The sequence below is a fragment of the Coregonus clupeaformis genome, chromosome 18 (assembly GCF_020615455.1).
Source record: "Coregonus clupeaformis isolate EN_2021a chromosome 18, ASM2061545v1, whole genome shotgun sequence".
NCBI classification, from domain to species: domain Eukaryota; kingdom Metazoa; phylum Chordata; class Actinopteri; order Salmoniformes; family Salmonidae; genus Coregonus; species Coregonus clupeaformis.
The window spans coordinates 15524773-15596861 of record NC_059209.1 but is presented as its reverse complement, the minus strand read 5'-3'; the positions used below and the strand labels follow the sequence as shown (position 1 = coordinate 15596861).

At 44.5% G+C, this 72089-nt stretch overlaps 1 protein-coding gene across 2 annotated transcripts; it reads left to right on the top strand.

Moving 5' to 3' along the window:
- The first annotated feature begins 17402 nt into the window (after window positions 1–17402).
- Window positions 17403–44251, top strand: LOC121550373 (transmembrane protein 161B). 2 transcript variants are annotated; one of them, XM_041862602.2, is made up of 13 exons: window positions 17403–17615; window positions 19929–19991; window positions 31115–31218; window positions 32383–32466; window positions 33603–33700; window positions 36944–37100; window positions 40527–40678; window positions 41111–41171; window positions 41307–41447; window positions 41768–41881; window positions 42159–42333; window positions 42454–42550; window positions 42663–44251. In XM_041862602.2, exons 3-13 carry the CDS (start codon window positions 31145–31147, stop codon window positions 42944–42946), a joined length of 1437 nt encoding a protein of 478 aa, XP_041718536.2. In that variant the 5' UTR covers window positions 17403–17615; window positions 19929–19991; window positions 31115–31144; the 3' UTR covers window positions 42947–44251. The 2 variants fall into 2 exon arrangements, with proteins under 2 accessions (XP_041718536.2, XP_041718535.2); XM_041862601.2 differs by lacking the exon at window positions 19929–19991.
- The last annotated feature ends 27838 nt before the right edge of the window (window positions 44252–72089 follow it).

The following is a 72089-nucleotide window of genomic DNA, read 5'->3' as shown; positions in this document are numbered from 1 at the left end:
CAGCACGGCTGCCCCTTATATGTACACGGAGCGCTAACATTAGTAATATGCATGTCAATCTCTCATGGCTCAAAGTGGAGGAGAGATTTACTTCATCACTACTTGTTTTTGTAAAAAGTGTTGACAAGCTGAATGCATCGAGGTGTCTGTTTAAACTACTAGCATACAGCTCGGACACCCATGCATACCCCACAAGACATGCCAACCGAGGTCTCTTCACAATCCCCAAGTCCAGAACAGACAATAGGAGGCACACAGTACTACATAAAGCCAAGCAGTAGAATCAGATTTTAAAAAAATACCATATAAATAAATCTTATGGAACAGAGGGGACTGTGAAGAGACACACACACACACAGACAGACAGACAGCACACGCACTCTACACACGTACATTGTAATATTGTTGTATGGTGGTATTATACATTTTGTATTGTAGATATGTAGTGGTGTAATAATGTTATATGATGTACTGTTTTATAGTTTGTTTTATGTGTGATAAGTGCCGTAATGTATTTGGACCCCAGAAAGAGCAGCTAATGGGGATCCCTAATAAATACAAACACTGTTGAAGAATATCCTCGTAGTAGCAATGACTTGTTATGGCAGCCATTTCTGCAGACATGCAGAGTCAAAGTCAGAGCTTACACTATGCTAGCATTGTGTTAGGTGTGGGCTGACACTGGTGAAAGTGTAGCCGGTATTAAATGGCTAGGTAGTTCCACTAAGCACTGACTGACGGCAACGTAATTTTTTGGTGCAGTCCAGACCAGTTGATCTTTGGTCTACAGTGAAGGAAAAAAGTATTTGATCGCCTGCTGATTTTGTACGTTTGCCCACTGATAAAGACATGATCAGTCTATAATTGTAATGGTAGGTTCATTTGAACAGTGAGAGACAGAATGACAACAAAATAATCCAGAAAAACACATGTCAAAGATGTTATAAATTGATTTGCATTTTAATGAGGGAAATAAGTATTTGACCCCTCTGCAAAACATGACTTAGTACTTGGTGGCAAAACCCTTGTTGGCAATCACAGAGGTCAGACGTTTCTTGTAGTTGGCCACCAGGTTTGCACACATCTCAGGAGGGATTTTGTCCCACTCCTCTATGCAGATCTTCTCCAAGTCATTAAGGTTTCGAGCATGACGTTTGGCAACTCGAACCTTCAGCTCCTTCCACAGATTTTCTATGGGATTAAGGTCTGAAGACTGGCTAGGCCACTCCAGGACCTTAATGTGCAGCTTCTTGAGCCACTCAGTTGTTGCCTTGGCCGTGTGTTTTGGGTCATTGTCATGCTGGAATACCCATCCATGACCCATTTTCAATGCCCTGGCTGAGGGAAGGAGGTTCTCACCCAAGATTTGACGGTACATGGCCCCGTCCATTGTCCCTTTGATGCGGTGAAGTTATCCTGTCCCCTTAGCAGAAAAACACCCCCAAAGCATAATGTTTCCACCTCCATGTTTGACGGTAGGGATGGTGTTCTTGGGGTCATAGGCAGCATTCCTCCTCCTCCAAACATGGCGAGTTGAGTTGAGCCAAAGAGCTCAATTTTGGTCTCATCTGACCACAACACTTTCACCCAGTTCTCCTCTGAATCATTCAGATGTTCATTGGCAAACTTCAGACGGGCCTGTATATGTGCTTTCTTGAGCAGGGGGACCTTGCGGGCGCTGCAGGATTTCAGTCCTTCACGGCGTAGTGTGTTACCAATTGTTTTCTTGGTGACTATGGTCCCAGCTGCCTTGAGATTATTGACAAGATCCTCCCGTGTAGTTCTGGGCTGATTCCTCACCGTTCTCATGATCATTGCAACTCCACGAAGTGAGACTTGCATGGAGCCCCAGGCCGAGGGAGATTGACAGTTCTTTTATATTTCTTCCATTCTTCCAACTGTTGTCACCTTCTCACCAAGCTGCTTGGCGATGGTCTTGTAGCCCATTCCAGCCTTGTGTAGGTCTACAATCTTGTCCCTGACTTCCTTGGAGAGCTCTTTGGTCTTGGCCATGGTGGAGAGTTTGGAATCTGATTGATTGATTGCTTCTGTGGACAGGTGTCTTTTATACAGATAACAAGCTGAGATTAGGAGCACTCCCTTTAAGAGTGTGCTCCTAATCTCAGCTCGTTACCTGTATAAAAGTCACCTGGGAGCCAGAAAAATCTTTTTGATTGAGAGGGGTCAAATACTTATTTCCCTTATTAAAATGCAAATCAATTTATAACATTTTTGACATGCGTTTTTCTGGATTTTTTTGTTGTTATTCTGTCTCTCACTGTTCAAATAAACCTACCATTAAAATTATAAATTGATCATTACTTTGTCAGTGGGCAAACGTACAAAATCAGCAGGGGATCAAATACTTTTTTCCCTCACTGTATGTGTGACGAGTACTGATATACGAAGAGGCAGGTCGCAGATGCAGGAATTAAAAAGGTCAAGATTTACTTAATAATAAGAAAGAGAATAACAAAGAGAGAGTAAACGACACAACCCTAAACAATCACACACACAACATAATACAGAACAGTCCAGGGCTAAATAGGGGTGGTGATGAGATGATGAGGTGTAGGTGCACTGGTGGTGATTAGGGTGCGTTGGGTTTCCATTCCGGTGTTGCTGAGGTGGTGGGCTCAGACCGGTGGCTCAGTAGACCGGCAAATCAGAGCACCGGAGGGGAGCAACGGGAGGAGACGTGACAGTACCACCCCCGGACACATGGCTCCAGCCGCAGGACGTCGCCGGCCAGGAGGACGACCTCAACGATGAGGAGCGGGCCGGTCAGGGCGGCGACGGTGGAAGTCCCGAATTAGGTTGGTGTCCAGAACGTCCCCAGCCGGAACCCAGCTCCTCTCCTCAGGACCATACCCCTCCCAGTCCACCAGGTAATGGAGCCGTCCCCCACGGAACCTGGAGTCCAGCAGGTCCCTCACCGCATCCGCTGGACTCCTGTCAATGTCCAGGTGCGGAGGAGGTGTACCCGGAGGACGGCATCCGCCAGAGGACCAGGAACCACCGGCCTGAGGAAAGACACATGAAAAGTGGGTGTGACACGGTAGTGAGGGGGAAGGAGCAGCCGGTATGATACCTCATTTATCTGCCGGAGGACCTTAAACGGCCCCACAAACCGGGGGCTCAGTTTCTTGCAGGGCAGGCGGAGAGGGAGGTTTTTTGTGGACAGCAGTACACGATCACCAGGCTGGAATACAGGGGCCTCACTGCGGTGGCGGTCGGCTTGGTCCTTCTGCCGACGAATGGCCCTCTGGAGATGGACATGGGCAGCGTCCCAGTGGAACCACTCGTCGACAGCGGGCGCATCGGTCTGGCTGGGTGTCCAAGGGGCCAGGGCCGGCTGGTACCCCAGGACGCACTGGAAGGGAGTGAGCCCCATGGAGGAGTGAACGAGAGAGTTCTGGGCATATTCTGCCCAGGGAAGAAACCTCGCCCACTCACCCTGCCGGTCCTGACAGTGGCAAAGAAGAAACCTCCCCAGCTCCTGGTTCATGCACTCCACCTGCCATTCGACTGAGGCCTATACCTGGAAGTGGAGCTGGCCATGGCCCCGATCTTATCAAGGAAAGCCTTCCACACTCAGGAGGTGAATTGGGGGCCACGGTCCGAGACGATGTCCTCCGGAAGGCCATAATGCCGGAAGACCTGTTGGAACAGGACCTCAGCGACCTGGAGAGCAGAAGGAATACAAGTTAGTGGCAAAAAACGGCATGGTTTGGAGAACTGATATACGACCACCATGACTGTGGTGAAGGTCAGTGACAAAGTCTATGGACAGGTGTGACCAAAGTCGCTGAGGCACTGGGAGAGGAACTAGTTTGCCTGCCGGGGCATTACGGGGTGTCTTCGTTTGGGCACATACGGAACAGGAGTTGACATAGCGGGAGACATCAGAAGCCAAGGTGGGCCACCAGTATTTTGGGGCTAGAGAATGCAGGTTACCAGAGTGCCCTGCCATAAGGGTGGCGTGCGCCCAGATCAGCAGGCGGTCACGGACACTGGTGGGTACATACACGCAACCCGGAGGGGCGTTGGCAGGCGCTGGGTCCTCCTGAGCCACCAGGCGGATGTCTTCATCCACATCCCAAACAACAGGTGCAACAATGAGAGACGAGGGCAGGATAGGACCCCCCAGATCCTTCCTTTCTCCGGTATGGAACATCCTGGAGAGTTCGTCGGATTTCACATTCTGGGATCCTGGGCGGTAGGACAGAATGAATTGGAAGCGAGTGAGAAATTGGGCCCACCTGGCTTGACGAGAGTTCATCCGTTTCGCTGCCCATATGTGCTCCAAATTCCGGTGATCAGTAAGAATCCGGAATGTATGGACTGCGCCCTCCAGCCAGCGTCTCCATTCCTCCAGAGCGAGGACCACCGTCAACAGCTCCCTGTCTCCAACTCCATAGTTCCTCTCTGCAGGGGTAAACTTTTTAGAGAAAAAGGCACAGGGATACATTTTCTCTGGCTTACCATGCCGCTGGGAGAGGACCGCACCCACGCCCTCCTCCAATGCGTCCACCTCCAGGATGAAAGGACGAGATGGATCTGGGTATTTTAGGATGGGGCGCTGTGGTGAACCTCTCCTTCAGACTCTTGAAGACAGCGTCAGCCTCAGGGTTCGAGGCCAGCATCTGATGCCCACACTTAGGGAGAGAGGTGAGCGGCGCGGCTATGGAGCTGAAGGACCTGATGAAACGCCGGTAGAAATTGGCGAAGCCCAGGAAGCTCTGTAGGCTGTTGATGGTGGTGGGAACTGGCCATTACCTGACGGCGTCCGTCTTCACTCCTTCTATGAACACCCCCTGAGGACTGATCCAGTATCCCAGGAAGGAGATGGCCTATTACTGGAATTCACATTTCTACCCCATCACCAACAGGCTGTGTTCCCGTAGGCGGAGTAGGACAGCTCAGACGTCCCTGACGTGCTCCTTGAATGTAACCAAGTAGATCAGGATATCGTCGATGTACACCACCACCTGTCTACTCAGCATGTCCCGGAACACGTCATTGACGAAGGACTGGAACACAGAAGGTGCGTTGGTGAGGCCGTAGGGCATGACACAGTATTCATAGTGGCCTGAGGTAGTGCTGAATGCAGTCTTCCACTCATCTCCTTCTCGGATTCGGATCAGGTTGTAGGCAATCCTCATTTCCAACTTGGTAAAGTACCGGGCCCCTCGTAGCTGCTTGATGGCCGACGGAACCAGAGGGAAGGGGTACCGGTACTTGGTTGTGACTGTACTCAGTCCTCCGTCTTTTTTGGCAACGAAGAAGAAGCTGGCAGAGGCAGGAGAGGTAGAGCGTCTGATGAACCCCTGTTTCAGGGTCTCCACCACATACTTCTCCATCGCCTCAGTCTCCACCATGGAAAGGGGGTAAAAGTGACTCTTCGGGGGGTGTTGTCCCTCCAGCAGATCAATGGCGATCCGATGAAGGGGTGACGTGACAATATGGAATGACAGCTCCTCGTGGTGCTCCGGTAGTGTGGAAATGGTGATGGTGATGGGGAGAGTGAAGTGCGTAATGGTACCTGATCCAAGGGGTTTATTGTCCAGTGACGTGACGTGTAGCGGATATGGCAGTGGCACGGTGGGCAACCCCCATTTAGAGACCAGCTCCCTATCTATATGGTTCCCCGCTGATCCGGAATCTATCATTGCAGTAGAAATGGAAGAGAAGGAATAACCAGTCACCGTTATGGGAACTAAAATCAATGGTTTTGTGATAGGAGATGACGGAACACTCACAGAGTGGCGACGGGAGTCACACCGCCTAGATAGGGAGCCGCCAGGAGATCTGTGGTCCGTGGTGGTGTAGGGGGTGCTGCCCACCTCCATGGGTGAGGACTCGGAAGCAGGGCGGCTTCCATAGCTTAGATGGGGTGAGCGTAGAGGCTCCGGGAGGTTTTGGGAACGCTGTCTCTCTCTCAACATGTCGTCAAGATGGATGGTTATGAGGGTATCAAGGTCCATCTCATTGTCCCGACATACGAGTTCCGTCTTAATGTCCTCCCGTAAGCCTCTCCTGAAGGCCGTGCGCAGAGTACGCTCATTCCAGCCGGAAGACACCGCCACCGTGAGAAAGCTCAGAGCGTACTCGGACGCGGGTCCCTCTTTCTGTTGTAGATGAAGGAGACGCTCAGCCCCGTCCTTTCCCTCCGTGGGATGATCAAACACGGCCCTGAACCGAGCGAGGAAGGTGGGGTAGGGATGCGCTACTGCCTCCTCTCCTTCCCAGACTGCCGTAGCCCAATCCAGCGCCTTTCCTTTAAGTTACAAAATCACCAACGCTATCCTGGCTTGGTCAGATGGATATGCCCCAGGCTGACACGCCAGATAAAGTGAAACATGTAGCAGGAAGCAGCTACATTTAGTAGTTTTACCGTCATAGCGCTCCGGTAGGGCGAGGGTTCCCGCAGACGTGGGTGATAGCATGGGAACAGGTGGATTGGATGCACTCGCCGTTCCCTGAGGTGGAACCGGAGCGTTGGGCAGATTATGCAGAGTTTGGAGCATTCAACTGGACAAGCTGCTGCTGGTGCTGGTCGAGGCACTGGGAAACTCCTGCTGCATCCATTTTCGTGGTGTGTGATTCTGTGATGAGTACTGATATACGAAGAGGCAGGACGCAGATGCAGGAATTAACAAGGTCAAGGTTTACTTCATAATAAGAAAGAGAATAACAAAGAGAGAGTAAACGACACAACCCTAAACAATCACACACAACATAATACAGAACAGTCCAGGGCTAAATAGGGGTGGCGATGAGATGATGAGGTGCAGGTGCGCTGGAGGTGATTAGGGTGCATTTGGTTTCCTTTCCGGTGTTGCCGAGGTGGTGCGCTCAGACCGGTGGCTCAGTAGACCGGCGAATCAGAGCGCCGGAGGGGAGCAACGGGAGGAGACGTGACACTATGTTTGGTTCAGATTTGGTCCGGACCGGCATTGATTTTCCCCAAACATAGAGCTCTATGTTTGGTTCAGATTTGGTCCAGGCCTTGGTTTGGACCAAATATAGACTTCTATAATTGGTTCATATTTGGTCCAGTCTGGTATAGTGTACTGTATTGTACCCTTACTACACTACTGTAATGTACTCTACTGAAATAAACTCTACTGTATTGAATTAAACCATACTGTACTGTACTCTACTCTACTGAATTAAAATCTATTGTACTGTACTCAATTGTACTCTACTGAATAAACCTCTACTGTCCATTACCGTACTGTACTGTACTGTGCTCTACTGTACTGAACTTTGCCGTACTGCACTGTGCTGTTCAAACTTGTGAAACATAGCCTAGACATCCGGACCGACCAAAATTGTACATGTTTGGGGGCGGAGCTTTTTAGAATAATACCCAGCATGCTTTGCAAGTGTTTGTTTTTAACATTTCCATTTTGATCATTCAGCAGACATTCTTATCCAGAGTGATTACAGTCAGTGCATTCAATAACAACAACAAAAAAACATATCACAGTCATTGTAAGAAAGAAATACTTCTGTAACTGTTATTGAGAATGTTATTGTAGTTCAAGTGGTCTGTTGGTTTATTATGTAGTTTGAACAACATTGAACATCATTGCTGCCAGTTTAAAAGTTTTAAGTATTATCCAGTGGCTTGCAAAAGTTCCTATTTTGTTGCCTTACAACCTGGAATTAAAATAGATTTTTGGGGGATTTCTATCATTTGATTTACACAACATGCCTACCACTTTGAAGATGCAAAATATTTTTTTGGGGGAAACAAACAACAAATAGGACAATAAAACAGAAAACTTGAGCGTGCATAACTATTCACCCCCCCCCCCCCCCTTAAAAGTAAATACTTTGTAGAGCCACCTTTCGCAGCAATTACAGCTGCAAGTCTCTTGGGGTATGTCTTTATAAGCTTGGCACATCTAGCCACTGGGATTTTTGCCCATTCTTCAAGGCAAAACTGCTCCAGTTCCTTAAAGTTGGATCAGTTCTGCTGGTGTACAGCAATCTTTAAGTCATACCACAGATTCTCAATTGGATTGAGGTCTGGGCATTGACTAGGCCATTCCAAGACATATAAATGTTTCTCCTTAAATCACTCAAGTGTTGCTTTAGCAGTATGCTTAGGGTCATTGTCCTGCTGGAAGGTAAACCTCTGTCTCAGTCTCAAATCTCTGGAAGAATGAAACAGGTTTCCCTCAATAATTTCCCTGTATTTAGCGCCATCCATCATTCCTTCAATTCTGACCAGTTTCCCAGTCCCTGCTGATGAAAAACATCCCGACAGCATGATGCTGCCACCACCATGCTTCACTGTGGGGATGGTGTTCTCGGGGTGTTGGGTTTGCACCAGACATAGTGTTTTCCTTGATGGCCAAAAAGCTCAATTTTAGTATCATCTGACCAGAGCACCTTCTTCCATATGTTTGGGGAGTCTCCCACATGCCTTTTGGCGAACACCAAACGTGTTTGCTTATTTTTTTCTTTAAGCAATGGCTTTTTTCTGGCAACTCTTCCGTAAAGCCCAGCTCTGTGGAGTGTACGGCTTAAATTGGTCCTATGGACAGATACTGCAATCTCCGCTGTGGAGCTTTGCAGCTCCTTCAGGGTTATCTTTGGTCTCTTTGTTGCCTCTCTGATTAATGCCCTCCTTGCCTGGTCTGTGAGTTTTGGTGGGCAGCCCTCTCTTGGCAGGTTTGTTGTGGTGCCATATTCTTTCCATTTTTTAATTATGGATTTAATGGTGCTCCGTGGGATGTTCAAAGTTTCTGATATTTTTTTATAACCCAACCCTGATCTGTACTACTTGCTTAGTGGTGTTGCAGACTCTGGGGCCTTTCAGAACAGGTGTATGTATACTGAGATCATGTGACACTTAGACTTTCACACAGGTGGACTTAATTTAACTAATTATGTGACTTCTGAAGGTAATTGGTTGCACCAGATCTTATTTAGGGGCTTCATTGCAAAGGGGGTGAATACATATGCACGCACCACTTTTCCGTTATTTATTTTGTATAATTTTTTGAAACAAGTTATTTTTTTAAATTTCACTTCACCAATTTGGACTATTTTGTGTATGTCCATTACATGAAATCCAAATAAAAATCAATTTAAATTACAGGTTGTAATGCAACAAAATAGGAAAAACGCCAAGGGGGATGAATACTTTTGCAAGGCACTGTATGTTGCATTCTTGTTTTGGTTCCAACGACCAGACCAGACAACACCCTTCCAACCCTCTTTCTCCAAATCCCCATTTCCCCACCTGAAGATGACAGATGCACATTCACACTGCCAACACCTCCCCCCCTTTGATATCAATGGTAAGCATACATGACACAAGTCATGTTGAGACAAAGTATGCCTACTATGAATCACTGCAGATATTTAGATTGCCCTCCCACCCCCACCTGAAGATGACTTGGGTTAACCCAGGCGTGATGCGTCACTACAACGTGGTGAGGTTGACTCTAATCCCCAATGAGGAGGCTGCCGAGGACAGAGCCACCAATAGACAGGGATCAGCAGGAGCAGCAAAAACGGCACAACAACCGGCAGACCAAAAATCATGACCCGCCTGTAATTTAGCAGGGCAGTTCTCCAGAGAGGTATGGGCTATGTGCCGTACGACCTAAACTGCCTGGTGAAACCCCCAGGGCCACAGAAATAATTAAAGACCCCCCAGTTACTAGAACCGTTTTGATTAAAATACAGAAATTGCAAAGATTCAGCCCCGTTTAACAGATTCAGAGCATAACCCTGACACAGAATACAAGAAAGTTACAGTACAGCCTCACAATGAATGCCTCCAGGACTATGATATACAACTTTGGTTAAGCAGGTTCACCACCCTCAAGTCAATGGCTAGGAAGGTCCTAGACAAAGACTGGGGCACGAAAATGGTTGGTTCAGTTAAGACCGGACCCAACTGGAGTAGCCGGTGTCCAACACCGCCCTAGCACCATCAAGCTGGGGAACAGGGGCTCCGTCCACTACTACGGCATGCCCAAGCTGTAAAGGAACTGCAGCCAACTGGGCCATAGCCACCATTTGAAAAATCTGTAAAGACAACCATTCCACCTCAGACTGTACCTCCACACAACCCTGCAACCTGTGGGGGCCACTTCTACACTACCTGCCCCAGTTCCTACGCTGGCAGGGCAAGGGCCAACACCACCAAACCCAACCCCACTAACCCAAATCCCAAATCCACCAACCCCCCATCCCCTCCACCAGTCAAAGACCCAGAACCAAACCATCCCACACACAGCGTCCAACCCCCCAACCAAGACATCCCAGAAACGGCCCCCACCCCTTCACCACCCAAGACGCCGCCCCCCCCAATTCCTTTACTCCTCTGACAGTCAACAAGAAGAACCACAAAGGCCAGAACACACAGAATCCAAACGACAGACGAAAAAACTGAAAAGGAAGACAAAACAACACACCAGCAAAGCCAGCAAAGCCAGCACGCAGGCCCCCGAAGTCCCCCACCCCCTCAGAGGTACCGTCTCCCACTCCAAGACCATTCCGTATACCACACCCTACCTCCCCGCCACTCTTTACCACCCCTGATCCCTCCACCCTAGCCCCGTAGGCCAGATCCGTCTTCCAATGCCCTTAAGGCATCTACAGAGAACAAATAGACGGGGCCGACGGAGCGCAGCGCAGTGTTGCAATGTTATTTTTTCGTCACAAAAGAGCCGGTAATACATTCCAGCATTCAACACAGTTTTATTCTACCTGGAAATTGAGACCCGACTTAGCATTTCTTACGTTGCCGTGGGGAAAGAGTTGTTGCTTGGTTCCTTGATCTGATCTATAGGCTATATAGGCTATTCATCAAAGTAGCCTATTTTGCATTGATAACCAAATATAAGCTCAGCGACTGTTCAAACAATAAACCAAACAACATTGTAGCCTTATAGAATCAGACCAAAATGTACTTTGTTTATAAGTGATAACGTTATTCTAGGCTAAAACAGATAGCCATCTGTTTTTTTTGTCCTTGACAAAACATTATGACATTCTATTTTTTGCTGATATGGGAGCAAATACATTGAAGCAGCATATCAAATTAGGATAATGTTGAAGGTTACACTGACAAGTATAAGAATATTTGCCAGGGCATTTTATTAAATTATAAATCTGATTATTTCAAATGGAGATGTGGGAAGCTAAAAACGCTAGCTAGCTTGCTATCTTTTTAGCCAGGCTAAAGCCAGCTAGCAAGGGAAAGCGACTCTTCCTTGTTGTTTACAAAATGAGAAGACAAAAATAAAAACCTTTGCTATCGCCCACTTTTGAATGGGAATGGGACCAGCGAGGATATTATGTTACCAAAAGGTTTCCACTACTCCAAAAATCCCACTTCAAACACGTGCATGCACGCATGTAGATCAACAGAGTGGGGCTTGTAGTAATCTTTCCTGCCCCTGACCCCCCTTGACTTTATAGACCTTACAGGCCCAGATCCCTCCTCCCTGTTCCCTACTGCCCATGACGCCCCCACTCTGCCCCACAAGGACCCTGATCCCACACAGCAGCCAACCAGCCAGCCTCTGTACAGGCCCCCCGGAACCTCAGAGCCGACTTCACCCCTTCCATCCCCCCTCATCCCACCACCCAGTCAGTACAGCCCCATGTAGCTCAGTTGGTAGAGCATGGCGTTTGCAACGCCAGGGTTGTGGGTTCGATTCCCACGGGGGGCCAGTATGAAAAATGTATGCACTCTAACTGTAAGTCGCTCTGGATAAGAGCGTCTGCTAACTGACGTAAATGTAAATGTACAGGGGGCCACCAGGCAGTCAGTGGAGAGGTGGGTCAAGACTCAACGAAATGCTTGTGTTTCTAGCTCCAACAGTGCAGTAATACCTAGCAATAAACAAAAAAACTAAAAATTATACACACTTAATCTGCAACAGAATGATCAACCCCATACCCCCCAAAAACCCATCACCATTACCGAGACACTACCCCCGGAACTGGAAGACAGACCTTGGAGGGCTGTTCATGGCAGCCTCCATTTCCCAAATAGACGGCACAAGGTACTTACAGAGACTGCCCACACAGAAGCACTAAAATACATCTACCACCAGTTTGTGAGTGCTGCATGGCCAAGCGGGCTGAGGCCCTGTTTCTTTCCCTCTATCCTCCAGCCTCCAGTGTCAAGCTTCGCCGCTGCATCCTCCAACAGCCCAAGCAGATGGACATACTCCCCATCCCCCCTCCACCCCTCTCTTCCTCCCTCTACACCTATCCCGCTCATAGAACCAGACCAGAACCCGGAACCACCACACCAGAAGAGGCGCGGAGGAGGGGCCAAAGATCTAGACCTACGCCCGGAGTGAGCAGGCCACAGGGTGTGCCATCACTGACCTCCGGGTCTTCGGCTTCCAAGTGTGTCTGCTCGCTCCTCAGGTTGTCCTTCCTCCACTCTGCAGATCCAACAGCAGTTCCAGCATCAGTCTCATCAACAGAACACCTGAAGGGGCGCGGAGGAGGTACCAAACACCAGACCTTCACCCAGAGCGAGCAGACCACAGGGTAGTGCCACCACTGACCCCCCGGTCTAGGGCTCCGTTGTGCGTTTGCTTGCTCCTCAGGTTGTCCTTTCTCCCCTCTGCAGATCCAGCACAAATCAAGATCCCAGTTTCCAGCACAAGTCCCAACACCAGACCACCAGACGAGGCGCGGAGGAGGGACCAAAGATCGGACCTTGTCCCGCACCCGGAGCGAGCAGGCCACAGGGGAGTGCCACCACTGACCTCTGGGTCTTCCTTGTGTGTCTGCTTGCTCCTCAGGTTGTCCTTCCTCCCCTCTGCAGATCCAGCCCCATCACCAATCCATATCCTGGTTTCCAGCAGCAGTCCCAGCATCAGGGCCCAGATTCACAAAACACTTCTTACGCAAAAACTTAAGAAGCTTCTTAAAAAAAATAGAAGTTCATCAGATAGTTAAGTGCAATTCCTCAAACATTTCTTAAACATTTATGATTTTCTTACAAAATTTTCAAATATCTTCTTACGAACTTCTTAACTATCTTCTTAAGATGATTGTCGCTAGGCAACCGAGCTAGCTATCTAGCTTGCAAGGGAAATCCTGTTAGCATATTTCTTACTAAGATTACTGGTTAATTGCTTTCACTATCTTATTTTCTCACTTCCATGAGTTTATGACAAGGGTTTAGCTATTTTGGAATTAAGAACATTTCCAAGAAGAAATCCAATAACTTTAATTTCAAGAATATCATTTATTCTAAACTATTTTCTTAGGAAGAAACACAGGAAGAAACTTCAGAACATTTTCAATAACTTTATTGAGGAATAGCAACTTTTCGTACGTTTCTTCTTAAGTATAAAGTTAAGGAAAAAATGGGACTTAAGAAGACATTTCTTCATAATAAAGTTGTGTGAATCTGGGCCCAGACCACCAGATGATGCGCAGAGAAGGGACCAAAGATCAGCTCCCAGTTCCTGGTTCCTGGTTCCCGGTTCCTGTTTCCCGGTCCCCTGTCCCAGCACCAGACCCATGGTTCAGTTCTCTTTAAACAGCCACTACAAACTTCAGCTAACTTTAGCCACTTTAGTTTTAAGTCCCGGCCCCAGCACCAGCACTGCTTCCAGTCCTGGCCCAAGCACCAACACCAACCCAAGCATTCCCGGATCCAGCCCCAACCCCTTTGCCAACCCTGGACACAGAAGCGACCACCACAACGTCCACCTCCATCCAACCACTGCCAACCCAGATCCCAATTATCCCCTCCCCCCAACACAAGGATGTGACCCACTGTCAACCACTCCACAACACCAACAAGGCAAGAAAAAACGAACAACTCAGAAAATCAACATGCACACTGCAACAGGGAATTAATAATTATTTTACAACTTGACATTAGATGGTTCCTCACCCGGAAAGTAGTCTATGGGCCAGGAGAATCTGTAATCCAGGGTGCAGTTTCCTTTCAACAGCCACGACAAACTTCAGCTAACTTTAGTCACCACAAGCTAACAACCAATGGAAATTGTCAGCGTATGTAAATTACATTTTTCAACTTTCATTCAGAACCAAAAATTAACCTGATTTCAACATCCGGGAAATACGTATTTTCAACGTATGGAAAATACATACTTTAAACACCTAGAAAATACACATTTTCACCTTTCTTTCAGATCCTGAAATGAACCTAACTTCAACGTGTGGAAAATATGCCTTTTAGACATCTTTTCAATGCCATTGTGCTTACTGGGTTAGATGTGGCATGCTAGAAGCAGAGCCATTGGCTAGTGAAGTCACCTTCCTTGAACTCTAAATGCCGGTTTCCTGGACACAGATTAAGCCTAGTCCTGGACTAAAATGGACTTTCAATGGAGATTCTCTATTGAGGATGCTTTTTAGTCCAGGCCTAGGCTTAATCTGTGTCTGGGAAACCAGCCTTAAAAGTCAACTGTCTCTCACATAGTGCCAGACCACAGTAATCTCCTGATCTGTCAGCTAGCACGGTTGGCATGTGTGCAGCGCATACCTGGTTCAAACCCAGTTCAGGGCAGACATGGAAGGAACTGCTGGGGTTGCTGAGGTAGACGGAAAAAGGTGTAGCCGACATGAATTCACTAGTTAGGTTAGATGTGGAGTCATTGTGCAGTATCACTGTTTTATGCAAGAATAAAGTGTCCAACTCAAGTAGCTGAAGACTAATAAATAAATTGAATCAGTCATGTTTTTGTCATGTGTACTGTGGCACCACTTAGAACTAGCCTAGTGTTTACAATGCCTAGGCCTTCATATTAGCTAAACTAAATTATCAGAATTAATAGGCTAACTTATGAGGTACAGTAAGCACGAAGCACCCCCAATAGCAGATGTACACTTACTCAGTGGCGATTTTAGCATGTAAATCTTGGTGGGGCAAACTCAAAAAAGATATGTTAGATGCATGCCAGCAAAACCACTAAACAACACAACACTAAACAATACATGAATTGCACTATAATGGTGACAAACAGTGCCCACAAACTGTTAGGGTCTACATAAAGCTGTCCCAACAGCAGTCCCAAAACGTTACCACTGCTACACCTGACTATCAGCTGATATGGCTGACTTGCTTAAACAAATGTGGTTTCTAATGACAATTGAGATGTACAAACTATGGCATAAGGGGAAGACAAGGGGATAAGAGGCAATCCGCAATTTCGAGCTAGGGCGGACGTAGTCAATATAACTATTTGTTCAGCACTTTTGAAATGTACAGTGACGGAATTCAGAACATGGTCCGTTCTTACAGTATTCTCCCTGTACACCAAGTCAGAACCATAGGATAAATAAAGAGGGCATATGAGCAGACAATGAAAGCTCTTACAATATGATGACATTTCTCTAAAGCAGGCTATAGGCTACATGTGCACCACCAAGTCAGAACATTAGGCTAAGTTATGAGGGGAAAAGGGACAAAATGATTAGGGTGAAGCACACCGGCTGCTAACAGCTTACTATCAGGGACAACTACATCTCGATCACAATAAGTACATTTCTTTAAACAAGTCAGTGCTAGCAGGTGAAATAAGTAAGATGTTAGTTTAGACAAAAGACAGTGGTAGTAAAGGGGGGGTAGAAGGATGACTATTATACTATTCCAGGTATTCCTTAAAGAGGTAGGGTTTCAAGTGTCTCCGGAAGGTGGTCAGTGACTCCGCTGTCCTGGCGTCGTGGGGGCGCTTGTTCCACCATTGGGGTGCCAGAGCAGCGAATAGCTTTGACTGGGCTGAGCGGGAACTGTGCTTCCGTAGAGGTAGGGGGGCTAGCAGGCCAGAGGTGGATGAACGTAGTGCCCTCGTTTGGGTGTAGGGTCTGATCAGAGCCTGAAGGTAAGGAGGTGCCGTTCCCCTCACAGCTCCGTAGGCAAGCACCATGGTTTTGTAGTAGTTCCCAGTTTGTAGTAGTAGTAGTAGTAGTTCCCAGTTGTCTTGAACTCACTGAAGTCTGAGATTTCCCAGTTCCGAATTTTCAGTTGTTTTGAATGCAGCAGAGGTCATACTGGATTGACAGCATGGCCAGTGTTGAATGTTTATCCTTTTAAACTTGGAAAATAGACCCTTAAACCCAGACTTGGACCACACACGCACTCCACTGAATAGCAGGCTAGTGATTCCTTTGCAATGCTTGCAGTTAGCCACTGACTCCTTCCAAACCACTCATTGTTGAATTTGTGATTTCCAACTTGTTGTGTAGTGTTTATGTCCAATGGCTGATGAGCACCGATACGTTTAATCTATAATTTCTCTTCATATGACAAGGATTGAAAAGGATTTGCCAGTAGATTATCGACTTGATTCATGATGATGACTGCTTGCTTGCCAGCTAAAACTTTGAAATGTTGATGTTGACATGATCGGTCCAATCAAAGCTAAGGTAGATATAACGTGATTTGACGTCATTTTTTTCTGTGGCCAATGACCTTGAGCCTTCTTGGATGGGTCCTTCTAATGTAACTCTATGGCAGCACCCAAGGGGCTTCAATATTCGAGCTCATTACCAACCCCTACGCTCCATATTTTCCGCTGGCTGCCCCACCACCACAGAAAGCACTGAGCTAGGATGAAACTCCTGTATTTTGGAGCTGCCTTACTCAAGAAAGAAAAAAATAGACCATGTTTCTATGCGGCTTTATTAACTCAATTATTTTATTTTTTGTTTTACATTGTTTGCAAACTGATATGCGCCAAAATAACATGCAAAACAGGCAACAAAAAAACACACAAAAAAAGTTTTATTTTTAGCTAAACAGGTGGGGCTCAAAACCCCCACCTGCCACTTACTACAGAATCATATATGTTTTCTTTTCAACAATTTATTGAAATGTTGCATCCAAACTAAATAGTTCATCATGCCAAATTAGGACCATAGGCTTCACTAGAGTAGCGCATAAGGCCATTTCAAATTTGTAATTACCTTTTTTTTTTTTACATTTTAGTCATTTAGCAGACGCTCTTATCCAGAGCGACGTACAGTTAGTGCATACATTATTTTATTTTTTCATAGAAATACCAGAAAATCTTCACCTGCCGAATAAAATAGTTATAAAACCCTACACATTCTTCTTTAGTTTTAACACTTCGATCTTGCTAGGTTACTCATCCATTGACAGACCGGTGAAAAGAAAAGTCACGTGTACCTTCACGTCCGTTCTAGGGGTCCTTAGGTACATTTCTTATGTTCTAAAATGCCTAGATAAAATAAAGACATTACAGTAGAAAGTATGCCATATATTTCATTTTCCGTTAATATGGTTTTATATTAAATATATTCTTATCAAAAACAATGCTCTAGGCTTTAGTTTTTAAAAAAGTAACACCCACATAGATCACACTGTAAACAGGCATAGCCAATGACACCTATATACCCAGAGTATTAGCATGACCTCTACTGCAGTTGAAAACCGAGCTTGAATGAATTGGTCATTGAAATATAATTGCAGCAGTTTAATTTATAAATGCATTACTCTTAAATATCACCAACTTCAGAAAGGCTTATGTGCTCCGCGCCGCTCGATTTCCGACTCGGGGAGCTTAGTGTGACAGTTGTCGCCGTTAAGTCCATTTCAGCACAACTGCATCAACATGGTGAGTATCCTATGCCACGGCAAGCTAGCCATTACACTAGTTAGCCGTTAGCTTGATTTCAGAGAGCAGCCAGCTAACTAGCTAGCTAATATTACACATCTGCTGCAGCAATGGCTCTTGATATAGAACATTATAATCTATACTGAAGTTTCACAACCAGATGTAATATTACATGTTTAGTTCCAAGTCATGTATTCGGTTCCTGTGCTAGCGACCTAACGTTATCTAGGTAGCTGACGTTAGGTTAGTTAGCTAGCTAGCTACCGGCAGGTAGCGATATAAGCTCAGACACCTGTGCAGTGAACGCCAATTAGTTAATATCACTAGCTAGCCAATGTTTTTATCGATCTTATTCTGACAACTACTTAGATTGCTGGAGAATTTGGCGCTCGTAGTGCTCAGCAAATAGCTAGAACATTGTTAGCTTGCCATCTTCACTTTGCTTATGTCGCTCATTGAGAATGTGCTGGTAGGGAAAGGTGTTCCTCACCTCTAGATAGAGGGCTCGTTTTGACCTCAGAATGCCCTCCGTGAGGCGGTATGCTTGTGGGTTATTTTCTACCTTGTCATGTTGTGATATTGCATTTGATCAGCCACACTGTATGTCCCTCGTACTTTTGTCTCTTATAATATTATGGTACTGGTAATGTTTGCTAAATCCCCAGGGCAACCTGTTAAGAACTTTTCACTCCTCAAGTTATGGCATCAAATGTGCAAAGGATCTAACGTAAAAAAGTAGGATCAGATGCCGTAGAATCCCTTGGCATGATATAAAAGTCAAATGTACTACCAAAGACAAAACAGTACAATTTAAAACATTCTGAATGGGAAGATGAGCCTACCATCTCTGGTCTAAATGTAGCTTTACTATTGATGTCCATTTTATGTTTAGGTGAATTGGGTGTTATCATAAGGTCTCCTAAACTTTTGCGAAAGGATAATTCTTAATTTAGTAGCCAGGCTACACCAAAGCGGCCTTATCTTTTTCAGATAGTGCTTGAATTCATTGCAATTTGAAAAAGGGACTTGAAAAGCACTCATGGTTCATTTGCGAATAATGGAAGCACTGGTGTGAGATTTAGGATACTTCAATGTCACTTTTTAAGGTTGCACTCACCCACTCAGTTTGGTGGTTGATATGCCAGTTCTAAGCAGTTTGTAACACAGATCATCATAGAGATACCCCCTTTAATGGCATTTATGTCTGGGCTATTCAGATTGGACATTTAGATAAACTATTAGGCTAAATTGTCATTTGTGATGGTCAGTGCAACACACAGTCAGAAAGTCACTGATTTGCCTTACCTGAGCTTGCAGCTCTCATGCAATCTGCCCACTGATTCATGGGTAAGTTGGCTGTAGTAAGCTGTTTTAATGGGGTGCACAATGGTTGCTCAATATTAGATAATATGGATAAAAGCCTAACAGTAATCAGTCAGTGCATGTGTAGCACACCATGATTGTGTATTATTCACAAGTGATATTTGCCTACACATAATTATTTGACTGCCTTTGATATTCTTGTATGTTGTCTCTGTGAATCCGTATTGCTAGTAGTGAGTACCATTTCCTGGCAGGGAAACCTTGAAGCTTTCCACCAACTACCAGCTTAACCAGAGAGCGGTGGAAATGGCCTCCCCTCTCTGATCTCCAGTTGGTTTCAGGGGCAAGATGGCAGGCCGCCAGTTGGGCGATTGAGCTCTCAGAGGTGTTGGTTATCTCCCCTGTGGCCCCCCCCTTGGACTTCATTTGGCCCCTGTGTGGATGGGGTCGTGGGGACTGGGGAAGATAAGAGAGCCCATGCTGATGTTCAATTTCCCCAGGCTTGGGAGTCCTAGAGTACCCTATGGAGAATGTTCAAGACCTACCCAACTGTCTGTTAGTGTGTGTGTTTGACCTATATACCCTGTATGTCCAAGAGTCTGAGAAATTCCATCCTGCCTGTTATTGTCAGATACCAGAGGTCACATTTCTCAAGATGTCAGATGAAGAGTAAATTGCCACATTATGGGTCCTACTCCCCCCTCTGTAACTCTAGTGGAGGTATTGACTTTGGCTTTAGGAGTGCACTGTGTGGTGCCTGCCTGGGATCTCCCAACCTCCAGTCACCCCCGCACACACACACACACACACACACACATCTATTCCCTCCATCTTCTCTTCTTCCGCATTCTCTACCCACATCTCCCTTCCCTCTCTCAAATCCAGTAATAGTCACACTGTTGACCAAATCCCAACAGATTCAGTGGTCAGGTCAGAATCAGGAAACAAGTGAACTTAAAACACTTCTATTCTCTTATTTTCTACTCACAGAGCCTCAAGAAGGTGCTACATCAGCAGATTCTGCAGTAGAGTACTCTTGGAGGGGAAAGTGAGGTAAAATTGGCCATACAAAATGCACAGTAGAAACACTATAAAAAAGTCACCCTTTCACTAACATTTCTTCCCCCACACATTTATGACCTCATTTTCTCTGTCAGGGTAGCAGTCTACCCAGCTGATGGAAAAGGCAGTCTCAGTTATCCAAGGCTTCTTGGTGTATTCTGAGCCAGTGTTAATTTCGTCAACAAAAATTGTGACTAAAATATTTGTTAAACACCTATTTTTCCGTGGTAATTGACGAGACTATCGCTGACTAAAAAGACCCAGAAAAAACTATAAACAAAAATGATTTTTCTAAAATGATGCTAGACTAAATTATCTCAGTGACTAAAATCTGACTACTAAGTGGACTGGAAAATAGTTTTTGGAGAGATTGTGTGCTTTTCGGTGATAAGCACAATTAATATTAGCAGCATAGATGCACAGCGCAAGCGATGAGTGTGGGCAGACAGTCTACGCTCTGCCTCCGATTATACACATCGCGCAGGCGACTCTTGCTTCCCCGTAGCTAATCAGTTACCACCAGCCTTCTAGTTAGCTACCCTTTGCTTGGTTAAGAAACACCAGCTGCTTTACGAAATTAAAAACAATGGCAGCACTGAACTTAATAGTAAAACAACAGTTTAGCTATGTTTTCTCTCCCTTGAAAATAGAAAAGTAGGCCGTCTTTTAATTTGTAGTCTCTCTCAACCCTCCCACTTTCCCCACTGCATTTCATAGCCAGGTTCTGTAGCCAATGCAGCCAAGTCTCCTTATTTTAATCAGAGAAAATGTCTTAATTCTAGCCCTTACCGTTCAAAAGATATGACCCATAAAACCGGCGCTACGTTTTTTATTTTTTAAAGTGCATTGACGGTAAATAACTTTATTTTGAGTTAATGTGGAACCAGTGACTCATACTTGAGCACTTGGACCAGGACTCGAGCACTGGGACTCTGACTTCAGCCATAGGGACTTGTGACATGACTCGTGACTTGACCATTGGTGACTCGAGCACAGGGGACTTGGGACTCGATTCGGACTCAAGGTTTAGTGACTCGACTAAATCACTGGGCGAAACAATCATTAGCCCCTGTTCTACTTTGGACACCAATGTGGCTGCGGCGTCTGTGGAATGTTGATAACAATGGCAATGACGCCACCGAGTGACGGAGGTGCAACCCATACTACTTTAATAAATGTTTGTCATATTTCTGCAGTTGGGAAGAGAATAGGATGTTATGCAGAAAAATATGTTGGTAGGACAAGGCTATGTATGTTTGTGCACATAGAAGTCAGTGATTTATATTTACTATAGGTTAATGAGGCATACAAATGTGGTGTGACCAAAATGAAAGGGCATTTAGTTGACTACAATGGCCCACTGTTTTCTTCATTTTGACAAAAACTAGACTAAATCATTATTCAAATGACAAAAATGTGTCTAAGACTTAGTGCTATTCGAAGGCCTACATTCGTGTGTGTGCGTGCGTGCTCATATCTGCATGAGTACATGCTTACATCATGGCTAAGCCCACTTATTAGGGTAAAAGTTGGACTACCCTACAGTGAGCGGATAAAGTAGCAGCACGATATGAATGATTCTAGCCAGCCTGTTTAAAAGTATTGATCGAACCCCCTGTGCTAAAGCTGGCTATCACAGGACCAGCTTTCCACTGTTGAGTGCTGCTTGTTCTCAGCTGAGCATCATAGGTGCTGAGAGTCACACCATTTTTTTTTTATTGCACCGATGGCCGTTTCTGCAACTGCCTCAAAGGTGGTAATAAAATGGTCTCACTTCTTTGTTACTGCAGTTGTTTGTCATAACGGATGAAGTGCACTTTGCTGCTGTGTAGCCTACTCCTTTCCTGGAAATTACAGAACAAGTGGATGAATTGTTGGACTTTAAGGGGGAGTGTGTATGAGCGATTCTGCATTGTACAGTATAAACAGTCCTAAATGGGTATCTTAGAGACCCCATTTTTTTATTGGAGTGTACTTGAATTGACGGTGGATTGGAAGTCTACTATCATAAGACGCTTACTAAGCCTTATCTAATTGTTTCCTAATATTATTTCTCTAATAATCCCTCATGAAATTGGGTTTGTGTCTAATGCACGAAGTTGGCTCAAACTCATGTCTGAAAACATGTGCTACACTACAACTCTTTTAGTGGCTCAGGAAATTGTTTCAATAATGATTTTTTCAGTTTCTTCCCAAACAGCCCATAACTGTTATCTTCAAAGGACTAAAAAAGCTAGGATGGAAGGACTAAAGGGAAAAAGTGGAAGAGGGAACTCTACACTCTCAAAGCACAATTTCTAAAGCGTTTTGAAATGTTCAACAACTCTCCTCCATAATCCATAGCAGAAGACTTAGCAGAAAAAGTAGTTATGACCAATGTTCCCTCTAAGGTGCGCACGGGTGCACAGATGAAATATCAGCCCACGCAGAGAAGCACAAGATTGAACTTCACTCAACTCTCTGGAGTTTTTCCCCTTTTAGTTACCACTATCAACGTTTCGCTCTACTGTGGGAACTGTGCTCGAATCAACGCAATATTAGCCACTTTCAATGTAACATACCAGAACAAAACAAACTCTGCAAGAGATTTTCTTGTAGGCAGACACATTGGAGTAGGATTCAGTTGCATTGACATGCATGACTCAGGCTCGTACTCTACACAGACCCAGACCGGTGTGTCATAACCAATCAGAGCTGCATTAGGCCTATACAGTGCATTCGGAAAGTATTCAGACCCCTTGACTCTTTCCACATTTTGTTACGTTACAGCCTTATTCTAAAATTGATTAAATTGTTTTTTTCCCTCATCAATCTACACACAAGACCCCATAATGACAAAGCAAAAACAGGTTTTTAGAAATGTTTGCACATTTTTAAAAGCAACCCGGAAATATCACATTTACGTAAGTTTATAGACCTTTTATTCAGTACTTTGTTGAAGCACCTTTGGTAGCGATTACAGCCCGAGTCTTCTTGGGTATGATGCTACAAGCTTCGCACACCTGTATATTTTCAGGTCTCTCCAGAGATGTTCGATCAGGTTCAAGTCCGGGATCTGGCTGGGCCACTCAAGGACATTCAAAGAATTGTCCCGAAGCCACTCCTGCGTTGTCTTGGCTGTGTGCTTAGGGTCGTTGTCCTGTTGGAAAGTGAACTTTTGCACCAGTCTGAGATCCTGAGCGCTCTGGAGCAGGTTTTCATCAAGGATCTCTCTGTACTTTTCTCCGTTTATCTTTGCCTCGATCTTGACTAGTCTCCCAGTCCCTGCCGCTGAAAAACATCCCCACAGCATGATGCTGCCACCACCATGCTCCACCGTAGGGATGGTGCCAGGTTTCCTCCAGTTTCTAGTCAACAGTGGGGGAGTGGTTGCTTCCTACAAGAGCACAAAGTGTGCATTTACTAGCCATCTTTGAAACCGAGTCAGGTAAAGAGCTTTTTTTATGTCTTAAAGGGGCAGTGTTGTATTGAGACGGTCTTGAATAAGCTAAGTAGGCAATAGGCAGAGGGTAGCATAATTTGTCTGATTCTTTGTAATAATGGTATTGGAATAATAATGCATTTTATTTTGTAAAGTGTTTTCTTGCATCAAACAACACATTTTCAGTCACCACCTTGTCCTTCAGACAAAAGTGCATAAACAGGTTAATGTCAAGCCCTGCATGTTATTTTCTAAAGTCTCATGGAATGTAGGCCTACATTGAACACCACACATTTGCTGCTACTGTAGGCTGAATGATTGATAGATAATTTTTTATTGGTTGCATTTATCTCCATTGTTTTTGATGGTAGGCCTACATTATGATCAAATAGCCACAGTAGCCTACTTGGCCACTGTTTAAAAACTCTAACTTAAAGCGGGTACAGCCTCAGTGTTCACAGTAAACGCGCGCCGGAAATTGTACACATTTTTCACAATGTTCAAGTTTTGCGCTCAGCAGACCTGAAATTTGCTCAGTGCCGGAAAAACATAGAGGGAACATTGGTTATGACCTACAATATCTGCAGGATTTTAGGAAAATAAGCTTACCTTTACTCTCATGTTTTCTGTTTTGGTCGGACGAACAAGAAGGTGCAATGACATTGAGGGACAACTAAACCAGCATTCCACTCTTAACTGTCCCTGTCTCAACTCAGTTGAAGGTCATTGTAGAAGTCGGCGTACCCTTCCAACTTGATGTAATCTAATCAAACGTAAACAAGACATCCATTCTTTGCTTTGCAGTGATATTGCAGTGCTTTGCACAGTTTTAATCAGACATATTGCAAAAATAGTAGACTATTGTTCTTTAAATGAACAGCCACACCACAATCTCCAAAATGTGCGAACACAACATCTAGGCGTAGTCTAGGCCCAGTACTGTACATTTTTAATTTTTAGTTATTTAGCAGACACTCTTATCTAGATTGACTTACAGTAGTGAGTGCATACATTTTCATAATTCCCCCCATACTGGTCCCCCATGGGAATCGAACCCACAACCTTAGCATTGCAAGCGCCATGCTCTACCAACTGAGCCACACGGTCCCGCATGGTTTGTTCATGTGACATGCAAACAGGGTATTTTTTCATATAGGGCTGTGAATTGCCAGGAACCTCACTATACGAAATTATCACTATACTTACAGTGCCTTATGACACTATTCAGACCCATTTACTTTTTCCACATTTTGTTACGTTACAGCCTTATTCTAAAATAGATTAAACTGTTTTTTTTTCCCTCGTCAATCTACATACAATACCCCATAATGACAAAGCAAAAACAGGTTTTTAGTAATTGGTGCTAATTTATTAATAAAAATAACAGAAATATCACATTTACATAAGTATTCAGACCCTTTACTCAGTACTTTGTTGAAGCACCTTTGGCAGCGATTACAGCATAGTCTTCTTGGGTATGACGCTACAAGCTTGGCCCACCTGTATTTGGGCAGTTTCTCCCATTCTTCTCTGCAGATCATCTCAAGCTCTGTTATGTTGGATGGGGAGCGTTGCTGCACAGCTTATTCTCAGGTCTCTCCAGAGATGTTCAGTCGAGTCCGGGCTCTGGCTGGGCCACATGGACATTCAGAGTCTTCTCCCGAAGCCACTCCTGCGTTGTCTTGGCTGTGTGCTTAGGGTCGTTGTCCTGTTGGAAGGTGAACCTTCGCCCGAGTCTGATGTCCTGAGCGCCCTGGAGCAGGTTTTCATCAAGGATGTCTCTACTTTGCCCCGTTCATCTTTCCCTCGATCCTGACTAGTCTTCCAGTCCTTCCTGCTGAAAAACATCCCCACAGCATGATGCTGCCATCACCATGCTTCACCGTAGGGATGGTGCCAGGTTTCCTCCAGATGTGACATTTGGCATTCAGGCTGAAGAGTTCAATCTTGGTTTCATAAGACCAGAGAATCTTGTTTCCCAACCGCTGAAAACTATTGTGCTGATTAACGAAGCAGTAAAACTGGCCTTCTTGAGACTAGTTGAGTATCTTGAGCAGCCGCAATCGTGGGTTCGATTACAGGCTCAAAATGGCCAGAAACAACTTTCTTCTGAAACTCGTCTGTCTATTCTTGTTCGGAGAAATGAAGGCTATTCCATGCGAGAAATTGCCAAGCAACTGAAGATCTCGTACAACGCTGTGTACTACTCCCTCACAGAACAGCGCAAACTGTCTCTAACCAGAATAGAAAGAGGAGTGGGAGGCCCCGGTGCACAACTGAGCAAGAGGGCAAATACATTAGTGTCTAGTTTGAGAAACAGATGCCTCACAGGTCCTCAACTGGCAGCTTCATTAAATAGTACCTGCAAAACACCAGTCTCAACGTCAACAGTGAAGAGGCGACTCTGGGATGCTGACCTTCTAGATAGAGTTGCAAAGAAAAAGCCGTTTCACAGACTGGCCAATAAAAAGAAAAGATTAAGATGGGCAAAAGAACACTGGACAGAAGAAGATTGGAAAAAAGTGTTATGGACAGACGAATCGAAGTTTGAGTTGTTCAGATCACAAAGAACAACATTTGTGAGACGCAGACCTAATGAACAGATGCTGGAGGAGTGCTTGATGCCATCTGTTAAGCATGGTGGAGGCAATGTTATGTCTGGGGGTGCTTTGGTGGTGGTAAAGTGGGAGATTTGTACAGGGTAAAAGGGATCTTGAAGAAGGAAGGCTATCACTACATTTTGCAACGCCATGCCATAACCTGTGGACGGCACTTGATTGGAGCCAATTTCCTCCTACAACAGGACAATGACCCAAAGCACAGCTCCAAACTATGCAATAACACTAGGGAAGAAGCAGTCAGCTGGTGTTCTGTCTATAATGGCGTGGCCAGCACAGTCACCGGATCTCAACCCTATTGAGCTGTTGTGGGAGCAGCTTGACCGTATGGTACGTAAGAAGTGCCCATCAAGCCAATCCAACTTGTGAGAGGTGCTTCAGGAAGCATGGGGTGAGATCTCTTCAGATTACCTCAACAAATTGACAACTAGAATGCCAAAGGTCTGCAAGGCTGTAATTGCTGCAAATGGAGGATTCTTTGACGAAGCAAAGTTTGAAGGACACAATTATTATTTCCATTAAAAATCATTATTTCTAACCTTGTCAATGACTACATTTCCTATACATTTTGCTATATTTCCTATTCAAACTCATTTCATGTATGCTTTCATGGATAACAAGGACATTTCTAAGTCACCCCAAACTTTTGAACGGTAGTGTATATTTGCAAGAAAATATATGGGGGATTGGAAGTGATGCAGACAATTACATTGATGGAAGCTACGATCTATCTGCAATATTAAAGCTGAGCCAGGGAGTTATTGCAGAATCCGGGATGCTGAACTTCTAGGCAGCGTTGCAAAGAAAAAGCCATATCTCAGACTGGCCAATAAAAATGAAAGATTAAGATGGGCAGTCTGAGATATGGCTTTTTTCTTTGCAACTCTGCCTAGAAGGTCAGCATCCCGGAGTCGCAGCTTCACTGTTGACGTTGAGACTGGTGTTTTGCGGGTACTATTTAATGAAGCTGCCAGTTGAGGATCTGTGAGTCACCTGTTTCTCAAACTAGACACTCTAATGTATTTTTCCTCTTGCTCAGTTGTGAACCGAGGCCTCCCACTCCTTCTATTCTGGTTAGAGCCAGTTTGCACTGTTCTGTGAAGGGAGTAGTACACAGCGTTGTACGAGATTCTCAGTTTCTTGGCAATTTCTTGCATGGAATAGCCTTAATTTCTCAGGACAAGAATAGACTAATGAGTTTCAGAAGAAAGTTATTTGTTTCTGGCCATTTTGAGCCTGTAATCGAACCCACAATTGCTGATGCTCCAGATACTCAACTAGTCTCAAGAAGGCCAGTTTTATTGCTTCTTTAATCAGCACAACAGTTTTCAGCTGTGCTAAGATAATTGCAAAAGGGTTTTCTAATGATCAATTAGCCTTTTAAAATTATAAACTTGCATTAGCAAACACAATGTGCCATTGGAACACAGGACTGATGGTTGCTGATAATGGGACTCTGTATGCCTATGTAGATATTCCATTAAAAATCAGCCGTTTCCAGCGACAATAGCCATTTACAACATCAACAATGTCTACACTGTATTTCTGATCAATTTGATGTTATTTTAATGGGCAAAACATTTCAAAGTGATCCCAATCTTTTGAATGGTAGTGTAGATTCGGTCATAAACATTGATTCCCTGTTGAGAAACGATATGGAATTGCAGGAAATGGTTTTAAAAATGACCTGCAGGTATGATTGAAAAAATAAGCAGGTGTTAAACATGGGCTTTGCTACACAGAAAGCAGCAGTTGACTACTCCATTGTCGACACTTTAATCAAATCAGTAGGCCTATATCAATATATTTAATAATGCCATATACAGTGCCTTCAGAATGTATTCACACCCCTTGACTTTTTCCGCATTTTGTTGTGATACAGCCTGAATTTAAAATTGATTTAAATTTATATTTTGTGTCACTGGCCTACACACAATACCTCATAATGTCAAAGTGGAATGATGTTTGTAGAAAATTTTACAAATGTATTAAAAATGAAAATCTGAAATGTCTTGCGTCAATATGTATTCAACCCGTTTGTTATGGCAAGAAGCCTAAAAAAGTTCAGGAGTAAAAATGTGCTTAATAACTTGCATGGACTCACTGTGTGCAGTAAGTTATATTTTTTTAATGACTACCTCCTCTCTGTATCCCACACATACCATTTTCTGTAAGGTCCCTCAGTCGAGCAGTGAATTTCAAACACAGATTCAACCACAAAGACCAAGGGGGTTTTCAAATGCCTTGCTAAGAAGAGAACCTATTGGTAGATGGGTACAAAAAATAAGAAAAGCATACATTGAATATCCCTTTGAGCATGGTGAAGTTATTAAATACACTTTGGATGGTGTATCAATACACCCAGTCACTTCAAGATACAGGCATCCTTCCGAACTCCGTTGCTAGAGAGGAAGAAAACCGCTCAGGGATTTCACCATGAGGCCAATGGTGACTTTAAAACAACTACAGAGTTTAATGGCTGTGATAAGAGAAACAGAAGATGGATCAACAACATTGTAGTTACTCCACAATACTAACCTAAATGACAGAGTGAAAAGAAAGAAGCCTGTATAGAATAAAAATATTCCAAAATATGCATCCTGTTTGCAATAAGGCACTAAAGTAAAACTGCATAAAATTTGGCAAAGAAATTAACTTGATGTCCTGAATAAAAATGTTATGTTTGGGGCAAATCCAAAACAACACATCACTGAGTACAACTCTCCATATTTTCAAGCTTGGTGTTGGCTGCATCATGTTATGGGTATGCTTGTCATCAGCAAGGACTAGGGAGTTTATTTTGATAAAAATAAACTGAATAGAGCTAAGCACAGGCATAACATGGTTCAGTTTGCTTTCCAACATACACTGGGAGACATTCACCTTTCAGCTGGACAACCTAAAACACAAGGCCAAATATACGCTGGAGTTGCTTACCAAGACGACATTGAATGTTCCTGAGTGGCCTAGTTACAGTTTTGACTTAAAGTGGCTTAAATCTATGGCAAGACTTGAAAATAGCTGTCTAGCCATGATCAACAACCAACTTGACGGAGATAGAATATATATTTTTTTTTTCAAGTGTGCAAAAATTGTACAATCCAGGTGTGCCAAGCTCTTAGACTTATTTAGAAAGACTCACAGCTGTAATCGCTGCCAAAGTTGATTCTAACATGTATTGACTGAGGGTAGTGAATACTTATGTTAATTGGATATTTCTGTATTTGATAGTCAAAATAATTGCACAAATGTCTTAAAAAATATTTTCACTGTCAGTATGGGGTATTGTGTGATTTTGAATTCCGTCTAACACAATAAAATATGGAATAAGTCAAGGGGTGTGAATACTTTCTGATGGCACTGTAAGTATCATGACATTAGCTTTTATAACCTTCAATCTGTTTTCTTTTAACATATTTTGGACCAGAACGAAGCTCTCTCCACTGCCCATTGTTCCTGGAGTGAGAATTCAACATCTTCATCAAATGTTTTCATAATTTATCTATAAGTCTCGACATGGGCTTCGAATCCTAGGAAAATACAAATGATCTTTGGTTTACTTGTCCCGATGCGGTACTATGGACATATAAATATGTTGTATGATTTTATGAATGACAAAGGGATATAGGAGATTGACTTCATTCAGTCAGTTTGACACCTTTTATAAACTAGTCAACACAAGTTTGGTCGTCAATCAAAGAACAATAAATAGCATATGCGCCCCGACTCCGTGGCTTGTTATATGCACACGATACACGCAAAATATAATAATTAAGTGGATTAGAACTCATCGTTACCACTTACATTACATGGAACGTGTAAATTCACTCACAGGAGACGATGAAGAAGCATCATGCTCTCCCTCCGTGAAAATACATTTGAATGCAGCCAACCACAGCGAGGAGAGAAAAAAAAAAGAAAAAAAGGTAGAGGCGGGACAGACAGCAGACTGACAAACCATCAGTTTCCGGTCGTCGCTCGCTTTGTGACTGACAGGCACCTGTCCTATCAATAGATCACTTGAAGATGCATATTGTTAAAGCCTCAAAGGATAAGCTGATCCAACTTTCAAAATGAGTTATTTTTGGCTAGCCACAGCAGTCAACTAGCTAGCTAGGTAGCTGTTTTAGCTTTCTAGTACATTAACTAATTTGTTTGTAAACCATTAACAAACTAGTTAGCTACCACATGTTCTTGTCAAACTGTCAACAGAGTAGCTAGCAAGCAAAAAGATATGCAAAATAACAGTCTAAAAGCCACTTGAGAGCAAATAACTCAGATTTGACTGTTCAGACACAAGTCGTGTGGCCAGGAATCTGATTTTGTATCTAATTTTAAACCACCTATAAAGGTGGTTTGAAATGGGGCTTGAAATATCCGATTCCATGCGCTTTTTGGCCTTTCAGGATATGCAAAGAAAATAGAATTTGAGGCACTTCAAACTGCCAGTGTGAACAAGGCTTTAGTGGCTGTGTTCGTTAGTCACCGTTAAGAGCAGGGACTCTCGAAATTGTTCAACAGTTGATGACTGACAGCACCTCTCAGCACTAATTTGGTAAGGTAATTACATTTGGCATGTAAAAATGGTGCCTTCAATAAACCTATAGTGCTTCTTTTGGTTTGACACCATCCTGTCTTCTCTGACATCATGCCAGCATTATTGTCCCCTTCTGAGAGACGTCTATATGGCATCTGGTGTGCACGGAGTTTGGCTACAATAGTTGGGCTACACCATCCATCCCATTATGTTCCTATGCTGCTAGAGACTGCTTATTTTTCTGCAAAAACCCATAATACCCCTTTGGGTGAATCAATTGGAACAACCAGAATACATTCCAGTACTACTGTATTTTGACACTCTCGGTTCTACAAAGTTATCCTCAATATAGTTGTCACTTGATCAATGGCTGCAAGTTTGAGTGATGGATTTCCATCTTTCAGCTGACATTTCAGACAGGATGAAACACCATGATGAAATGACTCATCTCCATTCAGAGCAAGAGTGTATGTGTACTGTATGTCATATCTGTCTAATTCCTATTAGAATATAACTTGATTTGTTTTCCCTCCCTCAGGGTGTGATCGGTGTGCAGCTGGTGGTTACTATGGTAATGGCCAGTGTAATTCAGAAGATCATACCTCATTACTCCTTTGCAAGATGGCTACTCTGCAGTGGCAGGTAATGTAGAACTCTGTACCTGACATTTTATGTTTCTGATGGTGTCTTTAAGAACCATGATTTAATCTCCTCAGTGGTTTTCCCATCAGAACAATTCATTTTAAAGTCTTAACAATGCAGAAAATAGTATTTGCTTAACTTGTAAACAGTTTTTCTTTTTTCATTGTCTGCTGAAAAGGAATAATAAAAAAAAACATCATTTAAGTCACATTGCATAGACCAAAGGGCATCATCAAATATTGGGATGACCCGAGAGGACGGGCAATAAAAAAATAAAGCACCCGCCTCGTTTCCTCTAATTAGTGCCATATGCGTTTTTGAGTAAACAGCTCCTCAGAAAACACTTCATAATTCATCAGGGCTAGTTTTTTTCCCAGGGGGCTGTTGATGCATTTTTCAAACAACTTTAGACCAAACAGGAGGCTCAGTGTCGCTTCAGAGAGATCCGCAATTAAGTTTCCCCTAATAAATAAATAATAAAAGATGAATGAATGAAAACAAGCCCTCTACCCCTCCCTCACGCCTATGCCTCTCAGGGCTTGTGACAGTTAGAGGTTGCGTGAAATGTTAGTCTTCAAAAGACTGTTTTTAAATTAGCTCTTGTTTTAAGTCCAGTCCTCAAGGAACACAGTAACTACCCTCTTTGTAAACTTCTGGCAAGTGTTTGTCAGAGGTGCATTAGTTGACTTGAATACATTGAATATGCTTTGAGGGGAAGTCTTATGTGTGTATTTTGTAAGGTAAATGATCGCAAAACCCAGCTTGTTTGTTAATTGATGGTCCTAATCATGTTCAATCATGTAGGCCTGGAACCACAAACTATTGACCAAATAAATCACAATCTTATACTTTTTGAAGGACTCACTTTTTGGAGTATGTGAGGTATTGCGTCGCCAATACTGGTCCTGGAGGGCCACAGCCTGTAAATATATTGTCATCAAACACTAAAAAAAACAATCCAACTGATTGTTGGTTAATTGATTGAGGAGTTTCCTTGCTAGGCCAGGGTAAAAGCCGGTCCACCCTTCATCCCTCCAGAACCAGGACTTGGGACCACTGGTGTAGTTCTAATGCTACCTAGATTACTCACTTATATTTATATTATATTTATATTTATTTATTTATATTTATTACTCACTTGTCTCCTCCCTTCTCCTTTCCCAGTCTGCGGTGGTACCAGCACCCTACGGAAGATGAGTTGAGGAGCCTTGCTGGAAAACAACAAAAAACAAAGAGCAAGAAAGACAGGTAAGAAGGGGGGGGGCTGAGGAGGGGGGGGCGGCAGTGGTGCAGAGGGGAGCGAGTGGCGCCTCTCATCAGGAATGAAAAGGAGGAGAGTCAGGCGCGTCATTGGAGCGTCAGTGGAGAGATTAAGCTGATGTGTTTAGGAGGCTTTTTTAAGGCCTGTTTGAAGTGAGAGGACTGAAGTCTTTTTGTTGTTTGCTTCTGCTTATGAGTGACGCTAGCCTTGCCTTAGAATGGTCTCTGGCTGTCTTATGGTAGTGAGTTAAGGTGGTGGAAGCTTGAATGGTAGGTCTCTCCAGGCCATGCAGGTGACATCTTTCAGTAGTGTATGAACAGCAGTTTAAGACTCCCAACAAAACAAGCTGTAGGCCTAACCCCATGTAATGGTTTCAGGTAAAGTCATGACGATACTATGGCGAGTGTGCAAAGCTGTCATCAAGGCAAAGGGTGGCTATTTGAAAAATCTCAAATATATAGAAATATATTTTGATTTGTTTAACAATTGTTTGGTTACTACATGATTCCATTTGTGTTATTTCATAGTTTTGATGTCTTCACTATTATTCTACAATGTAGAAAATAGTAAAAATTAAGAAAAACCCTAGAATGAGTAGGTGTTCTAAAACCTTTGACCGGTAGTGTACATTTGCACAATTTTTGTCATATTAGCGTAGACTTGACATGAGTCAAAACTAGACATGGTATCAATAACAAGATATAACAAGCTGAAATTAGCCACCTACGATTCCCCTAATGGCAGCTTCTTGTCATTGTTGCTAACTATCTGACTGCTCATAAACATAACACCACACAGCCTTCTGCCTCATCAATGTGCACACTTCATTTTTCGTGACGTTATCAGCCAACCCGTCTATACACTAGCCATCTCGCAGATGCCCAAATGACCTTATACACAGATTAAGTTCGATATAGTCCAGGATATTATGTTTTTCTTTAGGCAGCCAATAAATTGACATGATAGCAGTGGATTTTTATTTAGCAGTCTTTGCTGTGCCCTTGATTTAGAGGTGGAATAATGACCAGAAAAATGACATGGCGTAAACCTGCCTGCAACATAGGACAAGTCCTATCTCCCATGTCTGTCTAGTATTGATTTGGCGCTCTGTCTTTTGTCCCAGGAGGAACAATGGCCACATTGAGAACAAGCCTCTGACCATTCCCAAGGACATAGACCTGCAGCTGGAGACCAAGTGCATCACAGAGGTGGACACATTAGGTATGAGGCCATATCTACTGACACCATTCAGTTATTCTTATGTTTATTACCAGTTTGTTTTATATCTTAAACCTCAACAAATCTTCATCATTCAGTATTTGAGCACATCCATCACAATCCAGAATTACTGTCATAAATCAACCAAGTAATAATGGCGCCGGAGGGGATGGCTGCCGTTTTATGGACTCTTAACCAACCGTGCTATTTTGTTTTGTTTTTTTTCTCTCTAATTTTTAACTTATTTTGTACATAATGTTGCTGCTACTGTCTCTTATGACCGAAAAGAGCTTCTGGACATCAGAACAGTGATTACTCACCTTGAACTAGACGAATAATTGTTCTTTAATAAGTCGGAAGAGAGATTTGCTCCAGACACCCGACAGGGCCCTCATCCCCGTCATTCGCAGTAGAAAGAAATGGAGATATCGCGGAAGGAGATCGGGTTGCCTGCTAAGGAGCCGGCGAAAAGTGGCAAATCTGCCATCGATTCTATTGGCCAACGTACAATCGCTTGATAATAAAGTGGACAAACTACAAGCACGTATATCCTACCAACGGGACGGGACATTAAACGGGCCCAGTGTAGCTCAGTTGGTAGAGCATGGCACTTGCAACGCCAGGGTTGTGGGTTTGTTTCCCTCAGGGGGCCAGTATGAAAAAAGTATGAAAATGTATGCACTCACTAACTGTAAGTCGCTCTGGATAAGAGCGTCTGCTAAATGACTAAAATGTAAAATGTAAATGTAATATCTTATGTTTCACCGAGTCGTCGTGGCTGAACGACGACATGAATAACATACAGCTGGCAGGTTATACACTGTATCGGCAGGATAGAACAGCAGCCTCTGGTAAGACAAGGGGTGGCAGTCTATGTATATTTGTAAACAACAGCTGGTGCGCGATATCTAAGGAAGTCTTGAGGTTTTGCTCGCCTGAGGTAGAGTATCTTATGATAAGCTGTAGACCACATAATCTACCAAGAGAGTTTTCATCTATGTTCTTCGTAGCTGTCTATTTACCACCACAAACCGATGCTGCCACTAAGACCACACTCAATGAACTGTATACGGCCATAAGCAAACAGGAAAACGCTCATCCAGAGGAGGTGCTCCTAGTGGCCGGGGACTTTAGTACAGGGAAACTTAAATCCGTTTTACCTCATTTCTACCAGCATGTTAAATGTGCAACCAGAGGGACAAAAACTCTAGACCACCTTTACTCCACACACAGAGATGCGTACAAAGTTCTCCCTTGCCCTCCATTTGGAAAATCTGACCATAATTCTATCCTCCTGATTCCTGCTTACAAGCAAAAACTAAAGCAGGAAGCACCAGTGACTCGGTCAATAAAAAAGTGGTCAGATGAAGCAGATGCTAAGCTAAAGGACTGGAATATGTTCTGGGATTCTTCCGATGGCATTGAGGAGTACCCCACATCAGTCACTGGCTTCATCAATAAGTGCATCGATGACGTTGTCCCCACAGTGACTGTACGTACATACCCCAACCAGAAGCCATGGATTACAGGCAACATCCGCAGAGCTAAAGGGTAGAGCCACCGCTTTCAAGGAGCGGGACTGTAACCTGGAAGCTTATAAGAAATCCCGCTATGCCCTCCGACGAACCATCAAACAGGCAAAGCGTCAGTACAGGACTAAGATCGAATCGTACTACACTGGCTCCGACGGTCGTCGGATGTGCCAGGGCTTGCAAACTATTACAGACTACAAAGGGAAGCACAGCCAAAAGCTGCCCAGTGACACAAGCCTGCCAGACGAGCTAAATTACTTCTATGCTTGCTTCGAGGCAAGTAACACTGAAACATGCATGAGAGCATCAGCTGTTCCAGACCACTGTGTGATCACACTCTCCGTAACCGATGTGAGTAAGACCTTTAAACAGGTCAACATTCATTGACTACAGCTCAGCATTCAACACCATAGTGCCCTCAAAGCTCATCACTAAGCTAAGGACCCTGGGACTAAACACCTCCCTCTGCAACTGGATCCTGGACTTCCTGAGGGGCCGTCCCCAGGTGGTAAGGGTAGGTAGCAACACATCCGCCACGCTGATCCTCAACACGGGGGCCCCTCAGGGGTGCGTGCTCAGTCCCCTCCTGTACTCCCTGTTCACTCATGACTGCATGGCCAGGCACGAGTCCAACACCATCATTAAGTTTGCCGATGACACAACAGTGGTAGGCCTGATCACCAACAACGATGAGACAGCCTATAGGGAGGAGGTCAGAGACCTGGCCGTGTGGTGCAAGGACAACAACCTCTCCCTCAATGTGATCAAGACAAAGGAGATGATTGTGGAATACAGGAAAAAGAAGAGGACCGAGCACGCCCCCATTCTCATCGCTGTAGTGGAACAGGTTGAGAGCTTCAAGTTCCTTGGTGTCCACATCACCAACAAACTTAAATGGTCCAAGCACACCAAGACAGTCGTGAAGAGGGCACGACAAAACCTATTCCCCCTAAGGAGACTGAAAAGATTTGGCATGGGTCGTCAGATCCTCAAAAGGTTGTACAGCTGCACCATCGAGAGCATCCTGACTGGTTGCATCACTGCCTGGTATGGCAACTGCTCGGCCTCCGACCGCAAGGCACTACAGAGGGTAGTGCGTACGGCCCAGTACATCAATGGGGCCAAACTTCCTGCCATCCAGGACCTCTATACCAGGCAGTCTCAGAGGAAGGCTGTCAAATACTCCAGCCACCCTAGTCTGCTACCGCACGGCAAGCGGTACCGGAGCGCCAAGTCTAGGTCCAAGAGGCTTCTAAACAGCTTCTACCCCCAAGCCATAAGACCCCTATTTTACACTGCTGCTACTCTCTGTTTGCATAGTCAGAGTTAATAACTCTACCTACATGTACATATTACCTCAATTACCTTGACTAACCGGTGCCCCTGCACATTGACTCGGTACCGGTACCCCCTGTATATAGCCTCGCCATTGTTATTTTATTGCTGCTCTTTAATTACTTGTTACTTTTATTTCTTAATGTTTTATTTTTTATGTATTTTGGGTATTTCTTTGGTATTTCTTAAAACTGCATTGTTGGTTAAGGGCTTGTAAGTAAGCATTTCACTGTAAGGTCTACACCTGTTGTATTCGGCGCATGTGACAAATCAAATTTGGTTTGATTTTGATTTGAAGTAACAAAACAGTAAATAAATCGGTCACTAATCTTCCTCTTCCCCCTCTTCCTCCTCCTGCTCTTCCTCCTGGTTCCTGCAGCATTGCACTACTTCCCAGAGTTCCAGTGGCTGGTGGACTTCACGGTGGCGGCCACGGTGGTGTATCTGATCACAGAGCTGTACTACACAGTGGCCCAGCCCTCTGGAGAGATGAACATCAGTGTGGTGTGGTGCCTGCTCGTCCTTGCCTTCGTCATGTATCCTTCAGTCAGTACATTGTTCAATACATTTTTCTCTCTTTCAATCTTTCCTTCTATATCAAATCCATTTGTAACAATGTCCTGCGGAACAGCGTTCCAGGCCTACAGAATGTCGGGGGTTCAGTTTAACCCAATCTCACCTAATAGCAACCTTTGACAAGCCAAATAATTAATGGTGAAACCTCTATTTTGGATATTAAATAACAAATAACTTACTGCAAACAACGAACACTTTCTTTCCCCTTCTGACATAATTACAGTGAGGGGAAAAAGGTATTTGATCCCCTGCTGATTTTGTACGTTTGCCCACTGACAAAGACATGATCAGTCTATAATTTTAATGGTAGGTTTATTTGAACAGTGAGAGACAGAATAACAACACAAAAATCCAGAAAAACGCATGTCAAATGTTATAAATTGATTTGCATTTTAATGAGGGAAATAAGTATTTGACCCCCTCTCAATCAGAAAGATTTCTGGCTCCCAGGTGTCTTTTATACAGGTAACGAGCTGAGATTAGGAGCACACTCTTAAATTGTAGACCTACACAAGGCTGGAATGGGCTACAAGACCATCGCCAAGCAGCTTGGTGAGAAGGTGACAACAGTTGGTGCGATTATTCGCAAATGGAAGAAACACAAAAGAACTGTCAATCTCCCTCGGCCTGGGGCTCCATGCAAGATCTCACCTCGTGGAGTTGCCATGATCATGAGAACGGTGAGGAATCAGCCCAGAACTACACGGGAGGATCTTGTCAATGATCTCAAGGCAGCTGGGACCATAGTCACCAAGAAAACAATTGGTAACACACTACGCCTTGGACTGAAATCCTGCAGCGCCCGCAAGGTCCCCCTGCTCAAGAAAGCACATATACAGGCCCGTCTGAAGTTTGCCAATGAACATCTGAATGATTCAGAGGAGAACTGGGTGAAAGTGTTGTGGTCAGATGAGACCAAAATAGAGCTCTTTGGCATCAACTCAACTCGCTGTTTTTGGAGGAGGAGGAATGCTGCCTATGACCCCAAGAACACCATCCCCACCGTCAAACATGGAGGTGGAAACATGCTTTGGGGGTGTTTATCTGCTAAGGGGACAGGACAACTTCACCGCATCAAAGGGACGATGGACGGCGCCATGTACCGTCAAATCTTGGGTGAGAACCTCCTTCCCTCAGCCAGGGCATTGATAATGGGTCGTGGATGTGTATTCCAGCATGACAATGATCCAAAACACACGGCCAAGGCAACAAAGGAGTGGCTCAAGAAGAAGCACATTAACGTCCTGGAGTGGCATAGCCAGTCTCCAGAATTTCATCCCATAGAAAATCTGTGGAGGGAGCTGAAGGTTCGAGTTGCCAAACGTCAGGCTCTAAACCTTAATGACTTGGAGAAGATCTGCAAAGAGGAGTGGGACAAAATCCCTCCTGAGATGTGTGCAAACCTGGTGGCCAACTACAAGAAACGTCTGACCTCTGTGATTGCCAACAAGGGTTTTGCCACCAAGTACTAAGGTATGTTTTGCAGAGGGGTCAAATACTTATTTCCCTCATTAAAATTCAAATCAATTGATAACATTTTTGACATACGTTTTTCTGGATTTTTTTGTTGTTATTCTGTCTCTCAATGTTCAAATAGACCTACCATTAAAATTATAGACTGATCATGTCTTTGTCAGTGGGCAAACGTACAAAATCAGCAGGGGATCAAATACTTTTTTTCCCTCACTGTACATGTGCTATAGAACAGCAGAATATGTACAAATTATTTTTTTTCACACTGCTCGACGCACCTTGTCTCCATTTTGTCCACAAAACAAAATCAATAGCAAAGGTGCTGGGGCGGACAGTTGCGCTGTTTCCCCCTAATGCTTACTCCGTCGTTAAAGACCTGGTAAAAGAGTTTGATTTCATTAGTGTCCTTGCATTTAATCACTGAACACATACTGAGAATCCTCCCTTTTGTTCCCTACCTGTTGCTGGTTAACATCTCTTTGTCTACGAGAGTGTAAAAAACACGAGAGAGAGCCTTGATTGTTCCCAGGTTCCGTTTCAGCAGGCACTCAGCAGTAAGTGGGCAAAAACTGACAGACTCAGCTCCAGCCACTGCCTGCCACCACCTGTCTCCCTGCTACCTGCTACTTTCTTCCGCCGATGCGTCGCCAAATCATACGCATTATCCTCCGCCACAGTCCGTGGGGATCAATCTTTCCCACGCTCCCTGGCTGAGTGCGGTCGGAAGGCATGCCATTTCCTGCATGCCTGCTGAGGTAGATTGGAGGCCCAATTTTCACAGCTCACCAGACTGATTTGCCTGGGAAAAGAGGAGACTGGGAGGTGGGGGAGGGGGTGCACGGCTGGTTGGATGATGAAGATGGTGATATGATGGTGTGTTTATGTTAATGGAACACTTGATTTCATATTCCCATCTCGGGCGCCCCTCTTGGAGAAGTAAAGAGCCAGAGGCTGCAGCCGGGCACCTGTTGTGTTAACCTCGACTTAACACCTCAGCCATGGAATGGAATCTTAAAACTGCCAAATTGGAATGGATTTAGCAGATTACATTTTTCGTGAAGTTACGAAGTATTGGAACATCTGATTCTTCCCGAGCCTTGTGATTTCACCTAACTGAAAGGGATTTCTATAAGTGTTGATGAAGTTGAAGGCACATCAGGTAGACATACCATCAAGTGGCCTGTCGGTTAGCCTAGATTTATCCTGACAATCAGTGATGGTATAACTTGAAGTGGGCTAAAGCTACTCTCGCAGAAATGCTGCATCAAAATTTGCCACTTGCTTTCTGTGGCTCCTTCCCAAATAGTATTTAGGCTACATTAGCAGCTGCCTCACTGAGGTCTGATAATGGGGTTGCATTGCTCCTTTGAGAGAAATTAGCTCTAAGTTGTCAGCTACCTTTTTAAAATGCAGCCTTTAGTATCCTGTTTGTGACCCCCAGGAAAAGGCAAGTCCATTGGCTAGCCTACATTACCTCGATTCCCCATTCAGAATGGCCTGAGACATTGGTATGTGGAATAAAGGCTGAGCACCATCACCATGGAGATGCAAGGCAGTTCTAGAAGCACTCTGTGTCCTTACTTAGCCCGCTAGAAACACTGCAGCCAGGCACCGCAGACAATACCATTCTAGTTCTGAGGAAGCCCGGCCCATTGAGCCCCATGGTAATGTGTGACAGCCACTGCTTAAGAGAGTGAGAGAAGCTAGACTGTGTGTGTGCGTGCTTGTTGTGGGGTCACTGTTCAGTACTGTTGCGCGCTTCTGATCCTTCGAGTCCATTATGTTAATGAGCCACCACCATTATTCCAGAAATGTCTCTACACAGCCCTGGCTCACAGCAATATGATTAGTAGGCTATATTTCATGAGTTGTGTGTTTCTGTGGGGGTTTTCCTTAACTCCCCTGCCCCACAGTAAGACCCTGTTCTCCCTGACGGCCTTCTACTTCAAGCTGGAGGAAGGTGGCGAGCGCTCGCTCTGCATCACCTTTGCTTTCTTCTTCTTCGTCAAAGCCATGGCCATCCTCATTGTCACTGAGAACTACCTGGAGTTTGGCCTGGAGACAGGTGAGTGGTCGATGAGCCATCTGTCAGTATAGCTAGCCCACAGTGCTCTTCAATCCTGCACCTGGGTCCTATTCATTAGTGCAAAACATTTTTGTGTAATGGAAAACTAGCGTTTTCGTCCCGTTTGCTTCCTAGTGAATACAACCCTTGGGACCCACAGGCTGGGCAGGCTGTTGTTCCAGACCAGTACTAACACATACAATTCAACTCATCAAACTAGCTGTGTTAGTGATGGGATAGAACAAAAGCCTGCAAATCCTGTGCTTCCCCAGGACCAGGGTTGAAGAACACTACATTAGAGGAATAGATTCAATCTGTTATTAGAGGAATAGATTCAATTTGTTTTGACTAATGTACTGACTGTAATTGTAATTTTTCTGGACTTTGTAGGACCAATTTTTAAAATATAATCATGTTTTCATTTCGATCTAGGTTTCGCAAATTTCTCTGAAAGTGCCACACAGTTTTTGGACAACCAGGGGTTAGAGTCCCAGTAAGTATGAGCTTTTTTTATCAGTATGCATGGGTCATGAATCCAATTGACTCATGGACTGTGTGCATATGCACATGTTGTATGAATGTGAGGTACGCTTTAGCCCAATATAACTGTGTATGTTCTTTTCACCAGGGGTCCCATATCTAAACTCACCTTTAAGCTGATCCTGGCCTTGCTCTGCTCTCTGATTGGTGCATTCCTCACCTTCCCTGGCCTACGATTGGCTCAAATGCACCTGGATGCCCTCAACCTGACTACAGCCAAAGTCACACAGTGAGTTCCTCTCTTCTCTCCTGTCTTCCTTCCCCCACACCCAGACTACACATTGTTGTCCCATTCAAATATGGGCTAGCTGAAGTAGGTGTGAGTGTAAATTATTGGATCCCAGGAAGAATAGCTGCTGCTTCGGCAAAAGCTAATGGGGATCTGAATAAACCAATAAGTAATGTGGTCTACTAGCCGGTCCTCGATGAGTGTGGATGATAGTATGCCATAAACATAGTGCTCATACAGTATTCACATTGCACTCCAGGATAAGCAAAGCATTCTCTGACAAGATTGTGTGACCATTTTACGTTATTCTTCTCTTCCAGGACCTTGCTTCATATCAACTTCCTGGCCCCTCTTATTATGGTACTGCTGTGGGTGAAGCCCATAACCAAGGACTACCTCCTGAACCCTGCCCTGGGGAAGGAGAGTGTGCCTTTGTAAGTTCACCTCTGGCTTGTTTTTTGTTTGTCATTAAATTTTTCAACCACATGCATGGGCAAAGAATTAGGCCTTCCCAAAGTTTCACATCTCTGTAACATCTCTTTCGTTCCACCTTTCCCTGTCACTCCTGGCTTTCGTACCCTCACATTCTCGCACACTCACTCTCTCATCTTCTCACATTATCGACATGGGTTGCTTATCATTTTTCCTTCACCCGTCTCTTTCTCTCTCGCTCTCACACACACACTCGCTGTGTCTCTGACACCTCACCAGGATGACTGAGGAGACCTATGACACGTTGCGGTTGTGGGCCATCGTGCTGCTGTGTGTGCTGCGCCTGGCTATGATGAGGCACCACCTCCAGGCCTACCTCAACCTGGCCCAGAAGGGCGTGGAGCAGATGAAGAAGGAGGCGGGACGCATCAGCACTGTCGACCTGCAGAAGATGGTGAGTGGCACCTCGAATCGGCCAATCATTTGGCCTTGACAGATGGACAGAGTATGATAAAACCAATGGGGTTTTAAGAGTTCCTGTTGACAGGAAGTTCTCTCTTCTTTTGTTTCCCAGGTGGCCCGTGTTTTCTACTACCTATGTGTAATCGCACTGCAGTATGTGGCACCCTTGGTGATGTTGCTGCATACAACCTTGCTGCTAAAAACCTTAGGTGAGTTTGGCACATCATCAGAAATTATTGCCCGTACATTAAATTGAACCATTTAGCAGCAGTCTTTAGTCCACCACACTGCTAATGTAGCCCCCTACTCTTTGCGTTATAGGTGGACACTCCTGGGGGGTGTACCCTGAGGGAGACCTCCCCTGCCCAATGGAGATTAACTCTGACCCTGCCGCGGTGGCAGCACCAACTGCAGCTCCAGGGCTGGCTGTGGATGCCCAGGCATCGGTGGCCCAGCTGTCGGTGGCCCTCGGGGGCCTGCGAACAGTGTTTACCCCCCTGCTTTTCCGTGGCCTCCTCTCCTTCCTCACCTGGTGGATCGCTGCCTGCCTCTTTTCCACCTCCATCTTCGGCCTCTTCTACCACCAGTATCTCATGGCGGCATAGCAGCATTCCCCCAGGGTCAGGGTGGTGTCCCACAGGGCTCTGTTCCAGGCCCTTTCAGAAATGACTGTGTGGGGCAGGGCTCTGAGGACAACCCTTCTCCCCTCCCACAGCCCCGTCCCTCATGACCATATCTGCAGAACCCCTGGTTCACCCCCCAGTACTTCCTCCATGGATGACTCTTAACTTGACTTTTACTACCTTTTTATTTTGAGAGCAGGATTCACAAATCCTTAACAAAAGACACTAATATAAATGAGAGTAATGATAATGTGTATGCATACAGTCTTAAACAGAGCAGCAGAGATAACCTTGTCTCTGCAGACTGGAGGCGGGGGGTGGTGGCGTGGTGGGGTCCTGTGGATGTTGTAAAGGGATGTGTGAACTAAAGCAGCCAAAAAGAGGTCACCGCTGCGATGCTAGTCCTACTGGAGAAGGAGGAGAGGACACCTCACTGGGAGAGTCCCTGCTGAGATCCCATCACTTGAAACGGTTATATTTACCGGTAAATGTGTCTAATTGGCTACCAAGGACAAACATGGGTTTTTAAATGTGATGCGTTGCTTATGATTTGTGAAATATTTTATCCCCCTCGTTACTGTCCCTGGTAAAAAACTAAGCCATACTGGAAGAGCTGAGAGAAACTTGTGCCCCTTCTGACCAGTTGTGACAACAGTTAGGGAGGGCAGCAACACACAGGCCCTGGTCAAGGGAATGGCACTTGTGAATGTGTATGTATCTATGTGAATTTGAGTAAGATCCCTGCTGTTAGGTTGGCGTACAACTAAAAGGGCATTTTGATCAATAGGAGAAGTGTCAAATCAAATGCCAATTATAAGCTACGGCCTCTTTTCCTCCACCCTCCCCTGTCCCCGTCCACCCTGTGTAGAGCCAGTAGGGAAACTACCATTTTATGTCTTCTGTTTTTGTTTCATGGATCAAATTGTGAATGTATAAATTGATTTTTATTTCAAAGAGCTGCCAAGTAAGAATGACCCCTCCAGTGGGCTGATAGTTTTACAGCAACCCTGTGGACTTCCGTCTTCAGAGTCCCCATGAGGAATCATTAGAGCACAAGTGTGTACTCATACACTTGTACATAGAACAAGATATGCACAAGAACAGACTTTCACAGGCACTCTGTCACACACACACATATTGTCACATGCTGAAACACAGGGATGATTGTCCAGCCCATTCAGGAATAAAGAACAGTTGTGTCTGGACAGAGGGGTGTACTACAAAGCAGGATCAATGAGTTAGCCGGCTAACTTTGATAAACAGTTTATTTTCTGGTTCATTAAGAAAGTTAAATATATATATGTGTTTTTGGTTGTCGCGTCCATTAGACCATGCCCATTTCAAGCTTATCTTTTTTTAAATTAATACGTTATTTCAGAATATTCAGGCTGGGTAACTCCTTGATTCTGCTTTGTAGTATACCCCTCAGAGTTCAGAGCAAGGTTTGTTTTGGTCAAAAGTTATCATAACACTAACTCATATCGGGTGAAAATTCATTGTTTTGTATAAAGGCTTTTTTAAGAGCTGTCAAAAGTCTTATCTTCACTTGTTCTTATTCATTTGAAAGGTGGGGAGTATGCATACTGTGAATGTATCTATCCTGCCTACTTTCAGATTTTTCTTAATGAAGAACATTATTGGTATCTGTGATTTTAATTTGTACTTGTACTTCCTAGCCCTATGCCTCGTGATTAGGTCAACAGAATATTTTCTTTTGTGACCAACTTTTTTTATTGAGTTTAGTCATTTTTCTTTTTCAGAGGCACAAAAACAATCAATTAAATGCATACAAAGATAACTCTGACCCATTCCCCCCCTCAGTCCCCCTCCACCTGCCCGCATCCTCCCTACCCACCCGGAAACGGGGTTTTAAGTTCAGTATATTTGGGGGGCTGTGAAAATGTCTAATCTTAACACCAAACAATGTATTATTGGACTGTATGATGTTTTCAGTCAGTTCAGAAACGTGTACAAGACAAATCGCAAATTGTATCTTTTGAGATTCTTTCCCCTGATATGTCAATCGAAAAGTAGCTGGGATACTTTTGCAATCCATTGGCCAAAAAGGCATTGTTTGCCTTGTCTGTCACCACTTTTGTGTTTTTATTTTTTTATTTCTTTGTTTTGAGTTCAAAAGTATTACTATTCTTCCATGTATTTATTATTTCTGGTTTAGTTTGTCTTTAATAAATTAAAATCATTACCATGTGTTTTAAAATTGGGTTTTGAGCTCAATAATTTTAATTTACTGACTTACTGGTTGATAATTGTCCAAGTTTTAAACACTGCACAAGGAAAAGCTATTTTATTGGCCCAGAGGCTTACTATACCAGAGGATGCGTGACCGTTACAAATAGTTACTCAGCTTGAGGGTTACATTCAAGTCTTTATTGTCTAAAGTATTTGAATTTTGAACAGGTTTGTTCTGAAATATTAGTGAGGACCTTTAGACTGCTGTTCACTTGAGCTCTATGCATCAGAGGTGTGGACACTGCAGGAAGGACCCACTTTACCCACCAGAGGCATGGCATAAATGTACCTCTTCTCGCCAGCTCTTATAATGGTGCCAGTTTCTGACCCAATAATGCAGTAATTTGCCAATGGACAAGTGTTAATATGGTGGGTCATGACAGCATCTTTTGTGGTACTTTAAAACCATCTTTATAACTAAATGGATCATGCCTCCAGGCAGCTGTTGGATGATTACTATAGAAAGTGAGGCCATGTGAGAATAGTGTCCACTCATATTAATCCATATGTTACCAGTGCAAAACATTAGCTTCAATTTGAATTTCCTCCTAGTCTTTCAGTATTGTTAAGTAGTGTTCAGTACAACACATGCTGGACAACTTCAGAAACAATGCCTTACAAAAGACAGTGTAAATGTGTCCTTGTATTGTCCCTCCCTCTGTGTCAACCCCTCTCTGTCGAGGCATTGCGATGACAGTCAGTCAATGGTTGTGTTCCCCTGCTCAGACGTTGCATGCATCAACCAATGGTTGTGTGCCACGTCATCGACTGACAGATTTCTATAACATATGATGTGGTTAGCTAATACTTAAAATACCTATCCAGGCGTTGTAAGATCTGGCATGCATTAGCAACGCCTGGGTAGAGGAACGCGCCCAATGTGTTGAAAAGCCCACCATGTTATTGTCAATCCAAAATGGCTGCCGTGCATCACCCAGGTAGACCTAAACATTGGCAGTGGATGGGATGAGTTACATCCATACAGTTTTGAGTGTTTTAAGACCTTAATGAAAAGTGCCAGATGAATATATTCTGAACAAAAATATAAACGCAACAATTTCTTAGATTTGACTGAGTTACAGTTCATATAAGGAAAGCAGTCAATTGAAATAGATTTATTAGGCCCTAATCTATGGATTTCACATGACTGGGAATACAGATATGCATCTGTTGGTCACAGATACCTTAAAAAAGGTAAGGGATCAGAAAACCAGTCAGTATCTGGTGTGATCACCTTTTGCCTCATTCAGCGCGACACATCTCTTTCGTATAGAGTTGATCAGGCAGTTGATTGTGGCCTGTGGAATGTTGTCCCACTCTTCAGAGGCTGTGCGAAGTTGCTGGATATTGGCGGGAACTGGAAAACGCTGATGACGATCCAGAGTATCCCAAATATGCTCAAAGAGTGACATGTCTGGTGAGTACGCAGGCCATGGAAGAACTGGGACATTTTCAGCTTGACATGGGGCCGTGCATTATCATGCTGAGTTGATGGCAGCGGATGAATGGTGCGACAATGGGCCTCAGGATCTTGTCACGGTATCTCTGTGCATTCAAATTGCCATTGATAAAATGCAATTGTGTTCGTTGTCCGTAGCCTATGCATGCCCATACCATATTCCCACCGCCACCATGGGGCACTTTCCTGTAGTCAGCATGCCAATTGCACGCTCCCTCAAAACTTGAGACATCTGTAGCATTGTGTTGTGTGACAACCACATTTTAGTGGCCTTTTATTGTCCCCAGCACAAGGTACACCTGTGTAATGATCATGCTGTTTAATCAGCTTCTAGATATGCCACACCTGTCAGGTGGATGGATTATCTTGACAAAGGAGAAATGCTCACTAACAGGGATGTAAACAAATGTGTGCTTAAAATTTTAGAGAAATAAGCTTTTTGTGTGTATGGAAAATCTCTGGGATCTTTTATTTCAGCTCATGAAACATGGGACCAATACTTTACATGTTGCGTTTATAATTTTGTTCAGTGTAATACATACAGTATAATTGCTGTTAGTTTGTATTATGACACTACACCCATGCTTTTATTTAGCTCAGGGGTTGTCATGATGGCGGGGCAGACATTAACAAACTGTGAGACAACTGCAACTGTTACTGTAGATGTGTTACAGTAGCATGTGTAACTTGGCCACAGCTAATGGCAACAACATTCTACTGTTTCATAGTTAAACAAAAGCAAATAAAGAAATGTACTTTAGTAAGTGGCCTTCTTATTCAAGATGTTTTGGTCCCATCTGGCTCAGTCCAGGTTTGCTCCTCACAAGGTGTGGCTTAGCATCATTAAGGACATTAATACATTAATTGGTCTGATAAGCCTCTCACTCTAGAGTACTTCGCGTTCCAAGGCCTTCAACTAGACACTTTTGAGAACACATTTTCTACTTAATTGTAAACCAGATGCTCAAGATATGGTGTTCAACATAGTTTTGTCATCCTATATTTTGATTTAGCCCAGAGTGTCACTTTAGACTAAATGGAAGTCCTTGTATTAACTGAAATTGGCTAAATCTATTGATTTGCTTTGCCTGTCCTCCGTTGTTGGGGTGGGGTGGGGTGGTGTGTTGTAGGACAGCGGTGTCATTCTCATCCAATTCAAGCATTATGAGGCATTCATTGGATAGTACAGAGGAGAAATAATAAAGCCTGTGAGTGCCATTGTACATACAGTGGGGGTGCTCTGTGGCCCTCTGTAGAGAACAGTCTGGTCTGAATAGGCCCCTCTCGAGGGAAAGAAAGGAGCCTCTCCAGAGGTTTGTTTTGAGATCCTGCCTCTGAAATGAATGTATTGGCCCAGTTTCCCCTGTTCATATGGAATACAGTGGGGGAAAAAAGTATTTAGTCAGCCACCAATTGTGCAAGTTCTCCCACTTAAAAAGATGAGAGAGGCCTGTAATTTTCATCATAGTTACACGTCAACTATGACAGACAAATTGAGAAAAAAATATCCAGAAAATCACATTGTAGGATTTTTAATGAATTTATTTGCAAATTATGGTGGAAAATAAGTATTTGGTCACCTACAAACAAGCAAGATTTCTGGCTCTCACAGACCTGTAACTTCTTCTTTAAGAGGCTCCTCTGTCCTCCACTCGTTACCTGTATTAATGGCACCTGTTTGAACTTGTCATCAGTATAAAAGACACCTGTCCACAACCTCAAACAGTCACACTCCAAACTCCACTATGGCCAAGACCAAAGAGCTGTCAAAGGACACCAGAAACAACATTGTAGACCTGCACCAGGCTGGGAAGACTGAATCTGCAATAGGTAAGCAGCTTGGTTTGAAGAAATCAACTGTGGGAGCAATTATTAGGAAATGGAAGACATACAAGACCACTGATAATCTCCCTCGATCTGGGGCTCCACGCAAGATCTCACCCCGTGGGTCAAAATGATCACAAGAACGGTGAGCAAAAATCCCAGAACCACACGAGGGGACCTAGTGAATGACCTGCAGAGAGCTGGGACCAAAGTAACAAAGCCTACCATCAGTAACACACTATGCCGCCAGGCACTCAAATCCTGCAGTGCCAGACGTGTCCCCCTGCTTAAGCCAGTACATGTCCAGGCCCGTCTGAAGTTTGCTAGAGTGCATTTGGATGATCCAGAAGAGGATTGGGAGAATGTCATATGGTCAGATGAAACCAAAATAGAACTTTTTGGTAAAAACTCAACTCGTCGTGTTTGGAGGACAAAGAATGCTGAGTTGCATCCAAAGAACACCATACCTACTGTGAAGCATGGGGGTGGAAACATCATGCTTTGGGGCTGTTTTTCTGTAAAGGGACCAGGACGACTGATCCATGTAAAGGAAAGAATGAATGGGGCCATGTATCGTTAGATTTTGAGTGAAAACCTCCTTCCATCAGCAAGGGCATTGAAGATGAAACATGGCTGGGTCTTTCAGCATGACAATGATCCCAAACACACCGCCCGGGCAACGAAGGAGTGGCTTCGTAAGAAGCATTTCAAGGTCCTGGAGTGGCCTAGCCAGTCTCCAGATCTCAACCCCATAGAAAATCTTTGGAGGGAGTTGAAAGTCTGTGTTGCCCAGCGACAGCCCCAAATCATCACTGCTCTAGAGGAGATCTGCATGGAGGGCCAAAATACCAGCAACAGTGTGTGAAAACCTTGTGAAGACTTACAGAAAACATTTGACCTGTGTCATTGCCAACAAAGGGTATATAACAAAGTATTGAGAAACTTTTGTTATTGACCAAATACTTATTTTCCACCATAATTTGCAAATAAATTCATAAAAAATCCTACAATGTCATTTTCTGGCCTCTCTCATCTTTTTAAGTGGGAGAACTTGCACAATTGGTGGCTGACTAAATACTTTTTTCCCCCACTGTATTCCATATGAACAGGGGAAACTGGGCCAATACATTCATTTCAGAGGCAGGATCTCAAAACAAACCTCTGGAGAGGCTCCTTTCTTTCCCTCGAGAGGGGCCTATTCAGACCAGACTGTTCTCTACAGAGGGCCACAGAGCACCCCTTTGGGGGGTTGGTGTACCCCTCCAGACCCCTAAAACCCCATCACACAGCAAAATGACAGAATCTTCTGGAGAGGTGTCCCTTTAATCGCTAGCTCTCTGTCTGAGGGAGAATAGGAATTCCACCATTGTGTTATTGGGATTGTGAGAAGTAGTAGCAATAAAGAGGAGCTACTCCATCAATGACCTGACCGTGTGGATTGAATGGCCCAAAAGAGGACATAACATTTTCCTGGAAGCCTCTGACCTGTTTTTATAGAACATTAGCAATTCTACTTCAGATTTGGGACAAGGAAAAACGTGGCCTGCCGTAAGGGCCGTCAATTAAATTGAGGGCAGATCATACACACCATTTGTATAGCTTGAGTCCAGCAACAGCTTATGTTTTCTCAAACCTCTGGTCTATTTTCAAAATGATCATCAGTTGAAAAAGGGTATAGACTGAATTCATTTGATTTGGTAATTGTTCATCATTTCTATGGTCTACCTTACCATCTCATCTTACCTAAGTTATGTACACAAATAAGACCCACACACTCACTTGTATCACTTTTGACTAAATATAGACAAAATATCTTGGCCAGAATATTTGCAATGCTTCAGAAAAGATTCCTAAAACATATTGTGTGACTGAGAGTGAACATCAAAAAGAATACTACAGTCTGTGAACAATCTGTAAATGGTATGGTGAAAAATGTATGCACTCACTAACTGTAAGTCGCTCTGGATAAGAGCGTCTGCTAAATGACTAAAATGTAAAATGTAAAAATGTAACGTCAGTAACACCAGTACCCACAAGCTTCTATACACCAAACATGATCTTAAAGAGGCAGTGCAGTTAGAAATGTGATTTTCCTGTTTTTAAAAATCATATTTCCACACTATGAGGTCGAAATAACACTCAGAAATTGTGAAAATGATGATAATGCCTTTTTGTGTAAGAGCTGTTTGAAAAATGCCTAGAATTTCAGTCTGTTCAGCCCAGAACATGACATCACATAAAATCAGTGAGAGGACACTGTGTAATCTGTCAGAAACAAGGAAAGATGGGAAAATATAGATTTTTTCCCGCCTTTACAGGCAAAATAAATCTACATCTAGTTATGGATGAATTTGGGTGTGCGCTGGCTCCTCATAGCGATATGAAATGGCTGGCTGCTCTCCTCGTAATCACCAGTGCTCTTACATCAATTCACATTGCAATGAACATTGCTCCTCTGTGGTCTCCATGGTGCATTCTAGCACAGCCTTTAATTAGCAGCATCCTTTCTGAGCACTATGTGTGTGTGTGTGTTTGGTTTTACTATCCTTGTGGGGACCAGAAGTCCTCACAAGGACAGTAAAACAAGGACAATTCGGACAAGTGGGGACATTTCACCGGTCCCCACAGGAAAAAGTATAATGTAGGTTTAGGGTTAGGGTTAGAATTAGGGTTAGAATTAGGATTAGGAGTTAGGGTTCATTTTACCTTTATTTAACTTAAACAGTCACCATTGAGACCAGGGCTTCTTTCGCAAGGGAGACCTGCACATACAATTCACAAGATAAAATCAAATCAAAATCAGACATAGTGCGAAAACAAACTAAAATGCAGCACAACACAAACAATCAAGAAAAACAGTCACATTCCTCAGCAAGTAGTTCCGCAATCAATATTTTAAATTGCCCGAGCAGCACCAGAGCATTTCAATTGCAGCATATTTTGCAGTTGTTTCCAGGAATGAGATGCATTAAAACTAAAAGCGGATTTACCTAGTTTGGTGGAGACCCGAGGAACCTCAAGAGTTAACCAACCCAGTGGGCGGGTTTGGTATCTCATTGTTTTATACTTTAACAACAAAGTTAGGTAATTACCCCCCCTTTTTTGTTGGAAGCTTGTGTAGTAGGGCTTTGTTAACAAAAAGTGAGTAATGAATTGATCTACGGGACTTTAATGATGACCAGCCAAACTTTTGATACAGGATGCAGTGGTGAGTATTGAAACTGTCACTAGGGATAAAATGAATGGCGCTATGGTGGACGGCATCCAAAGGTTTTAAGAGTAGTGGCTGCTGCAATCTGGTAAATGGTGTCACCACAGTCAACAACTGGCAGGAAGGTTGACTGTACAATCTGCTTACATGCTATTTAGGGAGAGGCAAGATCTACACTACATGATCAAAAGTATGTGGACACCTGCTCGTCGAACATCTCATTCCAAAATCATGGGCATTGATATGAAGTTGGTCCCCCCCTTTGGGGGCCTCCAGTCTTCTGGGAAAGCTTTCCACTAGATGTTGGAACATTGCTGCGGGGACTTGCTTCCATTTAGCCACAAGAGCATTAGTGAGGTCAGGCAGTAATGTTGGCCGATTAGGCCTGGCTCGCAGTCGGTGTTACAAGTCATGACAAAGGTGTTCGATGGGGTTGAGGTCAGGGCTCTGTGCAGGCCAGTCAAGTTCTTCTACACCTATATCAACAAACCATTTATGTATGGACCTCGCTTTGTACATGGGGGCATTGTCATGCTTAAAAAGGTATGGGCCAGTTGGAAGCCCAGAATCGTCTACAACGTCATTGTATGATGTGGCGTTAAGATTTCCCTTCACTGGAACTAAGGGGCCTGAACCATGAAAACACCCCAGACCATTATTCCTCCTCCACCAAACATTACAGTTGGCACTATGCATTGGGGCAGGTAGCATTCTCCTGGCTTCCGCCAAACCCAGATTTGTCCGTCAGACTGCCAGATGATGAAGTATGATTCATCACTCCATAGAATGCATTTCCACTGCTCCAGAGTCCAATAGCGGCAAGCTTTACACCACTCCAGCCAACGCTTGGCATTGCGCATGGTGATCTTTAGGCTTGTGTGCGGCTGCTCGGCAATGGAAACCCATTTCATGAAGCTCCCGACAATCAGTTATTGTGATGAAGTTGCTTCCAGAGGCAGTTTGGAACTTGGTAGTGAGTGTTACAGCCGAGGACAGACAATTTTTACGTGCTGCACGCTTCAGCACTTGGCGGTCCCTGTGAGCTTGTGTGGCCTACCACTTCGTGGCTGAGCCATTGTTGCTCCTAGACATTTCCACTTCACAATAACAGCACTTACAGTTCACCGGGGCAGCTCTAGCAGGGCAGAAATTTGATGAAGTGACTTGTTGAAAAGGTGGCATCCTGTTACGGTGCAACGTTGAAAGTCACTGAGCTCTTCAGTAAGGCCATTCTACTGCCAGTGTTTGATTATGGAGATTGCATGGCTGTGTACTCAATTTTATACACCTGTCAGCAACGGGTGTGCTGAAATAGCCAAATCCACTCATTTGAAGGGGTGTCCACATACATTTGTATATATATAGTGTATTTCTAAAAAAGAAACCCACTTTAAATCTTAGCTTTTTAACTAGCACATCTGTATGTTTTTTCAACATTAAGTCTGTATCAATTCAAATGCGGATATATTTATAGGTGGGAACCCGATCAATGGGAGAACCATCTAATGAATAAATATGTAGTCCATCTGAAACATTTTTGTGAAAATTTGAGAACAACATGTATTTAGTCTTGCCCCCATTAAGTACAAAGTTTTAAACCAACCAGGGTTTTCTGTAAGGTAGCAAGGTTAGATTGCAGCTCTAACATAGCCTGGTCAACAGTTGGGGCAATGACATACATAACAGTGTCTTCTGCATGAAGATGAATATTACAATAGAGATAGACCAGTATTATTTATATAAATAGTAAAGAGAACAGGCCCGAGTACCGACCCTTGCAGTACACCTTTTGTAATATCCAGGAAACTAGACTTAAACCATCAGAAATTGTCACGTCTCCTCCAATTGCTCCCCTCCGGCACTCTGATTCGCCGGTCTACTGAGCCATCGGTCTGAGCGCACCACCTCGGCAACACCGGAATGGAAACCCAACGCACACTAATCACCTCCAGCATACCTGCACCCTGGACTGTTCTGTATGGTGTTGTGTGTGATTGTTTAGCTTTGTGTCGTTTACTCTATCTTTGTTATTTCTCTGTGTCATTGTTAAGTAAACCTTGACCTTGTTAATTCCTGCGTCTGCGTCCTGCCTCTTCGTATACTCAGTACGCGTCACAGAATCACACACCAAATGAAAATGGATGCAGCAGGAGTTTCCCAGTGCCTCGACCAGCACCAGTAGCAGCTTGCCCAGTTGAACGCCACCATGCAGGAAGTGCTCCAAACTCTGCATAATCTGCCAAGTGCTCCGGTTCCACCTCAGGGAGCGGCGAGTGCCCCCTATCCACCTGATCCCGTTCTATCACCACTTCTGCGGGAACCCTCGCCCTACCGGAGCGCTATCACGGTAAAACTACTAAATGTAGCAGCTTCCTGCTACAGGTTTCACTTTATCTGGCGTGTCAGCCTGGGGCATAGCCATCTGAACAAGTCAGGATAGCGCTGGTGATTTTGCTACTTAAAGGAAAGGCGCTGGATTGGGCCAAAGCAGTCTGGGAAGGAGAGGAGGCAGTGGCACTACCCAACCCGACCTTCCTCACTCGGTTGAGGGCTGTGTTTGATCATCCCACGGAGGGAAAGGACAGGGGTGAGCGTCTCCTCCATCTACAAAAGAGAGAGGGGCCCGCGTCCGAGTACACTCTGAGCTTTCGCACAGTGGCGGCGTCTTCCGGCTGGAATGAGCGTGATCTGCGCACGGCCTTCAGGAGAGGCTTATGGGAGGACATCAAGACGGAACTCGTATGTCTAGACGACGAGATGGACCTTGTTACCCTCATCACCACGTCCATCCGTCTTGACGACATGTTGAGAGAGAGACGGCTTTCCCAACACCTCCCGGAGCCTCGACGCTCACCCCATCTGAGCTATGGAAGCCACCCTTCTTCCAAGTCCTCACCCATGGAGGTGGGCAGCACCCCCTACACCACCACAGACCACAGATCTCCTGGCGGCTCCCTATCTAGGCGGTAAGACTCCCGTCGCCGCTCCGTGAGTGTTCCGTCATCTCCTATCACAAAACCATTGTTTTTAGTTCCCATAATGGTGACTGGTTATTCCTTCTCTTCCATTTCTACTGCTATGATACTTATAGATAGGGAGCTGGTCTCTGAATGGGGGTTGCCCATCGTGCCACTGCCATCTCCGCTACACGTCACCGCACTGGACAATAAACCCCTTGGATCAGACACCATTATGCACATCACTCTCCCCATCACAATCACCATTCCCACACTACCGGAGCACCATGAAGAGCTGTCATTCCACATCGTCACGTCACCCCTTCACCGGATCGTCTTGGGATTGCCCTGGCTCAGACTACACAACCCCACCATCAATTGGAGCACCAAGAGGATCACAGCCTGGTCCACCTCATTCCGGAAGACCTGCCTGCCGGTGGTTTGTTGTTCCACGTCAGTGGAGAGTCCGGAGTCCGCCCTCCAGCCCAACATTCCACGTGAGTATGCAGATCTCTCCGATGTCTTCTCTTTATTAAAGGCTATGTGTGTCCCTCCTCATAGACCCTGGGACTGCACCATTGACCTGCTGGAGGGACAACACCCCCTGAAGAGTCGCATTTACCCCCTTTTCATGGCGGAGACTGAGGCCATGGAGACTGAGGCCGCGGAGACCCTGAAACATGGGTTCATCAGATGCTCTACCTCCCCTGCCTCCGCCAGCTTCTTCTTCGTGGCCAAAAAAGACAGAGGACTGAGACCATGCATTGACTACCGAGGGCTGAACGCAGTCACCCCCATGTACCGGTACCCCCTCCCTCTGGTTCCGTACTTTACTAAATTGGACCTGAGGAGTGCCTACAACCTGTCCCGAATCCGGGAAGGAGACGAGTGGAAGACTGCATTCAGCACCACCTCAGGCCACTATGAATACTGCGTCATGCCCTGCGGCCTTGCCAACGCACCTTTTGTGTTCCAGTCCTTCGTCAATGACGTGTTCCGGGACATGCTGAGTAGACAGGTGGTGTACATCGATGATATCCTGATCTACTCAGCTACGTTCGAAGAGCACGTCAGGGATGTCGGAGCTGTCCTACTCCGCCTCAGGGAGCACAGCCTGTTGGTGAAGGGGGAGAAATGAGAATTCCACCAACAGGCCATCTCCTTCCTGGGATACCGGATCAGTCTTCAGGGGGTGTTCATGGAAGGAGTGAAGACAGACGCCGTCAGGTCATGGCCAGTTCCCACCACCATCAAGGGCCTACAGAGCTTCCTTGGCTTTGGTAATTTCAACCAGCGTTTCATCAGGTCATTCAGCTCCGTAGCCACCCCGCTCACCTCTCTCCTTAAGGGTAGGCCTCAGAAGCTGGCCTGGAACCCTGAGGCTGACGCTGTCTTCAAGAGGCTGAAGGAGAGGTTCACCCCAGCGCCCATCCTTAAACACCCAGATCCATCTCGTCCTTTCATCCTGCAGGTGGACGCATCGGAGGAGGGCATGGGTGCGGTCCTCTCCCAGCGGCACGTTAAGCCAGAGAAAATGTATCCCTGTGCCTTTTTCTCTAAAAAGCTTACTCCCGCAGAGAGGAACTATGGAGTTGGAGACTGTTTAATGTCATACCGGCTGCTCCTTCCTCCTCACTACCGTTTCTCACCCGCTTTTCATGTGTCTATCCTCAGGCCGGTGGTTCCTGGTCCTTTGGCGGATGCCGTCCCCCGGGGAACGCCTCCTCCGCCCCTAGACATTGATGGGAGTCCAGCGTATGCGGTGAGGGACCTGCTGGACTCCAGGTTCCGTGGGGGACGGCTCCATTGCCTGGTGGACTGGGAGGGGTATGGTCCTGAGGAGAGGAGCTGGGTTCCGGCTGGGGACGTTCTGGACCCCAACCTAATTCGGGACTTCCACCGTTGCCGCCCTGACCGGCCCGCTCCTCATCCTCGGGATCGTCCTCCTGGCCGGCAACGACCAGCGGCTGGAGCCGCGCGTCCGGGGGGAGGGTACTGTCACATCTCCTCCCGTTGCTCCCCTCCGGCGCTCTGATTCACCGGTCCACTGAGCCACTGGTGTGAGCGCACCACCTCGGCAACACCAGAATGGAAACCCAACGCACCCTAATCACCTCCAGTGCACCTGCACCTCATCATCTCATTGATTGAATTGATGGGCGGCCCCCTCTAGCCAATGCCTCCACTCACCAAGGGTGAGCTTGACCGCTAGCAACTCACGGTTCCCCACATCGTAATTCCGCTCCGACGGGGACAGCCAACGGGAGAAAAATGCGCAGGGGTGAGTCTTACTGTCCGTGAGGAACCGCTGGGACAGGATTGCTCCCACCGCAACGTCTGAAGCATCCACCTCCACAATGAACTGCAGGGACGGATCAGGATGCCCTAGGACTGGGGCCGATGTAAAGCGCCGCCTAAGCGCATCAAATGCGTTCCCCACTTCCAGGGTCCAGGCAAAGGAGCGCACGCTCGTCTGGGTGAGGGCTGTCAGGGGAGCGGCTAGGGAGCTAAAATTTTGAATAAATCGGCTATAAAAATTTGCGAACCATAAAAACTGCTGTAGTTGCTTGAGGGCTGGGGCCAATCCAGTACAGCGCTGACCTTGGCTGGGTCCATCCGTAGGTCCCCCTGGGTGACGATGAACCCCAGGAAGGAGACTGTCTCTGTGTAGAACAGGCACTTCTCCGCCTTGACGTAGAGCTGGTGACGGAGAAGGCGTTGGAGGACCTGCCGAACGTGCTGCTGGTGTTCACTCATGTCCTTTGAGAATATTAGCATGTCACCCAAATACACAAAGACGCTGTAGTCGAGGAGGTCCCGGAGCATGTCATTGACCAACGCCTGGAACACAGCAGGTGCGTTGGCTAGACCAAACGGCATGACTTGGTACTCATAATGCCCATTGGGTGTGTTAAAAGCCGTCTTCCACTCGTCCCCCTCCCGATTCCTCACCAGGTTGTAGGCATTGCGTAAGTCCAGCTTGGTGAAGAACCGGGCTCCCTGCAACAACTCGAATGCCGTCGTCATCAGGGGGAGTGGATAGCGGTTCTTAACCGTGATGTCGTTGAGCGCCCGACAATCAAAGAAGAAGCCAGCGCCCGGGGGTGAGGTAGAGGGATGGATGTGACCCTCGACCAGTGCCTCGTCGATATACTCCCTCATGGCCAGCGTCTCCGGCCGGGACAAGGAAAATAATCGCCCTCGTGTGGGCATTGCGCCCGGCAGGAGATCGAGAGCGCAATCGTATGGCCAGTAAGGAGGTAGGCCATTGGCATTCCTCTTACTAAACACCTCCCCTAGATCCCAATACTCCCGGGGAACGCCTGCCAGGTCTGGGTCGGTGATGGAGTCTGTAGCCACGTCCTCCCTGTGGCAACCGCCGCTAGGGCGGTAGGCGGTTTGGAGTGCGGGACCTGGGGAAGAGGTGAGGACTGGTAGGGGGTCTGGGACGGTGGTTTGGGCTGATGAGTGGTCAGTGGAGACTGGAACAGGACGGGGGCAGAGCCTCCCTCCAGGATGAGCCACCCCGTGGACCAGTCTATCAGGGGTTTGTGGGCGACCAGCCAGGGGTTCCCGAGGACGAGGGGACACTCCGGAGAGTCCACAATGAAAAACTGGATATCCTCCCATAGCCCCCCCGCCACCCGGACATGCACGGGGACAGTGCGTCGGGTGATGCACTGGGACAGTGCGCCTTGCGTCATCCCTCTCTCAATCGCCCTCTCACGACGCCGATTGTCTACCCGCACCGAGAGTTCGAAGAGGCCATCCAGTCGCTCAGGTAGCTCCCTGAAGGAGAGTTCGTCCTTCATCCCCTCCGATAGCCCCTGCGCGTAAAGGACGACCAGGACGGCCTCCTCCCATCCTGCCTCTTGAGCCCAGTTCCGAAACTCCACGGAGTAGTCTGCCACCGAACGGTCACCCTGCTGACAGGCCATGAGCCCCCTCCCGGCCTCGTGCCCCGACACCACCCGGTAGGTGTCGAACACCTTGCATAGCTCCCGGGTGAATTGGTAGGAGTCGGAGGACTCCGGAGTTTGGCTCTCCCACTCCGCAGGTAGCCCAGGAAAGGGCCCGACCTGTCAACAGAGTGATGATGTAGGCCACCCAGAACTGCTCTGTCGGGAAGGAGGAGGGTTGTGGGCTGAATACCAGGGAACACTGGGTGAGGTATTCCCTCTGGACATCCATCATACCTCTCCAGAGGTGGTAGCCATGGTTCCCGCGATGTCACAGGCGAGACTGGAGACACCGCTGCAGCGGCTTCCGCTCCGCCGGCTGCCGGGGCTGGTCGTGTGTCCACCCGGCTCTGCACGGCGATCGTCAGCTTGCGGAGATTCTCGATGATCTGCTGCAGGCTGCGGTCGTGTTGGTTCAGCATAGCTCCCTGTGTTGTTAAAGCGCTCTGATACTGTGCTGCCTCCGCTGGATCCATATTGGCTCAGTTTTCTTTAAGGGTTGGTGTGAGGTGTGACCCAGGTGCGGTGCAGGATATACAGTAGGTAGTAGGCAGAGATGGTGAAACAAGGATCTTTCCTGGTGGTCCCGAAGCCAAAATACAAAATAACGGACTTATCACGATAAAAGAAAGGCGGAGCAAATAATGAAATAATGAAACAGGGAGAACACTTCTCAAGTACCTGTACATAGGTCTCCGATCAGACACTGAGTAGTACTGCTGGACATAGAGAAACTAACAGAGAAAACTGAGCAAGGGAACACAGGGAAGTGAGGGCATAAATACACAGGTGAACAGGTAGACACAGGTGACACCAATAGGATACTGATTAGTCCAGACTATGAGTGAGGAGGTGCCTAAGGTTGTCAGAGGATGACACCTAGTGGGTCGCTCCGGAACTGCGACCCCCTCCTGTAACAGGTTAGGTTAAGAATTAATGTTAGATTAAGGGTTAGGGTTAGGTTTAGGGAAAATAGGATTTTGTATGGGAATCAATTACTGATCCCCAAAGGTCTTCAGAAGTATAAAACATAGCTGTGTGTGAGTGCGTGCACATGCACGCGTGAGGAATCAGTCAACTGATATAATGATAATTCATAATAGTTTATAAAACACAACTACAGTAAATGGGATTTTCAAAATTAAAACATAATAGCTGTTAGATCTGGTAGTTTACCCTTCTGTATAGGACATATTATACAGATAATTTAAATACAATAGGACAAAGATAGGGCTTTACATGATACTTTTATATTAAAAAGGAACAAACCGGAAATCAGATAGACATTGAATTGTTGCACCAAGTGGAAACACAACATCAAAGTCAATGCCAATCAATGTATCTTTTTCATCAGATTTTATCACTTATAGGTATCTCCTCAGTTAGGAATAAACAGGGTTGACTTCCCCCTAGTGTCTTTGGACAGAACTGCACCGAAGTGGGACAAGGAGGTGAGCCTGAGCATCAACAGCACAATCCCAGCTCTCCTGATTGTCCAATGAGAAAGCATCTTATTAAAGCATTCATATCCACCTGAACCAGGTGACGAATGCAAATCTATATTTTCTAAGCCTAAGATCATGGTTTATCTTCAGCAATGGTATTGCACTTCTATTTCTTTCAAGTTCCAATCATGATGAAGCAGTAAGGGGTGGAATAGCCTGAAATTCTGCTGTAGTTTATAGGGATGGGCAATGAGGGTGTTCTGTGATTTGAAATGCATCACACAATACTAGTGTCACACATGGAACATCAGCATGATTGACAGATTGTGAGTGTGACCGCTGTCCTCATCCTTTGGCCTATTGTGCTATCATTACATTGCAGTGCATCGAAGCGACTGGGGAAAAAAGTCTACCCAATGAGTAATCTTTCCCAATTCAATTAAATATTGGTCCCTGGATTGCATTTTGGTTTGATAAGATTTAGACTCTGTGATAGACTGATATAATGTGAAGCACCACTAAACCTCATGAACCCTGGGCCTCACACACACACAGGGCACATGTCCTGCATGTCTCAATTCTAATAGAGTTAATTTGCAGCACAATATTTCATTAAGGCTGATGATGAACAATACATTCACAGAGTGCTACACCCCCAATCCTTCCACACAGTTCCTGAAAATCAAGCTATGTTCCTCATTAAAACAATTTAACACTGTACTATACTATCAGGAATTTACATTTAAATTAGATTGAGAACAACAGAATCTCATCATATAGAGGATAATAAACACATATAAACTCTTTCATGGATCAATATACAGCTAAATGCACAATAATGGAAATACTTGAGTAAATGAGGAATACAAAGTAAATTGAAAGCAGGTGCTTCCACATAGATGTAATTACTGAGTTAATTAAGCAATATACATCCCATCATGCTTAGGGTCATGTATAAAAATGATGGGCAGGCCCCCATAGAATGACAATGCCCCCATCCACAGGGCACGAGTGGTCAATTAATGGCTTGATGAGCATGAAAATGATGTAAACCATATGCCATGGCCGTCTCAGTTACCACTTATGGGAGATTATTTATGTTGGTGTTTCCTTTATTTTGGCAGTTACCTGTATATGTAGTCAAGTTTCTTTATTAAGGAATTAATCTGGGTAATTATGCAGAAAAATACAGCAGGCTTATGTATCCATATTTAGTGTAGCTACACTATATATGTGAAAAGAAAAATTGGATCCAAATCTCACACCCTCTGTGTACAACATGGTTTGGGCTTTTGTTCTGACAACTGTATTTGTGTGTTTGGTTTGTATGATCCATTTTCAATAAGGTTGACTTTACCAAAATAAAGCAAAATAAACACATAGAAATGTCATTTGTGAAGAGGTAGTTAATATCATTGAGAATTAATGAGTCTGTTTGATGAACGTGAATAAGGTCCTGTTTTAGTGTTATTTTAGTGATTTGATTCTGTCTGTTAAGAGGTCACATATTGACATCCACTTTGACTTGACCTTTGACCCCTTTATTCAACCTGTTAGACAAATGGCGGCCTGGGAGTAGCTTAGGTCATTAGGGCCATTCAGAGGAATCAATGAAGGCTCCCAGGGGAGACTGGGTCTGGCCAGGCCAGCGGACAGACACTCGGATTCCTGCACTGCACTGCCCGCAAGGCTGAGCCTCTGCTATAGCATTAAGCTGGCTGATGCATGCAAAACCAAACCACTGCTGTGAATCTGCTGTTGACCATGTGTGTTCAAGTTTGTTTATTAGTCATGGCCAGGTGTGATGTAGTTGTCGTTTGTATGTGTATGTTTTCTATTGTCTAAAAATATAAAATCACATATTTAAAAAAAATGTAATAAGGAAAATGACAAGCTTGCAACACGCATCTGATTATTCACTATGAATTTGATTGATTTTGTTTACATTCTTCATTGTAAGCACAATGTCACAAATAATTGAACACATACAACATGAGCAGATTAACTTGCTCAAAACATTTCTTTATTAAAGACTATCAGAAATAATGTTGGTACTTATTTATTTTGATCCAAAGTCACAAATGAATGAGTCACTCAGCTTTATGCTGACAAATATAGTTTAATGCTGCGAAATAGCCTACTAAAAAGGCCAAGCCTAACCTGAAATATTAAATTACCTAAATAAACTAGGACATTTCATAAAATAAATGAAGTAGCTCAGGTCTTGAAAATATGGGCAACCTTTTTCCCCTCCCTATCCTCGCTGGACTCTTTCATTCAGTTTCTTCTTCACATCAGCAAAGAAGGACTCCGTGTTTCAGAAACTCACTTTATGTAGAGGGGCTATCACTCTCTCACACTGTGGTAAATAAAGCCAGTTTGTTATTTAGAATGATTTATTTCTGTTTTTAGAGGGAGAGAAACCAAAAGCCCACCGTGCCTATTTTTGGAAAATCGGCAGGCCACAAGTCAAGTGTAATTGCACAATTGTATTTACTCTCTCAACTCTGGGACCACCTGCCAGCAATTCATTTTTTGCCTGATGCAGGACTCTAGTGCCAGAGAAGAGAGACTCTCGGACTGAAACATTCACACCTCCATTAATTTAGGAAAAGATTGTCAATTTGTGCCACAGTTTAAACCTCAGAATGATCAGCATTCTAACAGCATTCAGTATCTGGATGACGTGTGAAATGCTTGATAATGTATGTGATATCAATAGAGTGGTATACTTTCTGGATGATTTAAATATTGACTGCCTTTCATCAGGCTGCCCACTCAAGAGAAAGCTTCAAACTGTAACCAATGCCTGGAACCTGATTCAGGTTATCAGTCAACCTACCAGGGTAGTTACAAACAGTACAGGAATTAAATCATCAACATGTATTGATCATATCTTTACTAATGCTGCAGAAATTTGTTTGAAAGCAGTATCCAAATCCATTGGATGTAGTGATCACAATATAGTAGCCATATCTAGGAAAACCAAAGTTCCAAAGGATGCGCCTAATATTGTGTATAAGAGGTCATACAATACGTTTTGTAGTGATTCCTATGTTGTTGATGTAAAGAATATATGTTGGTCCGTGGTGTGTAATGAGGAGCAAACAGACACTGCACATGACACATTTCTGAAATTGATGAGGAATTGAAAAATTGTATTGAGAGGGAAAAAGCAAAAGGAATGGCAAATAAGTCTGGCTGCACAACCGATTGGAAAACATATTGCAAATTGAGAAATCATGTGACTAAACTGAATGAAAAGAAGAAGAAACTACACTATGAAACAAAGATAAATTACACAAAGAATGATAGTAAAAAGCTTTGGAGCACCTTAAATGAAATTTAGGAAAAAAAGGCAAACTCAGCTCCATTATTAATTGAATCAGATGGCTCATTCATCACAAAACCAACTGATATTGCCAACTACTTTCATGATTTTTTCGGCTTGCAAGCGTTCCCGTTTTTCCTCCAAACATAACAATGGTCATTATGGCCAAACAGTTCTATTTTTGTTTCATCAGACCAGAGGACATTTCTCAAGAAAGTACGATCTTTGTCCCCATATGCAGTTGCAAACCGTAGTCTGTCTTTTTATGGAGGTTTTGGAGCAGTGGTTTCTTCCTTGCTGAGAGGCCTTTCAGGTTATGTCGATATAGGACTCGTTTTACTGTGGCTATACATACTTTTGTACGTGTTTCCTCCAGCATCTTCACAAGGTCCTTTTCTGTTGTTCTGGGATTGATTTGCACTTTTTGCACCAAAGTACATTAATCTCTAGGAGACAGAACACGTCTCCTTCCTGAGTGGTATGACGGCTGCGTGGTCCCATGGTGTTTATACTTGCGTACTATTGTCTGTACAGATGAACGTGGTACCTTCAGGCGCTTGGAAATTGCTCCCAAGGATGAACCAGTTTTACAATTTTTCTTCTGAGGTCTTGGCTGATTTCTTTTGATTTTCCCATGATGTCAAGCAAAGAGGCACTGAGTTTGAAGGTAGGCCTTGAAATACATCCACAGGTACACTTTCAATTGACTCAAATGATGTCAATTAGCCTATCAGAAGCTTCTAAAGCCATGGCATCATTTTCTGGAATTTTCCAAGCTGTTTAAAGGCACAGTCAACTTAGTGTATGTAAACTTCTGACCCACTGGAATTGTGATACAGTGAATTATAAGTGAAATAATCTGTCTGTAAACAATTGTTGGAAAAATGACTTGTGTCATGCACAAAGTAGATGTCCTAACCGACTTGCCAAAACTATAGTTTGTTTACAAGAAATTTGTGGAGTGGTTGAAAAATGACTCCAACATAAGTGTACATAAACTTCCAACTTCAACTGTATGTGTTATGGCTTTACTCCACCTGCTATATTGTGGATACAGAGTTACCTGTCTAACAGAACACAGAGGGTGTTCTTTAATGGAAGCCTCTCCAACATAATCCAGGTAGAATCAGGAATTCCCCAGGGCAGCTGTCTAGGCTCATTACTTTTTTCAATCTTTACTAATGAAATGCCACTGGCTTTGAGTAAAGCCAGAGTGTCTATGTTTGCGGATGACTCAACACTATACATGTCAGCTACTACAGCGACTGAAATCACTGCAACACTTAACAAAGAGTTGCAGTTAGTTCCAGAGTGGGTGGCAAGGAATAAGTAAGTCTTAAATATTTCTAAAACTAAAAGCGTTGTATTTGGGACAAATCATTGACTAAACCCTAAACCTTATCAAAATCTTGTAAATGTAGCAAGTTGAGGTGACTAAACTGCTTGGAGTAACCCTGGATTGTAAACTGTCATGGTCAAAACATATTCATACAAGAGTAGCTAAGATGGGGAGAAGTATGTCCATAATAAAGCACTACTCTACCTTCTTAACAGCACTATCAACAAGGCAGGTCCTACAGGCCCTAGTTTTGTCACACCTGGACTACTGTTCAGTCGTGTGGTCAGGTGCCACAAAAAAGGACTTAGGTAAATTGCAATTAGCTCAGAACAGGGCAGCACGGCTGGCCCTTGGATGTACACAGAGAGCTAATATCAACAATATGCATGTCAATCTCTCCTGGAGGAGAGATTGACTTCATCACTATTTCTATTTATGAGAGGTATTGACATGTTGAATGCACCGAGCTGGCTGTTTGAACTACTGGCGCACAGCTCGGACACCCACGCATACCCCACAAGACATGCCACCAGAGGTCTCTTCACATTCCCTAAGTCCAGAACAGTCATTGGGAGGCGCACAGTGCTACATAGATCCATGACTACATGGAACTCTATTCCACATCAAGTAACTGATGCAAGTAGTAAAATTAGATTTAAGAAATAGATTAAAAAACACCTTATGGAACAGCAGGGACTGTGAAGCAACACAAACATAGGCACAGACACATGCATACACACACACGATAACATACGCGCTATTCACACAAGTACACATGGATTTTGTACTGTAGATATTTGGTAGTGGTGAAGTAGGGGCCTGAGGGCACACAGTGTGTTGTGAAATCTGTGAATGTGTTGTAATGTTTTTAAAATTGTATGAACTACCTTAATTTTGCTGGACCCCAGGAAGAGTAGCTGCTGCCTTGGAAATAAATACAAATACAAAACTCCCCCTTTTGATTGTGTGGTGCAATGACAGAATTACGCAATTTACCACAATCTGCCACCATCTACCACAAACGGTCGCGGCATAAGCTCTAAACCTTTAATTGAGGAACCACTGTACACATTATTTACATGGAATACACAGTGCAACAAAATGCTTACTTATACAGGTTGACCTACTGACAATGCAACAACAATAGGAAAGTAATTAAGTTAATAAAAGAGTACAAAAAAATACAAGATCAATGAATGAGAAATAGGATAAACATGTAGCAAAAATACAATACAAACTAATTGAAGTAGGATATTTACACATATGCTGGGGAATTGTGCAATAGATTGCGCAATAATAAATATACATTGTGCAGCAATATGACTAGGGGTCCATTAGCAGCAATCATGAAGTGAATGTGTAGGGTGTGTGTGTGTGTGTGTGTGTGTGTGTGTGTGTGTGTGTGTGTGTGTGTTTGTGTGTGTGTGTGTGTGTGTGTGTGTGTGTGTATGTGTGTGTGTGTGTGAGAGAGTTAGTTAATGTGTGTTAAGGTGCAGTGAGTTCAGTTCAAGAGTTCAGTAGTCTGATGGCTTGTGGGTAAAAACTGTCTATTAGCCTGGAGGTCTGTCTGCCAGACGGTAATGGAGTGAATAGTCCGTGGCTGGGGTGAGCGGGGTCCTTGATGATGTTGCACCGCAGTCCCGTCGATGTGGATTGGGGCGTGTCCTCCTCCCTGCTTCCTGAAATCAACAATCAACTTAGTTTTGCTGACGTTGAGGGAGAGGTTGTTGTTTTGGCACCACACTGCCAGGTCTCTGACCTCCTCCCTGTAGGCTGACTTTGTCATTGATCAGGCCTACGGCCGTGGTGTTGTCAGCAAACTTGATGATGGAGTTGGTATTGTGCTTCGCCACGCAGTCATGGGTGAACAGGGAGTACAGCAGTGGGCTGAGGACACATCCCTGGGGAGCACCTGTGTTGAGAGTTACACTCTTAGAAAAAAAGGTGCTATCTTGAACCAAAAAGGATTCTTCAGCTGTCCCTATAGGAGAACCCTTTGAAGAACCCCTTTTGGTTCCAAGTAGAACCCTTTTGGTTCCAGATGGAACCCTTTCCATGTAATACCCTTTCCACAGAGGGTTCTTCATGGAACCCAAAAGGGTTCTATCTGGAACCAAAAAGGGTTCTCCTATGAAGACAGCCGCAGAACCCTTTTGGAACCCTTTTCTCTAAGAGTGGGGGAGGTGTTGTTGCCAATCCCCACAGCCTGTGGCCTGCCCGACAGGAAGTCCAGGATTCAGTTGCAGATGGTGATTTGGAGACAGAGCCCATAGCTTGGTGACAAGTTTGGAGGGAAAAACAATGTTGAATGATGAACTATAGTCAATTAACAGCATTCTTACATAGGTGTTCCTCTTCTATTACAGGGCCGTGTGAAAAGCAATGGAGCTGGCTTCTTCCATGGTTCTTTTGGAACGGTAGGCAAATTTGAATTGGTCCAGTGTGTCTTGCAACCTGGCCTTGATGTGGGCCATGACCAGCCTCTCGAAGCACTTCATGTTGACAGGTGCGTGTATGTGTTAACCATATCCATTGTGTTTCTTTACAGTCAGTTACACACGTGTACACGCTCAAGAGACCCACCTACAGTGCCTTCAGAAAGTATTCACAACCCTTGACTTTTTCCACATTTTGTTGTGTTACAGCCTGGATTTTAAATGATTACACACAATACCCCATAATGTCAAAGTGGAATTATGTTTTCTGAATTTTTTACAAATTAATAAAAAATTAAAAGCTGATATGTCTTGAGTCAATAAGTTTTCAACCCCTTTGTTATGGCAAGCCTAAATAAGTTCAGTAGTGCAAATTTGCTTAACAAGTCACATAATAAGTTGCATGGACACTGAAATAAGTTTTTGACATGATTTTTGAACATACAATTATCTGTAAGCTCCATCAGTCGAACAGTGAATTTCAAACACATTTTCAACCACAAAGACCAGGGAGGTTTGCAAATGCCTTGCAAAGAAGGGCACCTATTGGTAGATAAAACATATAATAATAATAGCAGACATTTAATATCCCTTTGAGTATGGTGAAGTTATTAATTACACTTTGAATGGTGTATCAATACACCCAGTCACTACTCAGTTGCTGGAGAGGAAGGAAACCGCTCAGGGATTTCACCAAAAGGCCAATGGTTACTTTAAAACAGTTACAGAGTTTAATGGCTGTGATTGGATTAAACTGAGGTTGGATCAACAGCATTGTAGATACTCAACAATGCTAACCTAATTGACAGAGTAAAAAGAAGGAAGTCTGCACAGAATAAAACTATTCCAAAACATGCATCCTGTTTGCAACAAGGCACTAAAAAAGAACTGCTAAAGATTTGGCTAAGAAATTAACTTTTGTCCTGAATAAGTGTTATGTTTGGGGTCAAATCCAATACAACACATTACTGAGTAATACTCTCCATATTTTCAAGCATAGTGGTGGCCGCATCATGTTATGGGTATGCTTGTAATCGTTAAGGACTGGGAGTTTTTCAGGATACCATTTTTTATGGAATAGAGTACAGGCAAAATCCAAGAGAAAACCTGATTCAGTCTGCTTTCCACCAGACACTGGGAGATTAAATTACCTTTCAGCAGGACAATAACCTAAAACACAAGGCCAAATCTACACAGTGAATGTTCCTGAGTGGCTGAGTTACAGTTGTGACTTAAATCTACTTGAAGATCTATGGCAATACCTGAAAATGGTTTTCTAGCAATGATTAACAACCAATTGGATAACGCTTGAAACATTTTGAAAATAATAATGGGCAAATGTTGTACAATCCAGGTGTGGAAAGCTCCTAGAGACTTACCCAGAAAGACTTCTACAAAGTATTGATCCAGGGGTGTGGAAACTTATGTAAATGAGATATTTCTGTATTCCATTTTCAGTACATTTGAAAATATGTCAGAAAACATGTTTTCACTTTGTCATTTTGGGTTATTGTGTCAATTTTAATCAATTTTGAGTTCAGGCTGTAACACAACAACATTTTGAATAAATCAAGGGGTATGAATACTTTCTAAAGGCACTGTACATAGAAATGGGAAAGGCTTTGCTTAATTGTCTTTTTACGACCATATTTTCTCATGAATATGAAAAATAAAAGCAAGGTACCTTTGAAAAGAAGATTGATCAGACCACTTTGATCAGTATCAGTTTGGAATCTTATGAAATAATAAGAATTATATCACTTTTAGCACATTAGGGAAAGAATGTGACCACAATTGTTTTAATTATTCCTCTTACCAGTAGGCTATTATCTGTTAAAGGCTAGTTTGTATTAAGTTGAAAAAGCAACTATCATTCATGTTCCACAATGCTTGAAAGTAAATTACAGGATTATCTCTGTACACATGGACGAAGAGAAGGATGGAGAGAGGGAGGGAGAGATGGTTAATAAAGAGAGGGAAGGCTATAGAAAAAGAAAAGGAAAAAGCCTTAGTCTACACCGTTGCTGGGAAAGATTAGGCCTGGCCCTTTCCAGTAGGGCCTGTCAGATTTATTTCCAACATCAAGGGCCTTTCTCCTCTCTCCAGCCAGCCCCATCCATCAGAGTCCTGTCTCGGGTTTATGTGTGGCCAGAGCCCTGGACGCAGACTGGGGACGCTGGGTGGAGGGTTGGTGGGCTGAGGACTGCTCGATTGAAGGGGTAGGCGGTAGAGGGTTGGAGAGGGGGGCTGTGGGCGAGGCTTGCCTGGCTCCAGGAACGGTTGCCAGGGTACGTGGCCCAGAAGCATCCGCCATCATCTGGTATCCCAGGGTGCAACGAGAGCATCGGCCCCCAGTAAGTCACCGGTGGAGGTGAAAAGTGCTGTCACCAAGATAAAAGGGGACTTCCCCCCTTCCTCTGATCTGTGAGAGAAATTAAAGAAAGAGAGAGATGGGGGGAGAGAGAGAGCGAAAGGGAGAAGGAAGGGAGAGAAAGAGAGAGAGAGCATAAAATCACTCACTGTACTTCATGTCAATACGTCTCGCATTTGAAATCCTTATTATAGATTGGGTGTGACAAAGGGATGTGTGTTCATGGTTCAGGGACATGTCCCCTCCTCAAACAAACTCCTCCCTGTCCCCCACCACTACTACCCCCACCCCCGTCGCCAGGCGCCTGTGCCACCACCCACCTACCCCTGTCGTCTTTCTCTGTGTAACCTAGCAACTATTTAATTAAAATAGCATCAGCAAGGATAAGTATTATTTTCTTAACCCAAGATTTCCTCCAATCTCAGGGCTTTTCAGCACAACGTGAATAAAAAACCGCGACACGTCTGCCAATGTATAATACCGTTCATATTCCCTGCCTTCTTTGTTGATTTCTAACATGGCCGCAGTTTGTCTTCTTCCACCATCTCTCTATGCTTGCGTCATTGACAGGCCTACCTGATAGAATGCAGATGATGTCCTATCCACACCAACAGCATATTAGTGATGTATGAGGCTTTAACTGTGGACAGATTTTCTATGGATGTTTAAGACATTGAGCTACATAGAACTACAAGCAAGGCCTTCACCTCTCTGTCCTTCACTTGAGTTTATCAAGAGCACTGAGGCGCCTCCTCCTCTTCTACCTCTCTCTCTCTCTCTCTCTCTTTCTCTCTCTCTCTCTCTCTCTCTCTCTCTCTCTCTCTCTCTCTCTCTCTCTCTCTCTCTCTCTCTCTCTCTCTCTCTCTCTCTCTCTCTCTCTCGCTCTCTCTCTGCATGACAAATCACTGTGGCCTCTCGCTCGACCCTAAAAAAGCGCCTTACACCACCTTTTACAAATGTGCCAGGACCAAGCAAGGCAGAGCAATTAGTGAAAATGTAAAGCAGATCCTCATGTCAACATTCATCACCCGTGCTGTCATTCACACCTCATCTACCACTTCTGTTCCGAGAAATAAACAATGGAGCAAAATGTGGTTCAGGGCTGCCAGTGTGAAAATCTCCATCTTCTTCTCTCCTCTTCTCTACCCATCTATACACTCTACAGATATAATGGAGATCCCTATGCATCCCAAAGTGATGTAATAACAACCCTGGCGTCCTCTCTGGATGCACTGTATTGTAAGTGGGCTTTTATAGGATCTCCACCATTTTCTTCAACGCACTTGAGAGGGACCTACAGTGTGATTACCAGAGGACTAGAGTGTAGGGAAAAGTCATGGCCTCCAAATTGGCACATTATAGGGTTGACCTGCTTTTCAGGTTCACGCCTACCTTCTAAACAGTCTTATCTTCCCTCTTATGTCCGCCCTCTCACTTTCTCCCACACTCGCCCTATTTCCATTTTTACGTCAAAATCTCTTAGACATTTGGATTCAAACACAGACACTTAAGGCCAATGAAAGAGAGAGAGAGTTTAAGAATATGAATATGGCCCAGGTATCCTGGATGGATATTGACCTCATTCCGTCAGTAGAGGATGCATGGTTGTTCTTTAAAAGTGCTTTCCTCTCAATCTTAAATAAGCATGCCCCATTAAAAAAATTCAGAACTAAGAACAGATATAGCCCCTGGTTCTCCTCAGACTTGACTGCCCTTGACCAGCACAAAAACATCCTGTGGCGTACTGCATTAGCATCGAACAGCCCCCGCGATATGCAACTTTTTAGGGAAGTCAGGAACCAATATACACAATCAGGTAGGAAAGCAAAGGCTAGTTTTTTCAAACAGAAATTTGCATCCTGTAGCACTAACTCCAAAAAGTTTTGGGACACTGTAAAGTCCATGGAAAATAAGAGCACCTCCTCCCAACTGCCCACTGCACTGAGGCTAGGAAACACTGTCACCACCGATAAATCTACAATAATCGAGAATTTCAACAAGCTTTTTGCTACGGCTGGCCATGCTTTCCACCTGGCTACCACTACCCCGGCCACCAGCTCTGCACCCTCCGCTGCAACTTGCCCATGCCCCCCCGCTTCTCCTTCACACAAATTCAGATAGCTGATGTTCTGAAAGAGCTGAAAAATCTGGACCCCTACAAATCAGCTGGGCTAGACAATCTGGACCCTTTCTTTCTAAAATTAGCTGCCGAAATTGTCACAACCCCTATTACTAGCCTGTTCAACCTCTCTTTCGTAACGTCTGAGATCCCCAGAGATTGGAAAGCTGCCGCGGTCATCCCCCTCCTCAAAGGGGGTGACACTCTAGATCCAAACTGTTATAGACCTATATCCATCCTGCCCTGCTTTTCGAAAGTATTTGAAAGCCAAGTTAACAAACAGATCACCGACCATTTCGAATCCCACCGTACCTTCTCTGCTATGCAATCCGGTTTCCGAGCTGGTCATGGGTGCACCTCAGCCACGCTCAAGGTCCTAAACGATATTATAAACGTGATCGATAAAAGACAGTACTGCGCAGCCG

Excerpts from the sequence above, each read along its gene's own strand:
- LOC121550373 (XM_041862601.2), top strand. Across the intron at positions 31,219-32,382 it reads TGGCTACTCTGCAGTGGCAG|TCTGCGGTGGTACCAGCACC; the intron begins GTAATGTAGAAC and ends CTCCTTTCCCAG. Across the intron at positions 41,882-42,158 it reads GGGAAGGAGAGTGTGCCTTT|GATGACTGAGGAGACCTATG; the intron begins GTAAGTTCACCT and ends ACACCTCACCAG.